This window comes from Schistocerca serialis, chromosome 8 (assembly GCF_023864345.2).
Source record: "Schistocerca serialis cubense isolate TAMUIC-IGC-003099 chromosome 8, iqSchSeri2.2, whole genome shotgun sequence".
Classification (NCBI taxonomy): domain Eukaryota; kingdom Metazoa; phylum Arthropoda; class Insecta; order Orthoptera; family Acrididae; genus Schistocerca; species Schistocerca serialis.
In genome coordinates this window covers 146131490-146203578 of record NC_064645.1, presented here as the reverse complement: position 1 = coordinate 146203578, position 72089 = coordinate 146131490, and the positions used below count along the sequence as shown (strand labels likewise).

The following is a 72089-nucleotide window of genomic DNA, read 5'->3' as shown; positions in this document are numbered from 1 at the left end:
AGCCGAAACATGGATGATCCAGTAAGTGAAAATCATTTCAGAAGTCTTGGTTGATCAAATATACATGGCTAGAATATGAAGCATCTACCGAAAACATTTTTTGCAAAACCTGTAAAGTTGCAGATACTAAAAATCTACTACAATTTTCTTCAAAAAAAAGGAGGTGTATTTACTTCCGTAGGGTTTTCTAACTGGAAAAAGGCTTTGGAAAAATTCCGTCTTCATGAAAATACGTTTACACATGAAGAAGGTGTTCTGAAACTAAATTCTGTCACTAACCAAAATGTGGCCTCCCAATTGAATGAACAGTTAAATAATGATACGAAGAAAGGCCGTTTAACTCTTGAGACTATTTTTTATCACTGTGCAATTTCTATGCCAACAAGGAGTAGCATTTAGAGGGCACTAAGATGTAAACTCAAATTTTTTCAATTGTTGGAAGTCCGAAAGAATGACATACCTGAGTTCAAAGATTGGTTAGGGCGTTCGGGGTATAAGTGCACGTCCCACGATATACAAAACAAGATCATTGATCTGCTACGAAAGTCTGCGTTGAGAAACGTATTGGCTTCAATCAAGAAGACTGAACATTTTTCTATGATGGTTGACGAAACAAGTGTCATTTTGTATTCATACTGTCGATCATTCCTTAATTATCAACGAAGACTTCATTGGCTTATAAGAGACCCCCAACACTGAATCAGAAACTCTGTTTAGTATTTTAAAAGACGTTTTTGCTCGTCTTGATTTGCCGATGGATAACTTAAGAGGACAGTGCTATGATGGTATCTCGAATATGAGAGGTAGGTTCAAAGTTAGTTTTGGGTGTACAACCAAAAGCACATTAAATGCTCTGCACTGCTCACAGTTTACACTTGGCAGTTGTAGACAGTCTCTGCCAACTTACGTCGATGAGGGATATTATGGCTTCAGCCAAGGACTTAATAAACCCTGTAAGGGAATCCAACTAAAGGATGGGACTTTTTAGAAGCATACGCTGTGAGAGCACCAACGATCAAGCTGGTCTACGACCCTTTTGCCCGACTTGATGGACTATACAAGCTTCTAGTATCTTGAGAACACTGAAAAAATTTGAAGAACTTCTAGAGTATCTTTGAAACATTTTCTGCAGAGAACAAAACAGGGGTATTTTACAAAACAGGCTACCTTGAGTCGATGTTGCAATTCAAGATTTATTTCCTTTTACGTCCTTATTGGCATGCAATGAAGCCAGTAGAGGATGTCGACACAAAAATTCAATGCTCTCATCTAAGTGTTGCTGATCTGGGAAAAATATATGAGGGCTTGATTTGTGTATTGAATGGAAGGCGTGATAGTTTTGAACACTTTTGGTAATTTTGTTAAAAAAAAAAAAGATTCACAAGTTGATGATCCTTCGCTTCCTTGGAATCAAAGTATACCAAAGAAATGATAATTTATCGAAACCTTCAGCTACCAATAGGTATTTTGAAATACCTCAATGGGGACAGCTGATAATGGGTGCCCCAACCAGGACTCGAACCCAGGATCTCCTGCTTACATGGCAGATGCTCTATCCATCTGGGCCACTGAGGGCACAGAGGATAGCGTGACTGCAAGGACTTACCCCTTACACACTTTCCATGAAACCCACATTCCCAACTGTCCACAACCTACATTCGTAATGTTCCTAGAGGATATTTCCCCTTTCACTCATTACTTGCGCCACCTAAGGTGACGATTACCGTAAGAGTTCAAGCTGCTCATTCGCAGAGAAGAAGCTTCTCTGTAGTCGCGCTATCCTCTGAGCCCTCGGTGGCTCAGATGGATAGCGTGTCTTCCATGTAGGCAGGAGATCCTGGGTTTTAGTCCTGGTCAGGGCACCATTGATGTATATCAACAACACATGTTGGCAGCAGAGGGTTTCGATTAATTATCATTTCTTTCTAGAGAAGCTGCATGGTCATCATTGGTATCTGTTCTTTCGGAACAGTTACTATCTTCGTGTAGTTAAAGGCTACCCAGCCATTGACCTTCTTCTGTGCGAATGCACACACTTTGCCTGAACTCTTACGGGAATCGTCACCTTAGTTGGCACTAGTAATGAGTAATGAGTGAATGGGCAAATATCCTTTAGGGGCATTACGAATGTAGGTTGTGGACAGATGGGAATGTGGGTCTCATGGGAAGAGTGCAAGGAATAAGTCCCCACAGTCGCGCTATCCTCTGTGTCCTCGGTGGGTCAGATGGATAGAGGATCTGCCGTGTAAGCAGGAGTTCTCAGGTTTGAGTTCCAGTTGGGACAAACATTTTCATCTGTCCCCATTGAGGTATATCATCAACACCTGTTGGCAGCTGAGGGTTTCGATTAATTATCATTTCTTTCTAGAGAAGTCTCATGGTCATCATTGGTATCTGCTCTTTTGGAACAGTTACTATCTTCATACACCAAAGTAGTATCAAAACAACGAAGCCAGCTCACTGCACACTTTCAAAACCTCAAAGGAATACTACAAAGCTATTTACGTTGAAGTTTCTGAAACAGTGCAATCTTGCATTATTGAGCGGTTTGCTTCAACTGGACTCACACAGGTCATTGCAGTTGAACAAGAGTGTTTGCTTTTGGTAAGCACAAGTGAAACAAATTTGGAAAAATCAACTGAGTCTTTTAAAAATGACCTAGACATTGAGAGACTGCGCTTACACTTGAATATGTTAGCCGATATCGCTAATAAAAAATTACTCGTCTTAAAAACATGCATGATGTAAGAAAGTACATTACACTAGAACCTGCAGTTGGAGAAATGATATGTGAAGCAGCGAAGTGCATTAAGCTTCTCCAAGTAGTTCCTATTATGACAACAACAGCAGATCGGTCTTTAGCGCCCTTAAACGTCTGAAGTCATATCTCCAATCAACAACGGGACAGAAGAAATTGAACAACTTGGCTGTTCTTCATGCCCACCAAGATGTTTTGGATGAACTGGATATCTGACCAGTCATCAACAACTTCATGTTCAGTAATACAGTCAGATGGTCGACATTTACACCTTTCTAAAGACACTGTAGCCCTAATAATGACATTTAGAGCAATATTAAAAATCTTTATAAAATAGAGAATTAAATACATACATAATGTTAAATTTTGTATTTCGAAATGTTAGTACTATTTTAGTACTGATACTATATTACTATAGTACTGTATTAGTTATTTTCAAATACTTAAATATTTTTAGGGTGGAAGTCCCAATTAAAACCCACTATTTACATACGTTTTGGCTGAAAGTATTAGGCATACTGTCAGTTTAGGATTTATTTAAATATAATTCCAGTCTTTTCAGAGCTATATATTCACTGCTCTGTAATAGTCTAAAGCATGATTATTACTGTAATTAAATTAGCTTTTTACAAAAATACTGTGTGTGTTTAAGTTCTGTTTCATTTTTCAAAGCCAAGAAATGTGTCAGGCTTGTCAAGTTTCCCAGAGTGTCGAGTTATCGAGAGTCTAGGTTTCTAGTGTTGATCATATGAATCTAAAATGCTAAAAGACCTTTAAAGCTCACTATTTTTCATCTAAAATTTAGAAAATTTCCCAGGAAAAGACCCCCCCAGTATGCCCCCCCCCCCCAATATTTTTTATAAGTCGGCGCCCCTGGCGCAGTAGGTAGTCTAAGTTCAGCTGTGTTAGAGTTAGCGTGACAATGTTAAGCAGTGTTTGAGTAAGGATACAGGCAATGTTAAGTTGTGTTAAAGTGAGGAAGCAATGGCAATATTATGATTTCATTACAACAATTAATTATTATTACAGTGCAGCTTTGCTTTCACATTACAACAGTACAAGTTTCATTACGTCATTTTATTTATTATTAGAGCTCAGAGCTTACAATCAGATACAGAGTGCTTCAGTCAATATTTTTATTTATTTAATTAGATAACTTTCACCTTTTTTATTTATTTAGATAACTTTCAAGGTGGAAGTGGTGTTCGTTGTTGTTAGTATCTAATCACGTGCTAGATCCTTCCTCCTCCTCCCTTGCTCCTCCTCCTCCTCATTCTTCGTCCTGGTGTAGCTGAGAGAACAAATTTAGGGATTATATAATGCTTTAAAAACCCAATCGACAATATCACTTTCTGATAGTGGTACTGTGAGCACATACTTCCAGCCCGATGCCCTATCTCCCACAAATTCTTTGAGGATATTACATGCGACTGAGCTGAAATTTGGCTAAGAAGAAGAAATTAATGTTTTTAAGCTGGTAATATTAAACTCGTTGTTATTGAACTAGTGTGTGTAGTGTCTCTGTTTGTATGCCTGTGAAGCACAATATCAATTCCCAGAGTGACGTCGACTAATCCCTCAGCGTACGTAATTTTGTAAATGTAGACAAGTTACTCTCGTGGTGTAGAAGCAACTGCTGACTATGATGATCGCCTGTAAAATTCTTGAAATGTAAGAGAAAGAAAACTTTTATAGGATCTTCTTGAATTGGGATACTGCCATTCGCATTTGGTCATTCAATGATTGTCTGCGAGTGAAATGAGTTCGTTTTAGCAGAGAAAACTTTCTCTATGCTTTTGACTGTGTTATTGAAGCAGGTTCTATAGCAAACATCGACCACCAAATGTTCGAAGTCCTATACTAGCTTGTACATTACAGTTCATAAACAGAATCTTTTGATCAAAAATAAATACGCGAAACCAGCTTTGGAACGCACCAACTGTATTATGGATGTTACTTAAATCCACATTAACGTTATATATCGCTTGTGAATCTCAAAAAACACTAATTACTCAATACTGCGGCTAACAATGACTGTTTCATTGCACACACTTCATACACGTCCTCTTGTTATCCTGTCTCGCAACATAGATAGGTCACATACCCATTTTCTGACATTTCTTCACTCGCCCTGGAGCATCGCTAAGTCAAGGAATAAATATTTCTCTCGTGCAGACTAAACGCGCCACCTCGCGATGTATATTAACTATGATCAGGAAAGCTACTGAACCGAATAGCTGATTAATTCACGGCTCCTAGCCGCTAGTACGGGCTAAGGGATATTAAAAATTTGAAATTTTCAGCTGCCCCCAGCGTAATGGATTTCCCGCCAAATGACCCACCTGTGCCATTATCCACCAACAGCATGAAAGGGAAAAACGCTAAAGGTGGGAGAGTAGGGTTTGGAAACTGGGCAGTTGTGGGACTGAATCCCACCAAATATACCAGACCCACTATCCACCAGTAGTATGCGAGGAAAAATTGACTGCACATAAAGGCTATTGATTTAATTAACAATTCAATCAATCTGATAGAGTGAGGGAGTACTTCCAAGACGTTCATAGCTGGGGATTTACCAGGTCTCCACTACTTTATTCAGGACAAAGGAGGGCTTAGTGTGGTACACGACAGACGCTCCATTTGCAGGAAGTAGACAATTAGAGAGAGAGAGGGACAGAGAGAGAGCATGTGTTTCGACAGGAATTTTTCAGGTATCAATGTCAAAGAGTTGCCGCCACCAGATGCTTTGTTCGACAGGAAGTAACCAGACATTCGTGGGGGAGGCATGCAGGGGGTTGGAAGGAGGAGTGGTGAGGAGGTTGTTTCTCCTAGTGTCCTCTGCCGGTGGTGTTGTGAGCTGCCTCAGTGAGTATCTGCACAACAGGGCGAACACACAGAGCAGCTGTTTCCGCTAAAGTGGTGCGAAAGTGTGTTTTGTGAGCAGATTGTGCAGGTTATGCAATCAGAAGTATCCACTTGAGGTGGGAACTTCACAGCATAGGACGCCACCATGAACAAAGTGGACCATGTCTGTAGGGTGACCTTGCTAATGAATGGTCACAAAAAGATAGCTTGCATCTGCTGTCATGGGTAGTGGAGCTTTCTAGTAACTGAGTATGCATTGTGTAATTTCAATATTGATCGACAGTGAGACCAAGGACAAGGATCAGGCTTAAGTTAAGGAAAACATGTGGAACTTGATTCGTAGTGTATGATTCCCAAACAAATATTTTTGTTTAATACCAATTCAATCATGAATCAACTGACAGTTACCTAGGTTCTTACCAAATACATACAAATGGTTAAGATTTTTAAATTAAATTCACAATGTATAAAATCATTTGTATTATACATAAAAATAGAAACAGTACTAAAAATGGCAACTATGCAACACAATGGAAGCCTGACTACAAACAGTTAATTAATGAAATATACCTGTGGCGGCACTCTCTCCCCACAACCAAGGGCCAACCCACAGCATGAGTTCAATATAAGTTCAACAGACATTAAATAAAAAAACATTAAAACAGATACATCTCCACTGGTTATTCTGCTCTGCAGCTGCCCAAAGACCGTTCACACGTAAAACCAAAGCAACAGTAGTACTTCACTGATTGGTCACAGCCCTGGTTCACAGAAATCACGTTAAGTACATAAATAAAGTATCAGGCCCCTAAAACCCTTAATTTTTTAAAGAAATGAAGAAACTCAGTGTTCAGTTTGCCCAAAGAATTTCATTAAATGCCCACAAGGGACTTAAAATAACAGAATTACTGAATCAGTTACTTTCTAATCCAGGGACGCCTCTGCCATGCCCAACTCATCAACCACTGCTGATACAAAGCTGTCAACATATCCTAAACAATAAACAGCAAACAAGTTTGATAAAAATTAATACACACAGTAATACTTAAGCAAGCAATTGAAAATTCAACTATTGAAACTTCAGGATGGGAGGTGCCTGCTCATAACATTGCAAGTTAACCCTCCCAGCAATAACAAAAAGCAATGTACAAGGTCATTTAAACGAATAATTACGTAATATATCCAACAAGATTTAACAAATCAAGGTATCGGTAAACCTTTAGTACGGCCCCTTAGGCGTTAATAGACACTGTAATTGGGATACACACCAAATGGTAGATGGCCAGTTAAACTGTACAACTATAACCCAAAGGGCTCCTCGACACAGAGTAAGCAAATACACACGCATGACCCGCACCTGTGTACGTTTAGGCTGGGCACACACAACTTTAGTTGCAGGCAAAATCCAGTAACTCGCCCCAGCAAGGTCCATGAGGTCTACAACAAACAGAAATTACAATCAGTAGATCAAATACTCAATAAAACAAACTATGATTTAAAGTACAAGTTTAACATTGAAAAATCCTAGCATGGCACATACAGAAACCTTCAGATTGAGACACACAGCCCCAAAGAGGTCACCGAAAGGCATTAAGAAACTGGATTTCTGGCCAGTTCATACTGGGCAGAATTAGCAGTCCTTAGATACATTGCCTACTAAATCAACTTCATAGATAATTTCAAACAAATGGAAGGGAGGTCAATAGCTTCAGGACTCCAGGTAGGCACCAGATAATACTGCCCTTCAGCTTGTGGCTCTAGCAAGTTGTTCAGTACACCCTGGCGTATTTAGCACACCACAGCTGTCTAATGCACGTTGTAACCAGGTTACACGCGATGAGAGTTGCTCCTTGAACCACTAAACTCGCCAGTAGCAATGGTCGACACTGCAGGAAAACGCAGGCCCCCATGATCCATTGGTCAACAGTGTTAACTAGCTGTAATGGCCAGGGCGCCAAGTACTCAGGCACAACCATCCAGCTCCTTGTCCGACACACCACTCGGTACCACACAGCCCCAGAGTGAGCAAATGACCCAGCAAACATGATACCACGAGGGCGGGAATCGATGGAATGCGCACTAAGTGGCCTCAGTAGGATCATGCAAGTAGCCTCACAGAAGCCATGATGGCGTCCCTCTCGGTACGGTGCGGTATCATGGGCCTCGGGCGCGCCGCAGCTCCCAGTGGCTGGTTCATAGTGCAGCTTCTAGGGCTGCTTGGACACCAGCGCATGGTACAGTCCACCGATCGCCAGATATATTTAGCGCAATCGGTGACAGTGTAATTACGTCTGATGGTGCTTCATGACGATATTCCTTATGTAATCAGAATGAAAAAGCGCCGCAATTGTTTAAATATTCCACTAACTGTACCCCATAAATTGTTTAAATAAACAATATTCCACACTCTGTAATCAGTTTCCCGTCAGTCAATCAATATTTCCAGAAGGGGGATGTATCCACCAAGGACAACTGCTCCACACAGAAAGGATATCGATTTAATTAATTAGTCAATCAAATTGATAGAATGCGAGTGAGCTATTCTGATAACTCAGGTCTGGCCTGAAGTAGCTCATGTTCAATGGGAGAATACCGAAAGTGTCACAATGGGTTAAGGGGGGTAGCTCAATTGAGCTAGTTTCTGACAGTTTTATTTTAATTAGTTAATCAATGAATTTGATATCCAGAATTGTGACATGGAACAGAACTATGGGTTGGGGGGGGGGGGGAAGGGGTGACAAAGAAAGTGCACCAGAAACCCCCTTCAAAAGCACACAAAATTCAAAAAATGCAGTGGTACAGCAGGGAGGGATGGGGTGGGGGTGCAGGGCGATGGGGCAGAGGGGAGAGGTTGAACTTTTCCTGCTAACTGCCAACAGGGTAGCACTCAAAATAAAGAAAATAAACTACCCTATGTTCTTCCTCTCCAGCAGCTCAGTACAGACCAATTTTTTCCCCATCACTTTTCAGATGGGGAGGGGTAGAGTGGAGAAAGGGAGGGTTGAGGGATTTCTCAAGAGGGAGAGACTGTAATTAATTGATCAATTTAATTAATTAGTCACTTAATTTGATATCAAGAATGTGCTTGTATTGGCAAGGGGGAGGAGGAGGTTTGGGGATTTTCCAGAGGGGTAGGGGAGGAGGAGGGGAGGGATAGGAGTGATGCGTTTTTTAGAAGGATGGATTATTCCCAGGATGTCGAAAGTTAAAATCCCACAGGGTATAAATCAATCAGTATAACAGTAGGTCTGCCACTGAATGGATGCTTGCTCCTGAATGTATGCAACCCACATAAACACAATGTATCCCTGCCTGTTCTGTACAGGACCCCTAGACATAGAGTCACGTTGCTACAGTCATGTGGTCGATTAGTGATTTGTCCTATACTTACAAGGAGACAGAATCCACAGGAGTGAGAAGTACTTGAGGTACTATTTGTGTTTCTGGTACATATATCTCAGTAGGCCTTCTTACAAATTCATTTGCAGCAGCACAAAAAAATTGAATGGAGTCAGGGAGCTTTCCATCAGCTTAAGAAACGGTGTATATACTATGTACAGTAAAAGAAGATCCCTGCTAGCTGCCTGTGTTGTTGCAACTTTTAGAGAGTATTTTGAGAGGGCTGCTGTGGGCACAGCCTGAAAGCCATAGGCACTTGCAACTGAAGAACATTGATGTATAACTATATAAAAGTAAACAAAATAACCTTTCCAATGTGTGACTGATAGTGGCAGATGTGCGAGACAGCTGTACACCGTGAACATTAACTTTCTGGGATTTTCTTTCACCGTACAGATTATAAAGCATCAAAAGTGTGAGAACAGCATTCGCCGTGAGGCTGTATTAAGGCTGGTTCAGTAGCTATCAAATAATTTGAAAGTAAGCTTGCTGCATCTCTCTTAATCTCTGAATCTATTCTGCTATAGGGAATACAAATACGTTTAAGAACTAATGCACTTAACACTCTACAAAGTGATATGTGTTACAACAAAGATAAGAACCTGGGACAAAATGTACTGAACGCTGAAGCTATTTGGAACTTCGAGTCTCGAATTTTTGGTTTCTTGAGGTTATTATTACTAACAAATTCTAAAATATCGGTGATTAAACATAAATACAGACAATATGTCCTACTGTTGAAAGGGGAAACTAAATGAAAAACGATTTGTCAGTCATGATATCTATAGAAAACTCTTGTGGAAAGCATCGAAATCAGATAAAGTGCATATCGTTCTTTGGTCATCCGACCTAACTCTGCTAGTGTATGTTTTCTCTTTGCGTTTTGGTTTGGCAGATCTTTGTTTACTTTCGGTTGTCAAGCTGTATTTTGTTAAATGTGAGAATTAAACCAGTTGGTTGCAGCATGTGTGTATGCATGAATTATTACTGCCTGAGTGATGCAAAGGTCCTATAAATTGGTGACCACTGAAATACGAAAGAAAGCAGAAACTGTACAGAATCAAACAGCGACTGTGCATCAGGATATTAAATGGTTCCAAATGGAAAAATAGCTTCTGGTCTTGGGGCTGAGTACTGGCTAATCCGACTGGTTAGCCTGCTTAGTTTACGACAAATAACCCAAAACGATATCTCCTTGCTGGGATGACAATGGTTCTATTCTTTCATAGGCCAAGAAATACAGAACGTCTTTCAGACGCAGTGTAAGCCAAGACAAGAGTCATAAGAGAATGCATAAGAATTTTGTTCACTCGTTACTAAGGACTATGCACAATCACAGAACTCAACACAGAGTAAACATGAAGATATAAATTGCTATACAGTAAAAGTAAACGGCACAAAGTTAATAGACAAAAAACACAGCGTTCCTGGCAGAATTAATTTGACAGTGCGAAATCGAACAATCGTGGCGTGGCATGACAGACACGTCAAACACTTGCGCACCACAAAATACAGAACTGCTGGCCACGATAGCTACAACAGTCCCCTTGGAGTGAGGGTTGGGGGGGGGGGGGGGGGAGACAGAGCGCCGAGTGCCGTTCAGGAAGCGCGCTGGAAAGTGGACACGTCAACCAGATCTCATGGTGCAGGGGTCCCTCGCAGCTGGCATCATGGCCAGCTCTGGTGCCGGAGTTGCTGCTGTTGGAATAGGTGCTGGATGGGGTTGCGTCCATCGAATTTCGGGGGAGGCCGGGGGGGGGGGGGCGGCGGCTTGTTGGAAAATGTATGCTGGCTTGACCTTGTCTATTGTAATGTTTGCCATCGACCAGAATGTCCAGGGTGTGATCTCCCCTTTTGACGACATGGTGTGGCCTGATTTGTGGTGTCTGTAGAGCCAGTCTGACGCAACCAGTATGCGACATCATGTGTGTGCACATACTGAGGCCTTTGTGGACAAATGTGGCAACACTTCAGTCTCTGGACGGCTGTAGAGGGCCATCTGCTTGACATGAACTCTAAAACGACCAGCAAAGGTAGATGAGTCTGTATCAGGCTGCGGAGTCACATCTACAAATTATCCAGGCAATTGAAGTGACTCTTTGTTCACCAGTTCTGCAGAGGAACCATACACATCGGCTTTGTACGTGTTCCGCAGGTCAAGTAGAACCATCAGCAGAGCTTCTGTCCACCTGGCAGCATGCAACACCAGATCTGATTTTAGTGTTGCTGACCAATGCTCTATCATGCCGTTGCTGGCCTGGTGGTAGCTGGTTGTTTTGTGATGAGTCATGCAATAGAATACTGACAGCTTGGCGAAGAATTCCGATTCGAACTGCTTGCCGCGATCTGTTTTAATGTACAGAGGACAGCAGGACTGTGATACCCAGTTTAGTACAAAGAATATGCTGTTTCTGCAAATGTGTTGTCGACAGTTGCCGCTTCTGACCAACACATGAATCAGTCAGTCATATCAACAAGTACTGTTGACCATTCAAAGGAAGTAGTGGTCCCATGGCACCCAAGTGCACGTGAGTAAAATGCGTCGTGGTGGAGAGGAAGAAGCTGATCGGTGCGCATATGTGCTGGCTGACCTTGCAACGCTAACATTGTAGGCAGCATCATGTCTACTCAAGGCAGTCTTTCTTTGTTCCTGGCCACACGAAACGATGTGTGATGAGGCGTAACGTAGATCGTGCGTCTGAGTGACAGGCTCTGTAAAGATTTCAAGGCGTCCTTCCGAAATCTTGTTGGTGAAAAAGGCCGTAGTGTTTCTGCTGATACAAGGCAGTATAACTTGATGGTCATCCAAGGAACGTTGACTAATTGCAAATCTAAAGATGAAGTTGTTTCCTGCAACAGATCTTGCGGTTCCTGGTCGGTCTATTGTGCTTCTGCAAGCTCTGTGTAATCAATAATGAAGACACTACAGACTCGACAGAGACAACCACATTCTCGACTCTGGATGTATGTTAGATGGCCATGGTGAACTGTGCAATAAACATAAGCTAGTTATGCTACTGCAGCAAAAAGTTGTAAACTCATGGGCTTCTAAATGAGGACGGAAGTACTTGATTGCCATGTATATTGCTAACAGTTCATAGTCATACGCCCTTCACTTCCATTGAGATGTTGACAGTTTCCGCAAGAAAAGGCTAGAGACTGCCATATGCTGTTGTTGTGTTGCTGCAAAACAGCACCTACTGCTGCCTGGCTCCTGTCTACCACCAATGTTAATGACATGGGTTGCTCAGGGTGCCCCAACAGTGCAACACCTGCTATTACTTGTTTTGCTTGTTTGAACACAGCAGTCATGCAATCTGTCCAAGAGTCACTGATGCATTTTCATTGTATTTCGGACCTGTGTGTCAATCCGTTAATAGTTCTTGAATTTCGGTTGCCTGTAGCGGCGGCCGAACTTCCCCGAATGGGGCCTCCCAGCCAACGATGCCATATGCTCATTTCATTTTGTTGCCTGTAGTATATGCTGAGAAAAAAATTTAGCATCCCTAGAAATCGTCACATTCCAGGTGGTCTTCAGGATAGCTTCCACTCTTTCAGGTAGAGATATGGAGCTCGATGGGGTAAATCGGCAGCCAAGAAAATCAATTTGCGGCTGACCAAAAATACATTTCACTGTGTTGAGAACAACACCGTAATTGTCCAGCCATTTGAAAACTTGTATGAGATGCTGGCGATGTTCTTCTGTTGATGCTGAGAATACCAGCGCTCAATTGTACCGCACATTTTTGGCACAACCTGCAGCGTTGAAGACCAAGAAATAGTGGATGGTCACATGATGCCCAATCGAATGATGCTGTTGAATTCTGCCTTTGCATTTGCTAACCGATCGTGGGCTAACTGTCATGTTGGGGATCCCCGGTAGTCTCCCCCGTAGTCTTTAAATAGTGCAAGATGTTGTGCTTCACATCTTGAGGCATACTTGGCGGTCTTGTAATGATGGAAAATCTCGAAGTAGGGTGGCGTACTCACTGTCTTCAGCGTTAATCTATTTGGCTGATTGAGTGGTTGCATGGTGCTTGGATCCTGCAACCATCAGTCCAGTGCTTTGGTCGACCAGGCGTGTGTCGACGATGTCAGGCAGAAGGCTATAGTAGACCAGGAAGTCCACTCCTATTATCTTCTTTTCAATGTCGACAATTGTGAAGTCCCAATAAATGCCTGGCACATGCCTAGATCCAGCTCAAATCAGTGGGTGCTTCACATCTCGATAGAAAACTGGTTGTGGCAGCTAGATGGAACAGCATATGTGGCCTACACTGGTGTAGCATAGATTGTGGGAAGATACACATAACGGAGTCAGTTTCAACCAGATATTTCTGTCCTGTATGTCGATTCCTTACAATAGACGCTGTGACTCAGACCGGCAATTGGACAAAGCGTCTACATCCAACTACCACTGGCATTTTAGTATGCACAGGCTTTGGTACAGCAACATTCCTCATTGGCAAATTTGCTGTGGTACCAATATACCTTCTGCTGCATTTCTGTCCCAGGCGTACTCGAATGGTCAACGATCTGCTATGTGAGCACTTCCAAGGTCTGGATCAACCATGGTCGCTGCTGACGTTACGGCGAGATAACAACTGCCCAATTTTTTGTGTCAGTACGTCCACCTTTGCCGTCAGAGCGTCGTAGTAGGCTCATTACACTGTGGCGTGCTGGCTTGCTCACTGCGCAGTTGTTACACAGGTAGGCACAAGTGATACAGCTTCTTGACGCTATCCCTGCCACTGGGTCTAAAGGAACATCAAACTGCAATGTGACGATCACTTCAATGGAAGGCGGCAACCGCCTACTGCAGATGAACTCAGCAGCTGCCCCGTTCCGTGCTACTGTCGATCTTGCTTCGCAAATGCCGCAAGTATGGGATGGTTTGCGATCCCCAAATCTTCCTGTGTCAGAATTTGGCAGAGGTGCTCTTTTTGCAAAGCAGATACATGACGGATTAGTTCTGTTTTGAGATGGTCGTATGCACCACTCTCTATAGGCGAAATTATCACATCTTGCACTTGAGCCGCGTGCTGTTGGTTCAGTTGGCTCATAACCAGTACTTACTTGGTGACGTCGCAGTAATTCCCAAATAGAAGCAACTTGCATCGACCTGAGCAATCCAACGTACAGGGTTGTGAGGCGAGAAAGCTGGTGATCGTACGGCGAGCCTGGACACAGTAGAGTTGGTCGTTGCCACATTTTCCGTAATCCTGCGATAGTACTTCGTCTAACTTGTGCACCAGGCAGTCGTAAATCACATTGTGGTCACCAACTTGGCTGCAGGACTGAGTACTAGCCCGCCCGACCGCTTAACCTGCTTAATTTGCGAATAATAACGTACAAAAGATATCTCCTTACTGGGACAACAACGGCTTTATTCGTTCGTAGGTCAAATAATACAGAACGTCTTTTAGACGCAGTGTACGCCGAGACAAGACTCGTGAGAGAACGAATAAAGGTGAATGGATTCACCTTTGCCAGAACGCCACCGTGACGTAACCGTCACGTTTTGGAACGTCGACGGTCAGAGGAATTGCGTAGCATTCGCACTACACGGCACGTCAACGTCGAAAGAACGTCGTGACGTTACAGCTAGTTCATAAAATAGTCACCAGAGGCGCTATTTCGTAGTTCATGGTAGATCGTCATAAAATGCCAAAATTAAGTTTAAAGTAGTTTTCAAAGATTGCTGTTGCCCTTGATGATGAGAAACAGAGAGCAAAAAGAGTCTAGGTTAGAAAAGCGAAAAGAAATGAGACTATGAAGGAGACTTCCATACTCTTTACAAGCAGCTGGAAGAGGAGGAGTCATCGTTCGACAAATATTTCAGAATGTCTAAAACAACAGTGTTTTTATCTGTTAAGCAACATAAAAATAAAAATTACGATGAAAAATTCAAAATGTAGGTGTCCAACGTCACTTCTACAGAAGCTGATGGTTTGTCTACGATATGTGTAGATGGGCCTTTTTAGTGTACTTGAACTATGTTTACGTATATTTCTGCTACTTTCCGTTCATCGTTAATTTATTACGAATCTTATTTTAAACTTCTGCACGCCACATCAGTCTTACTCCCGGTTTTTCTTTTCGCCATTTCACTGGAAAAATCGTGAGTGAAGCTCATTAAACAAGACATGTATCGTTATTTTGCAATTTCCTTCGGTGTACAAAATAAAATATTTTAATGTACTATTGTCTTCCACTACATATTAAGATCTTTTCGAAATAGCAGTGAGTGGGGAATATTTTCGTATTAGTTCACACTGTGTACTTAATGCAACAGTCGCTCGCCAAGTAGGCTACACTATGGCCTGTCGAAACTACGAATCCACCTTAAGACTCTTATTGACTCGCTACTAATCACTATGCGCAATCACAGGACTCAACATAGAGTAAACATAAACATATAAATTCTTACAAACTAATGTAAGAGGAAACGGTACTGAGTTAATGGACAAAACACATCGTTCATGATGGCCGGCGTGTAACTAATTTGTGAGCGTGAAATCGAACACTCGTGGCGTGACACACGTGTGAAACACTCGCACATCACATTGCACAGAACTGCTGGCCGCGACCACTAGAATCTTTTACGACTGCAAGAGGATACGCAGAAGCAGGTTAGTGAGCTTCAGACTCGAATTTCAACACGAAATGACATGGAGCTATCACCGCAGTCACTGGCTGAATATAGCATAGTTCCACTCTGTGGATGAAAGGGCAATTCCTACGTTTCTACTGGAGACACCAGAACTCTGGCTCACAATTTTAGATTTAACATTCATGTAAAGCAGTGTAGCTAACGATAATACGAAGTTTGTTGTGGCAATTAATTGCTTGGATGGGCGGACAGATTAGAGATTAGATTAGATTAGATTAATACTAACTAGTTCCATGGATCATGAATACGATATTTCATAATGATGTGAAATGAGTAAAATTTTCCAATACATTACATAATTAAATTAATGTAACAACATAATTAAGTTAATATAATAACTTTTTTATTTTTTGTTTTTTTAAATTTTTTTATAATTTTTTTTCTTAATTTATATCTAAATATTCCTCTATGGAGTAGAAGGAGTTGTCATTCAGAAATTCTTTTAATTTCTTCTTAAATACTTGTTGGTTATCTGTCAGACTTTTGATACTATTTGGAAAGTGATCAAAGACATTAGTGGCAGCATAATTCACTCCTTTCTGTGCCAAAGTTAGATTTAATCTTGAATAGTGAAGATCATCCTGTCTCCTAGTATTGCAGTTATGTACACTGCTATTACTTTTGAATTGGGTTTGGTTGTTAATAACAAATTTCATAAGGGAGTATATAGACTGAGAGGCTACTGTGAATATCCCTAGATCCGTAAATAAATGTCTGCAGGATGATCTTAGGTGGACTCCAGCTATTATTCTGATTACAGGCTTTTGTGCAATAAATACTTTTTTCCTCAGTGATGAATTACCCCAAAATATGATGCCATATTTGATATCTCATCAATGGACACACCTAAAATTTTTGAATATTGTACCTTAATGTGCTTCTGATTAAGGTCTATATTTATTAATGGCGTCATACCATTTACTGTACGGAACTGTATGTACTGTGTCTTATCAAAATTCAGTGAGAGTCTGTTTACAAGGAACCACTTAGTAATTTTCTGAAAGACATTATTGACAATTTCATCAGTTAATTCTTGTTTGTCAGGTGTGATTACTATACTTGTATCATCAGCCTCTTCATGAATATAGAATGGCAAGTCATTAATAGATATTAAGAACAACAGAGGACCCAAAACCGACCCTTATGGAACCCCATTCTTGATAGTTCCCCAGAGGAATGTGCTGATCTTTGCATATTATGAGAACTGCTTATTTCAACTTTCTGCACTCTTCCAGTTAGGTACGAATTAAACCATTTGTGCACTGTCAAACTCATGCCACAATACTTGAGCTTGTCTAGCAGAATTTCATGATTTACACAATCAAAAGCCTCTGAGGGATCACAAAAAATCCCAATGGGTGGTGTTCGGTTATTTAGATCATTCAAAATTTGATTGGTGAAAGCATATATGGCATTTTCTGTTGAAAAAACCTTTCTGGAAACCAAACTGATATTTTGTTAGTACTTCATTTTTACAGATATGCGAAGCTACTCTTGAATACATTACTTTCTCAAAAATTTTGGATAAAGCTGTTAGAAGGGAGATTGGACGGTAATTGTTGACATCAGATCTATCCCCTTTTTTATGCAAAGGTATAACAATAGCATATTTCAGTCCATCAGGCAAAATGCCCTGTTCCAGAGAGCAATTACACAGGTGGCTGAGAATCTTACTTATCTGTTGAGAACAAGTTTTTAGTATTTTGCTGGAAATGCCATCAATTCCATGTGAGTTTTTGCTTTTAAGCAAGTTTATTATTTTCCTAATTTCAGAGGGAGAAGTGGGTGAGATTTCAATTGTATCAAATTGCATAGGTATGGCCTCTTCCATTAACTGACCAGCATCTTCTAATGAACACCTGGATCCTACTATATCCACAACATTTAGAAAATGATTATTAAAAATAATTTCAACTTCTGACTTTTTGTTCGTAAAGTTTTCATTCAATTTGATGGTAATACTATCTTCCTGTGCTCCTGGTTGACCTGTTTCTCTTTTAATAATATTCCAAATTGTTCTGGACATTATATTAAAGCCACCCTTGCAGCAGCAATATCATCACATTACGGACACTGGATATGTAAATCGGTGGATCATCTCATGCAGAAGGTATTATAGTTCGAGGTTATCGGTGATAGAACACCATCGGAATTGTTGTCACCTAAGGAGAGTCATCAACATAGAAGAAATGTCAAACGCAAAGCTACGGCGCATATAGCTGCACAACTACTGCTACCAGTAAAGGCAGCCGTGGCAGTATGTGAGAAAATCGAGATTAATTCCTTTCTTTCAATGACAGATAAAGCGCACACTGTAGAAAAGGAAGTGAATACTTCACTGGTGACGCAAGTAGCTTATGACATCAGCTCATGGGAGACCAAGGATGTACGACAGGATCAGCAAACCAACGTTAACGAACAGCTCAGAAGTTTTAAATGCTAAATGGACATATTACAGAAGCAATTAACAACACTGACGGTAAATAAGCAGAACTGCACTGGGCAAAATAAGGAAGACAAGCATCCACCCTGCTGGTAAAATCAAACAGACGGCCAAACAGTACAAGGGTAACAACGTCACCCAGAGTTCTGGACCATGGGTGTTTAGTTTATCAGGCCACAAGGTGCATGTCTCCATGTGCATTCCCAAACAGCCTCAGTGACTTGCAAAAGGCACAGCAGGCCGCACTGTTCAACAAGAATACCAAATAGTAAACGAAGTAGCTGTTACTAGTCCTGGAAGCATCGTCAGTGACATAATCCATATAGCCAAGGCACACAACTCAAGATTGGCCAAGTTATTAGCGACAAATCGACCACGATCACAAACACAGCGAATCAAGCATGCTCATTTACATCACTGCATCGTTTGTTTGTAAAGGACAAGAAAGCTACCTGCTGCCACCTTATCTACTCAAGTTTAGATGTAAGTATGCAATCATACAGACAGAGCGAAACCGCACCAAGGGGCACACTTCTCCACCTTACAGCAGTCAGCAGATCGCCCATTACATATGGCCATTGTGAAGTGACAGTTGACCTGGGTTTCAGTAAAAAGTTCGAATGGAGGTTCAAGCTTGCTAATGTTATTGAGCCAATACTGGAAGCAGATTTCACCCACAAGGAATGGAAATAAATCTCAGTATGGTAAGGGTTAAAATGGGCAGTCAGGTGGTCACAGGTACTATGGGCAGAAGTGTTACCAACACCATCACTTCACCCCATAATTCAGTACTAGAGGGTAGACGGATAAATGTCAACCACTTAGGTAAGGTTCTTCTTTCCATGGTGCACCATATCAACACCTGGACGACCATTCTCTCAAGGGTCACAGAAACTAGGATCTGACCATTTTTCTGCAGCAAGGGAGAATTTGATGAAATCTTACAAGCAACCATCATACATAGACTTGACAACCCGTGGGCATCACCATTACATTTAGTGAAAAAGAAAGACAGCACCTGGAGATACTGAGGAAATTACCATGCCTTAAACACATGAACCATTCCAGACTGCTACCCAGTCCCCAATATAGGATATTCCATTAATGTGCTAGCTGGAGATACAATCATCAGCGTGACTGACTGCAAAAAGGCAGTAGAAGACACCCCTAAAACACTTTTGGTCTTTTTGAGTATCTACGCATGACTTTTGGTCTACAAAAATGGCATCCAGTCATGGCATATTATGTAGATGAAGTGCTAAAGGGCTAAATTACTGTTTCATCTGTCTAGATGATATTTTGCTATTTTCCAAAACAGCTGCATTACGTGAGAGCCACCTCAGTGCAGCTTTTGACAGGATACATAAATAACTGCTGATTCTGCGACAAAGGCTGTAACATTCCTCAGTCATACAGTCAGCCAGTATTTGTCTGCTCCAATAGAAGACAGAGTTCGTTAAGAACATTCCTCATTCAGCATTTAAGAAGATTCCTGAGAACATTTAACTTCTACTACTGTCACCTACCTGTGGCAGCAGAGATATATGCAGCACTGTCAAGTAACATCATGTGCTGATGCTCCCTGCCATGGACGCCAGAGATGCAGTGGGGCCTTCGAAAAGGTGACTGAGTGAAATGGCGCAATGGCTAGCACACTGGACTTGCATTCGGGTTTTCCATGATTTCCTTAAATTGCTTCAGACAAATGGCAGGATGGTTACTTGCAAAGGCGTGACCAATTTCCTTCCTCATCCTTGACGAAGTCCTAGCTTGTGCTTCATCTCTAACAACCTTGATGCCGACGAGACACTAAACCCGATCTTCCCTCCGTTTTTCGAAAAGGTAAAAGGCAGCTTGCTACAAGCTGTCCTTTGTCCTGCCCTATCCAAGATTCGCTATTATCAGTAGTTGTGAACGCTAACCAACAGACTATCAGGACAACTTTCCAGCAATATGTTGAGAAAAGGTGGAAGGCTTTAGGCTTTTTCCCCATAAACTGACAGAGGTTCGAGCCAACTGGAGTGCATATGGCAAAGAGCTACTGGCCTTTTATAAAACTGTGCAGCAAATTCGCTCTTATGTAGAAGCTAGAACATTTGTAGTGTATACAGAGCACAAACCAATGACATTCACTTTTAACCAGCATAAGGAGGGTTGTCCAGCCGCTGTGACCGAGCGGTTCTAGGCGCTTCAGTCCGGAACCGCGCTGCTGCTACAGTCGCAGGTTCGAATCCTGCCTCAGGCATGGATGCGTGTGATGTCCTTAGGTTAGTCAGGTTTAAGTAGTTCCAAGTCTAGGGGACTGATGACCTCAGATGTTAAGTCCCATAGTGCTTAGAGCCTTTTGAACCATTTTAAGGAGGGTTATTCTCACCGACAGTTGCACCAGTTACAATTTATTGCTCAGTTTACAATAGCTGTAAGTCAGATAAGAGGGGCAGGAAATGTAGCACTTGATTTTTTTTTCTCCAGAATCGGTGCTATCTCTCATCATCATCATCATCATCATGCTATCTTTAATACAAGAAATTACAGTCACCTCAACACAGTGCTAACTACAGACAAGCGGCTGCAGGAGTATTTGTAAAACAAAAGAAAGCTCTAAAAATGGCTCTGAGCACTATGGGACTTAACTTCTTTGGTCATCAGTCCCCTAGAACTTAGAACGACTTAAACCTAACTAACCTAAGGACATCACACACATCCATGCCCAAGGCAAGATTCGAACCTGCGACCGTAGCAACAGAAAGCTCTCTACCTCAAACAACTGCAGTTATTAGGTACCTAGGACTTGATCTGGTGTGATGTGTATAGACCCTCGCCTAGGCCATTCATGCCCATAATGCTATAAAGAGTGGTTTTTGACAGCATTCAAAATCTCGTCCATCCAAATCCCAAAGCCAGCATTAAACTAATGATATAGAAGTATGTGTGGCCCAGTATATAAAAAGACTGTCGTCAATTGAAAAGAAAATGTGTAACATGACAACAATGCAAAATTGGCAAACACATACACATGTTAGTGGGAGAATTTACACAAAAACAGATCATTTCTCCCATGTTCACATAGATCTCATGGGTCCGCTCCCACCATCTGAGGGGCGTCGTTACATATTTACCGCTCTTAACAGATGCACTCAGTGGGCGGAGGGAAAGCCAATCAGTGAAATATCGGCAGGAACAACAGCAAGAACCTTCCTAATGGCTTGGCATTCTTGTTTCAGCAGTCCAACTCATGTCACTATGGATCAGGGGTGGTTATTTGAGTCAACACCTATCCAAGTTATGTGGGTTTAATCACCATTATACAATCATATACCATATCAAAAGGAATGGGATGGCAGAGTAGTGACAAAGAGCATTAAAAGCTGCGCTAAATGTTACAAGAACACCTGGACCACCACACTGCGATTGGTCTTAATGGGCCAATGCCAAGACAGAGGTCGGAGCACCAAAAGCAGAGGTGGTTTATGGGGAGATATTATACCTGCAGGACGAGTTTTTCTCAGAATAACAGCTATCAGTGGAGTCAGAACTATCATATTTGCTGCAACAAGTAAAGCTTCAAATTTCTGTGTTACATCCTTCAACAGCGTACCGCCTTGGAGAGCAGACATACTCGCCCATGATGTTAAGGACAGATGTAGTGCACCCATCATTACAACCACCATACTCCGGACCCTTACAGATACTAAAATGTGATGGCTGTACAGTCAAATAATATGCAGTGATAAGCTGCTAAAGATGTCACTGAGACGGGTCAGACTGACGTATTTCCTGACATTCCCTTGCGGAAACAGTAAACTGGGACGCCACATCAGCGTCTTCAAGTCAACCCAGTAGTGGGATTGGTCACACAATTGCAAGGTCGGCCTTGACTCAGAGAACTAGCCCACAGGAAGCACCAGAGACGCCGGCAGTCTGTCCATGACAAGGCCGCCAAGTGCGCTATAAATAATCGCACATCCCAGAAGCTCTCCTCTACCACCAGGGGGCACTGTGTGGAAAGCATTGAATTCGGATGGGGATTAAAAGTGTATATTATTCTTTGGTTTTCTGATCTAACTCTGCCGAAGTTCTGTTTCCTCGTTGTTTTTCAGTTTGACAGATCTTTGTTTAGTTTCCGTTGTCAAGTTGTATTTCGTTAAATATGTGAATAAAACCAGATGGTTGTAGCACATGTCTATCCCTGAATAATTACTGTTTGAATGATGGAAGAATTCTCTACACTCTTGCGCCACAGCAAACTCGTAAGAGCTACACATCGCGGTCATACACCTTGAAAGTTTCAAATGTTTCCTTAAAAGAAACTGGTTGACGAGAGAGAAAAGGTGAACATATTTCTCTGCTTAAATATTGCACTGTTTGCTTAAATAGCTACACTGTAAGTAACGGGAAAGTGTTTTCTCAAACCAGATGTCGCTAATGAAGTTTGTTGGATTCTCAACAGTAACTCGTGAACGTCGACTTACCACAAAATACGACATGTACGACACTCGTAAAAGTCTGAAAATTCTCAAAAATATAATTCTTTTCGCACTGAAATAGGGGGAATGATTGCTTGGGCGACGATACGTGTCTCAGAAGTGTATAATGCACAAATTAGATCACAACTATTAGTAAGCCTGTAGGATGAAATACGTTTTTCGTGGTACCCGGAATCAGACAGCACTGGTCTCGAGTCATTTGCTTTTGTGTCTGAATAGTAAACAAAAGCGAGGGGGAGGGGAGCTTTGTTTTCAGCTGTATAAATAAACATTATGTAAAGTGGCGAAATATCTTCAAATTTTGTGGTATTAATCTCATTCTACCTTTTTTGAATTCATATTTCGCGTGATATCGATGTATGTTGAACTGCCCCAAAAGTCGATACACGAGAATGCCGCCGAATTACCTCTGATTCTTTTCGTGTTACCTTTGATTTTGTTTACAGCGTTTCTTGCGAGCGTGGGTGTTGTTGTTATTATTGTTGCTATTGGTGTGGCAGTAAATTGTAGAGTGACGCTGCAGCGAAAAACAAGTGCTATGAGTGATGGTATGTAAGGCAAACGATGGAAACCATTCTATTTCCTGTTGTCCGTTCTTTTATTAAGTGCTGTTCTTAAATAATGTGAGGTACCAAGTAAAGAAATAGCGATATTGGTAAAGTTAAACTGTTCGTGATTTACAAAACTGGGAAATGGCACGGTGAAAAATAAGATTTTCGTACAACGTGTTATGAAATAAAACAAATCATGAATAGAAATTTTCTTTTCAATATTTAAGTGGTACTTGTGATAAACTTGTGGGTACTTTACTAAGATGTTACAGCCGCTTATTTGTACCTGGTAGTAGAATGCAATATTGGGGAGCCACTAGTAGTTATATTTTTTCTGCTTAGACACACATGTTAACTTCTGGAAAATTAATTATTTTTAATGTTTCTGAAACCCGCGTTGTTATTATTATTATTATTATTATTATTCACAGCTTGTACGAGTAGGCCGTAAGTTTCATAGGCCACATGAGGAAGATTTCTTTAGGAGAAGATTTCATTACGAAAATAAAATATTTTAAAAAGCGCCGAAGCAATAAACTGCCGTCTATAATTTTTTTGGGGATATGCTGCAGTCCTGTCTCAGTCTCATTCCCATCGCAGGTGCTATCTCCCTTTTGTGTCCTTGTGTGCTGATATGTAACTTAGGAAGTTTTATATCAGCGCACCCTCCGCTGCAGAGTGAAAATCTCATTCTGGAAACATCCCTCAGGCTGTGGCTAAGCCATGTCTCCGCAGTATCCTTACTTTCAGGAGTGCTAGTTCTGCAAGGTTCGCAGGAGAGCTTCTGTAAAGTTTGGAAGGTAGGAGACGAGATACTGGCAGAAGTAAAGCTGTGAGGACCGGGCGTGAGTCGTGCTTCGGTAGCTCAGATGGTAGAGCACTTGCCGCGAAAGGCAAAGGTCCCGAGTTCGAGTCTCGGTCGGACACACAGTTTTAATCTGCCTTTTGGCATTGTTCAAATGATCCTTTAAAATAATTTGTTGGCCAGTTTTGCCTCGTGAACCCACATTGATCTTAGCCCAGGCCAGCTTTAATCGTTTGTTCCATCCTTTTCTAAATAATTTTGTGTTAATATTTTGCCGTAATGAGTTATTAAACCGGTGGTTCAGTAATACACCTGTCCACAACTACTTTCTTTTGTGTTGTGATTATGATTCTCCCATTAAAATAACCTTGTGGTTGGCTGATAGCAATGGCAGGGGTACTGTTACCGGTGTGCAGCCAGCCACACTAGCCAAGCTCTGCATGTACCTACAAAACAGGCAACAGAACGAGCATGTGACATGTGAGGAAAAACTACGATTGGCTGGTGATTGGCCCCTACTGCTCTACTCACTCTAACTTTACTCACAAGATTATCTTAATCAGAGAACACGTTGTTCTTGAAGTCTGAGGGTGTTTCACCTCTGTCATATATCTCCATACCAGCTGGAGCAGTTTAGCCATGGTTGGTTCCTCAAAGCATTTTACAGTTCGGAGGGAATGTTGTCTAACATTTGTGCCTTGTTTAACTTTATTCTTTTTAGTGCCTTGTCAATTTCCTTCCACCTCAATATAGCCCCCATCACATTTTCTTCCACTTACCTGATTTCTTGTCTAATATTGTATTCAAGTGTGTTTCCTTTATTCTGTATTTTCCTTCCACTTTTCAGCCTCCTCCTATTTGCTTAGAATGGTTTCTGTTACTTTTTTTGCAGTGATTTCCCTAAATCACCCCAGGCAAATGCCGGGATGGTTCCTTTGAAAGGGCACGGCCGGATTCCTTCCCCGTCCTTCCCTAATCGGATGAGACCGATGAACTCGCAGTTTGGTCTCTTTCCCCAAACAACCAACTTTTTTTACATTGTTTAGTGCCCATGCTTCACATCCATATGTAACCAGTGGCCTATCATAGCCATATATACAGGGTGTTACAAAAAGGTACGGCCAAACTTTCAGGAAACATTCCTCACACACAAATAAAGAAAAGACGTTATGTGGACATGTGTCCGGAAACGCTTAATTTCCATGTTAGAGCTCATTTTAGTTTCGTCCACCTACGCTCAATGGAGCACGTTATCATGATTTCATACTGGATACTCTACCTGTGCTGCTAGAACATGTGCCTTTACAAGTACGACACAACATGTGATTCATGCACGATGGAGCTCCTGTACATTTCAGTCGAAGCGTTCGTACGCTTTCAACAAGAGATTCGGTGACCGATGGATTGGTAGAGGCGGACCAATTCCATGGCCTCCACGCTCTCCTGACCTCAACCCTCTTGACTTTCATTTATGGGGGCATTTGAAAGCTCTTGTCTACGCAACCCCAGTACCAAATGTAGAGACTCTTTGTGCTCGTATTGTGGATGGCTGTGATACAATACGCCATTCTCCAGGGCTGCATCAGCGCATCAGGGATTCCATGCGATGGAGGGTGGATGCATGTATCCTCGCTAACGGAGGACATTTTGAACATTTCCTGTAACAAAGTGTTTGAAGTCACACTGGTACATTCTGTTGCTGTGTGTTTCCATTCCATGATTAATGTGTTTTGAAGAGAAGTAATAAAATGAGCTCTAACATGGAAAGTAAGCATTTCCGGACACATGTCCACATAACATATTTTCTTTCTTTGTGTGTGAGGAATGTTTCCTGAAAGTTTGGCCGTACCTTTTTGTAACACCCTGTATATATGGCTATGATAGGCCACTGGTTACATATGGATGTGAAGCATGGGCACTAAACAGCTCTGATGAATAACTCAAAAATTTGAACAATGAATACTATGGAAAAATTATGGAGGGATCCAAAAATAATGATGGTACCTGGAGAGCATGGAGCAATTATGTTGGATTGTCTTATACAAGGAGCTGATATTGTAGGTCCAATTAAAAGGTCTTCAAATCGAAATTGATAGGAATAAAATTAAGTGGAAGACCACATAAATGATGGCTGTAAAATGTGGAAGAAACACCAGAGCCCTGGGAATCAGAGGATGGAGAAGGGAAGCAAATGAGAGTGCAGAATGGAAAGAAACTGTTAAGAAGGCAAAGATCAACAAAGGGTTGTGAAGACACAACAAGAAGATGTGAACTAAAAGCTAACGAGAAATCATGCTTTGTCTACAACTATGATGCGTCTGGGTTTGGCAATTATCCAACAAGGGTAAGAGCTTTTGAGGAACAGGGAATGCCACTGAATAGGGTCTCTGGTAGGTCAGGTAGGGAATCAACAACTGTTTTGGGCTGTGTTGGTGCACATGACACTCACCTGCTACCATTGATCATATACACTGAGGTGATAAAATTCACTGGATACCTCTTAATATTATATTGGACCTCCTTTTGCCTGGTGTACTACAGCAACTGGACTTTACTTATCAAGTTGTTGGAAGTTTCCTGCAGAAATAACTAGCCTTGCTGCCTCTATATCTGTCCATAAGTGTTGCTGATGCATGATTTTGTGCACAAAATGACCTCTCAGTTATGTTCCATAAATGTTTGATGGGATTCATGTTGGGTGATCTGCGTGGCCAAAACATTCACTTGAGCTGTATAGAACGTTCTTCAAACCAATCACATACAACTGTGACCTAGTGACATCGCATTGTCATCCATAAAAATTCCATTGTTGTTTGGGAACATGAAGTCCATGAAAGGCTGAAAATGGTCTCCAAGTAGCTGAACATAACCAATTCCTGTCAATGATCAGTTCAATTGGACCAGAGGACCTAGTCCATTCCACGTAAACCATTGTGGAGCTACCACCAGCTTGCAACATACCTTGTTGATGATATGTGTCCATGTCACACTTAAACCCTACCACCAGGTCTTACCATCTGAATTCAGAAGCCATCTGCCCAGAACACATGTACAGGGGCCAACCGATATGGTCATGAGCTCAGAACAGGCGCTGTAGGCTAAGGCACTTGTGCCTGTCATCTACTGCCATCGCCCATTAATGTCAAATTTCACCTCGCTGTCCTCACAGGTACATTCATCGTATGTCCCACACTGATTTCTATGTTATTTCTTGCAGTGTCGCTTGTCTGTTAACACTGACAACTCTATGCAAATGGTGATGCTATCAGTCATTGAGTGAAGGTTGTTGGCACTACATTGTCCATGGTCTGAATGCCTGAATTTTGGTTTCTCATCACACTCTTGACACTGTGGATCTCGGAATGTTGAATTCCCTAATGATTTCTGAAATGTAATGTCCCATGTGTCTAGTCCTAACTGTCATTCCACATTCAAAGTCTGTTAATTACTGTTTTGTGGCCATAATCAACTCAGAAAACTTTTCACATGAACCACCAGAGTACAAATGACAGTTCCATCAATCCACTGCCCGTTTATACCTACTGTACATCTGCTTTTGTCATCCGAGTGTAGAAGGGTGCTGCAGTTCAGAGTCGATGGACTTCAAATAGACCCAGGGACACTTTGTGCTGCTTCAACAAATGGCTGTACTGAGGAGCCTAAGTTTTATCAGTGGTTCACTGTAAGTACAGCTTTTATACCTCACATGCAAAAATGTTGTACAAATCACCAGTTAACCAGTCAAAGTGCTGTTTTCATATTTGATGAGCATGTTAGCCATGTCAGTCTATGATAAGTACAAATGGATGTACAAAATAATATTCTGAAAATACTATCCCTGTAACTTGAATTTCCCGAAACAATGTTTCAGTAACTCATTAGTGAATGGAAGTATGTAGAATAAACTAGTTGTTTTTCCTTTTTAAATCACTTGTAACATTAATCATGTGTACTCTAAACGTAGCTGAAACAAGGCACTTCATTCATTTCAGGCATTGGCTTTTCCAGCCGAGGTTGTGATCTAACTGTAATCCCAAAGACTTAACACTTTCTACTGCTTGCATTTCTTTGTTTGAGAAACATATTGTTATAGCATATGGAGTTCCAAGAGAAGTACTGAATTATATGTGTTAAGTATTGTCAAAATTCTGTGATAATCCATTTGCCTTGAATTGTCTGTTGATGTTCTCAATTATTTCATTAACTGCTTTTTCAGTAAGGGGACTGGTACTATTTTTTATTCCTATATTTGTATCATCTGCAAAATTTGCATCTTCTGAAACTACAAATGGATCATATTTTTTGTTGTGCACCATGTCTGATTGCTTCATATTCTGAGTGCCCTTCACTATGTTGTTACACATAACTTTCTGTCATTCAAATAAGATAAAAAAAAACCGTGAACTTTCTGCATCTACAGTTTCATAATATTTGAACTTTCGTACTAAGTTATCATGGTTTACACTGTAATGGCACCACTGCTTAATATGGGAAAAGGTTAACTTCAGTGCAATATTTCGGAGCCCACAAGTTGCAGCCAGACGCGGGCTTGTTGACAGTAAGTTATGCTACCAGTGGTTGCAAAGTAGAATGGAGGCCACAGGGCCGTAGACCTGCTGAAAAGAGTAAACGTAGCGGTGTGCATGGCGCAAGTTACAAGCAGAAGGGGCCTCACTGGCCCAACCCAGGTGTTATGAGTACATGACTCGGAGGAAGCATGCTGTGGGTCACCTTACAGCTCTCCTGGGTGGCAGGAACAGATACCACTGAGTCAACTGCCGGTGCAGCCTGATATCGTCACAACTCCGCGGCTGTACAAGGCCGACACACAGCAGTGCGCTGCACGGGTCACTGGCGCAACCATTCCTCTGCCAAGCCGCTTTGCAAACAGCCAAGTGGTGCCCTCAGCATTGCGGGACCCGGTGACGCAGATTGAGAGGAATGGGGTCACTGTAGCTGGAAATAATAAACCACTTGGGAAACTCGGATGAGTTTTAATATGGTGCATCCTGACAGCCCATCCTCATCCAGCATCCATCTACAACAAATTCAGATGCCGTAGCCATGTCACAAAATATTCCCAATGGTAGTAATTTGGGATTTATTTGTTCTCGAGTATCATCTACCAATATAAATAATGGTTCTTCAGTTTAAAGTCCTGTTTGAAATCCAAACTATTTGCTGCTGAGTGTTCTTGCTTGTACTGAGTGTGTGTAATATGTATCAAACCCGTGTCCAGCCTTCCTGATTTAGGTTTTCCGTGATTTCCCTAAATCACTTCAGGCAAATGCTGGGATGGTTCCTTTGAAAGCGCACGGCTGACTTCCTTGTCCATCCTTCCGTAATCTGATGAGACCGATGACCTTGCTGTTTGGTCCCCTCCACCGTATCAACCAACACACCGCATTGTAGATCTTTCCAAAATACATCATTTTTAACATGGTTTGTTGCAGTAAAGTGTCAGGAAATGTGATGTTATCATCTAAACATGTTACATATAATTCTTGTCTTTTACTGTTATTTAGTACTTTATTACAAAAAGGAAATTAGTTACATTCTATAAACATTTTTATAATGTGTAACTGTGTAGAGAACCCTGGAACCATAGTTCTGACTGGTAAATGCATTAGTCTACCCTAGCATGGAAACCATGAGCCAAGCCTGATACAGACTGAATCCACATGATAAATTAGTGGTCAGTGGTCTGGTACACTGTGCGTGTTTTGTTTTGTGGTCTTTGGCTAGTTTTTCATTGTGGTTCATATAAATACTGGATTATTTCATCAATTGTATATCGAACACACAATGTGTCAGTAGTTAAAATATGAAGGCAAACACATTAGAGATTACAGCCACATACCATATGTAAATTTATTCAGATTATAGGAGGTGACAAGCGCCAACAGAAATATACCAGATTGTGAGAAAGTTGAATGTTGATTTATGTAAAACCTTTTTCCAAGTGTCTGTAAGATTGAAGCTGTCCTCTCCTCTTATGTAGTTGTTATTCCATATCAAATTTTGTAACTTCAATCGGTGATTTGGTAAATTTTTAATGACATCTTGAATAGGTAGGCATTTTGTGTCATCTATTTGTGTTATTTTTTCCCATTCTTTAATAGATGTTTTCTACCATCTTAGTTTCGGTGGTTCTATATTGGCAATGACAGAGAGCCATGGTATTGGGGTAGATTTTAATGTCCCAGTGGTAATACGCATGGTATCGTGGAGTTGCACGTCTACCATGTTGGTGTGGTGACTTCTCTGCCAGACAGGAACAAAGTATTCTACAGTGGTGTAGACTATTGATGTTGCTGCTGTTCATAGAGTTGAAGGTGAACTCAGTCAGTAATTATCACCTTATAACTGATCCCTCAAAAGCACTAAAAGGGTTCAGCTTTGCTAGGTGAGTCTGGGTTAAGCTGAACTGTATCGAAAGTGGCGACTTTAGATGCAAGGCCATGCTTTAAAACTGGGGATTCATAGATAACCCAAGCTGTGGCTGTGGAGCATGTGAGCAAACTCTGGACCACTTCACAAAAGTGTGCCCTACTAGGAAATTCAGTGGATCAGAAGAGGACTTCACAGAAGCCACTCCTCGAGCTATGAAGTGGATCCGATGTGTAACCAATACCAATGTCGATGTGTAACCAATAGCTTCTAGTCTCACCTAATACCTGTCATGTTTCTGTATATCATATCACATTGACCACTTGCATCTATAAGAAATATTTTATTCATTATTTTAAATATATTTGTATATACAAGGTGATTATAATTAAAGTTAAACTTTGAAACCGCTTTAGAAATAACATCATTGGTCAGAATGATGTCAAATCGCAATGGGATATTACTGGAGAAGGGGGAAGACATATGGCAGAAGAAAAATAAATGGTTACAAAATGTAGCAAAAGATGGCACTGTAAGCATCATAATTTGACCCTTTGCACTCCGTATGGCAGACATAGGGCTGCTCCGCGCGCTCTTATTTAAATCGCCGCTGCCTGGGCGGCAGTGCACCACAGAGATTTCTGCGGATGTCTTTGTGGAAACAATGTGGCCGCTGGCCAACAATTGGGGTATACATTAAAACATAATGTGTGCTTTCATTCATATATTTACGTAAGCTTTTACAGTACAATACTTTCCATTGTGTGGTATTTTTTGAAACACTCTTCATGGTGGAGAGATGGGTTTCGTGAGCATATTTCGCAGTAATACACAGTTTCACGCCTGCCACCTTTCTTTTTTTCTGTCTGAGCACACTGCACAATCCTTATGCTTGTTCCCAGGAAGCTCATTGATAATGTGTAACTTTCCATTCAAGCGTTCCTCGTCGTCAGAAGTTGAACGACGTTCTCGTTTCTGTCCTTGAGTTCTTTCTTCGGCAACTAATCCTCTTATAACACTTTTACGGAATGCTTTGTGAGACGGTATTGTCTAGTTGTTTTTCTAACAGTGGTTCTTGTATAGTAAATAGCTGTTTACAAGTCTTACCTCCAACAGCCTGAAGTATAGTTTTCGCCATCACTTGAGACTTTTCATTAGAAAACCGTAACTGGAAATAAAATGGTCAGATGGATCAACTCCACCCATCTTTGAAGTATAATTAATAATCACATTTGGTTTCTTTATTTCTTCCGTTTCCTTTCTGTTTCTCCTTTCTGTAAGTGACACTGAGTTATTGGCTTTTGTAGAAAGCACGAGAACTGTTCGTTTATCTTGCCATGCTAGAACCATCATTTTGTTGTTGCGGAGTCGTTTTATTTTGTGCTTCCTTAGACACGGAGCTCCTTTCTTGATTGCAGCTGGAAGGTTTTTGCGATTGGCCTGAATCGTTCCTGTTAGATGCATGTTCTGTTTCAACAGCTCATCAGCTAATGCAACACTTGTATAAAAACGGTCAGTGTACAAATGATACACTGATTGCCCTGTAGCATTTCTGATATTAGCTAGCAGCTGAAGAACTATTCTCTCAGAAAAATTCAAGTGTGGACAAATCAATGACTCAGTTGTTACAGCGCCAAAATAGGGTATCAAACTGCAGATATAACCATTTGATGAATCCGAAATGACATAAACACAGAGTCCCCCTTCTTTTTTTTTTTTTTTTTAGGATTGTACATTTTGAATAATACACGACCCTTGAACGATACTGTAGATTCATCAGCAGCTAAATACTGATATGGTCGATAAATTTCGAGAAACGTGCCAGACAAGTAATTCAGTACATTTGTCACTTTACTCAGATGTGACTGAACCTGACTGTTGACATGTGTAGCACTCGTCGAATTAGAAACATGAAGTGCCCAGAAAATTTGCATAAATCGTCGGCGACTAAAACAGTCTGGAAAGAAGTTGGATGATTGTAACCATTCTCTTGAAAAAAAGTCCTGCCATATTCAGTAGCACACCATGGAAGCGTTTTATTTCTTCCATGGTAACATTTCTCCAGCCCCACCATGCAGAATGTTGTGGAAGTGGTGTCACTTTACGTATTTTCGATGTAGCATACCTAATCGTTTCATCTGCTATTCGTTGAAATAGGTTATCTGTAAAAATTAATTGAAAGAATCCGAAGGGCGATGATGGAACAGAACTACTTTCTGCCTTTGTGTTATAAAACCACACTTTGATTCATCAAAGGGAAAATCTGTGAAGTCAGTGTCCGTGTTCGGCACGAATCCTCTGCTGAATCACCAGAAACATGCACATTGTCACTGTTTTATTCGCCATTGTCACTCTAATTGTTTTGAAATGAATCACTATCATAATCAAAATCATTTTCACTCTCGTTTTCACTTAGAGATTGCTCTAAAAGATCTAAAATCTCTTCCTCAGAAAGTACTGTACGTGAAGAACTAGCCATTTCGAGCGCGTGGACTTGAACGGAATAATTACAATCTTTGACTTAACACAGCTGCTACTGTTCGACACCGAGTTAACACTAGTTCTCCTAGATGGCAGCACACTGCAGCAATAATGCCTAGTAGACCCAAAATACGTCTGAGAGCTTCGAAAAGTCGTGTCGAATGAGGCTCGACATCGGAGCGGAAAACAAATTTCGCGATGTCGAGTGGCACTCGACATTGGAGTGGAAAGGGTTAATAGTGGTCGACTACAAATGACGAATGAATCATACAACAATGCCTAAGGTGTATGTTTGACATTAAACAAACTGTACTACTCAGTGTGCAGGGTGTACAGGTGCAATACTGTTAGTTACATACGCCCATCCACCACAGCAAGGTCGTATCACATCGGATGGAAAAAATCAGATTTTAATCATACTGAGGCCAAAAACCGCATAAAAAACATCACTCACATCGGTTTGTAATTATACTGAGGCCAGAAATCGCATAAAAAGCATCACATATCGGTTTTTAACTGTCTTGAGGCCAAAAACTGCATAAAAAGCATCAATCACATCAGTTATTAATTGTCCTGAGACTAACAACTGCATAAAAAGCATCAATCAAATTGGATTATTAATTTCCGTGTGACTGGGGCAAAACATGTTCAATGTGCTGTCTACTGTTTTCTGCAAGTTGAAATTGAGAAACAGCATGTTCCACAATTTATTGCAGTGTTTCTGGGGTCACATTCAGAATGTGTTGCACAATGCATGCGCCTTCAGTGCAGCTAAGTTTGCAGTTGGAATACTGAAGCCAACATCTTTTAGATAGCCCCATAGCCAGAAGTCACATGGATTAAGATGGCATTTCAGCAGCTGCCTAACTGGATTTGCAGTGTGTGGAGGTGCGCCATCTTGCATAAAAATTATCCCATCCACACATCCATGCTGTTGGAGAGACAGAATGATGTGGTTGCGCAAAAGATGCTCATAGTGCTTACCAGTGACAGTACAGGTAACAGGACCGGAAGCACCTGTTTCTTCGAAAAATATGGTCCTATGGTAATGATGCCGTAAACCAGCACCACACAGTGACCTTTTCAGGATGAAGTGGTACTGGTTGATTTACGTGTGGATTTTCCATTGTCCATATTCGACAATTCTGTGTATTGACATATCCTGTCAGATGTAAGTGGGCTCTGTCTGTCCACAGAATCTTTCGTGGCCAATCATATCCACTTCCATGCGAGCAAGAAATTCTAAAGCAAAGGTCTCTCATGCTGGCAGGTCAACAGGAAGCAGCCCGTACACATGGGTAATTTTGAATGGATAGCAAAGAAGGATGTTTCATAGGATTTTATACACCGTGCTCACGCGAACGTCCAGTGTTCGGGCAAGTCTCTGTGCACTACACATTTGCACACCACCACTCGTCTCCTCCTGCATTGCTGCGGCCACTGCTTCCACTGATGTTGAATCAATTCGTTTCCTCCCTCTACCAGGTTGCACAGCAAAAGACCCCATCTTTTCGAATTTCAAACAATTTTCTCCAGACCGTCGGCAGTTATCGGACCATCGCCTTTTTTCAAACCCTTCTGTGTCCAGAACTTCTGCAGAGCGAAGTGAGCACATTCATCATTCTTGTAATACAGCTTTACAAGCAGAGCACAATCCTGCATTGAGACAGTCATGGCGAACATCGCAGACGCCAAAGGAGGAAAAGCCGTGTACCCAGCTTGTTTATACCAACTTCAGTGGGATGTGCACATGACAGGTGTTTTTATTTACGTATTCTGACACATACAGTGCCATCTATTGATCAATTTTACACTTTTTTTTTTCTTCTGCTATAAGTTTTCCCCCTTCTCCAATAATATTCTGTTGCAATTTGACATCATTCTGACCAGTAGTATTATTTCTACAGTGTTTTGAAAGTTAAGCTTTAATTATAATCACCCTGTATATTCCTTTGCTTTGTAATGACAGTTTTTGTATATATGCTGCTGGCATGTCATACGATATATAACAACAACTATAATAAAAATGTGCTTACTTGTTTTTGGCCGTAACACCGGAAATGGTTCCAGTGAGTGGTTTCTATTCTATTCCTTGAAATGACAGCTGTGTAGGATACAGGTAGATAAACAATAGAGCCCCACAGGGTGCAGTGCTATCTTTCCTGCCATTTAAAGCATAGAAATGTGACTTGTATCAAACAGAGTCTCAGAAGTTCTGTTATAGTGATAGCTAGCATTGAAGTTGGATTTCGTTTGCTTGAACAGTTAACTGTCCGATAGCAAAATTCATGAGGCACTGAAGGATATAGTATTAACAAATACAAAGTTTTCAGAATACATGAGAATAACATTAGCAATGCACACTCATTCAAATATCACAAATGAAATATAGCGGATAAAATCCATAGCATTGTTTGTTCAGTAGGGGAGCTACTACAGCCACCTTGAGGTGCGCTAGTATAAAATCACCTTCTCTGCAGCTTTATACTGAGCACTAATGTGATTGAATCACCCTCACATGAAGCTAATCCACACCCAACTTAATGGGGCACTTAGACAGATTGCTGATGTCTTCAGACCTACATCTGTTTACTGGCTTCCACTCCTTAGTGATCATACCTACAAAGAGAAGTTGCTTTGGTGCAGAAATATCACAAAATTGTGGTATCCTGGAGCCTGCCTTTCCATGGAGTCATTTTGTAAATGACTATTGGAAGGAGGAATTGACCTCCAACGGCAGTCATCAGTTTGCACTTCCTTCAAGGTTGTGAAAATCTTTTTACAGGATCTGCATCATTGAGAGACCATACTGAATCTCTCTTCAAACGAAGAGAAATCTTAACCTTCAAGTAAGGTAGTGACACTAGTTTTCAACTTACCCAATACAATACTTTTGCATTTACGTAGCTCATTCATATGAAGCACAAGCTTCTTAGTTGGTCTGTGCAATTGAGTGGACAGAGGTGCTTGATCTAAAGGCATGATGATGCCATCCCTTTGCAGTATATGTATATATGTTGTAAACGTGTAAAATTCTTTCTTTATGTTTGAGTTGCTTATATGCATTACGATAAATAAAATATAAACAAAACAGGCTGTCAAGATGAGTAAAAATAGAAAAAGAATCCACTGCAAAATTTTATGCAATATAAAAGAGAAACTCACACTTGGTAGAAACAGCAGTGTTCTTTGTTATGTTGATCTACTTCATGTTGTTAGTATTGTGACATTTGTTCTAAAATAAAAGCTTCCGGCTACAGAAGACATATAAAAATTATTGCCAAATCATAGAGTAGCGATTGCTAATTGTTAGCGTTTAGTGCCACCGATTAAACACTGAAAGAAAAGAGAAAAAAGGGTGGTTTTGTTATATTGTGCTTCAAACACACATACAAGTGAACAAAAGATAGAGTTGGTTGTATGAGCAATCAAATAACAGCGCGCTGTATTGATGCAAAAAATATACTTACCTTTAGCTCTCAACTGCTGTGACTGTGTGAATATGTGTGGAACTTGCTTTCGAAATACACAAGAGTCAGCTATAGACACTGAGCTGTGTTAAAAGTTCAAGTCTGCAGTTAATGAACTCTAAATGTTTCTACAACTGTGATGAAAATGAGTCTGTGGATGGCACTCAGCACACTGCACATTTAAGACTGAACTAGGCTTGGCGATATGATGACACTGTCCTCTGGAGGCAGAAATAGAACTTCGAGACGTGACTGCACTCAAGACAGAACTGTAGATACAACTCAGAGACAGAACAGAATAGAACTGGCTGCTCTTGTCCTGCATGGCAGTATTTGAAGACCATGAGGCGGTGGCTCGCAACTACCGGAGATGTCGCTTACTGTCTACCTGAGTGGTGCTTAGTGATGCTGTGGGTGTCTGGTATATCTGTTGTGGTTGACTGTTGATTTGCCATTGTCAGTTATTGATATCATTGCAATTTTACTATCACATCTTGTGCAGTACATGTAATTCGAACTGGCACACAGCTATTCACACTTACGTGCATGAACATTAAACACCACCAGGACTCTATTCCTTACCTACAAATTTACAAGAGGCATTTTCTCAGCTTTTGCTGTGCAGAAAGTAAGCTGCCTTCTTATTACACTATCTTGCAAACAATTTTTTTTTTTTTTTTTTTTTTTTTTATACTAGGTTAGACCATTGAAAATCACTGTTAGTACCATGGTAAATAACAGCCTTCATTGTAAACAGGTCTTAATTCTTAAAGAATGTAGATGTCTGATGTTATATGACAGTCATCAACCACGTCTTTTCTTTATTACATCCGTGAGAAACTATTCCATTAACGCACACACATGTAGCTTCTTGTATGTTTGGTACTTCATAAAAGAAATATGTCCCTCCACTTTTAGTAACAGCAGCGCAGCACTTCAAGATGGATGTCTGTCTGTATAGTAGTTCACATTTGGTCATTGTATTGTTTATTTTCTAATAATAATGTGTCCTCAATCATAATTTTATTGCAAAACTATAAAATGTGATTGCTCAGTACTAAAATGTAAACAATTTGTTCTAATTTTCAGAGGATGTTATTCGACGGAGGCTCCTGATTGATGGTGATGGTACAGGGGATGACCGTAGACTCAATGTTTTGCTAAAATCATTCATAAAGTGGTGTAATTCTACAAATGAAACTCCACAAGAAAGGTCAGTTCTAACAGGACAAGGAAAAAGCTCTCCGAAGTTGGTCCAAATACAGAGATGTTTACAATGCTCATGACATGAATGAAAAATGCAATACTTTTATTGTGCTGTTCCCTTATTTTAAATCTGCTTTGCCCTAAAAATGACTTAGACAAAAAGGATTCCTCACTTGTGGGAACACTTGCTTTTTTGTGCTGACACCTAATAGTAGTTTGTGTGTGTGTGTGTGTGTGTGTGTGTGTGTGTGTCAGTTGATGGCTCAGCATCTCAACAATTTGGTGAGTTGTTATCTTTCTCCTTCAATTATTTGTGGCAATCATTAGGACTAAAGATCTGTGTATGATTTCTGAGATTTAGAATTCAATATGGTATGAAACCTCCATGTGCTGTAATCTAAATCTGTAAACATTGTTGCATGAAATAATAGAACAGTCAAATGGTGCTCCAAAATGCCAAGTAGTGGAAAGTTTAGTAGAAGTTTTTTTGACAAATGTTCTATATGTTTTCATGGGTGCTGAATCTGAATTTTTAAAGTCCCACCAAAATTTTGGCAAGGAAATGGGTGGAAAATAGATAGATCCATGAAAAAATAGAAGTATTTTTGGTTTAAGCTGCCTATTTGTGAAAGAAAATAGGGTAAAATTTCCACAAAGTAGTTCCATGTGACCTTTTTGTCAGACCAACTGTACAGCGTGTAGTGTGTGGTGAAGTAAGTGCGATTTCAAAGCTGAAAAGATTGGCCATATCGGGACCTACTCACCCCCCATCCCGTCTGCGCCCTGACTGTACTTTGTTGCACATCTGTATCAGAGTTTCATCCGCCAGGTGTCACAATGTTATTGGAATGCTTGGTATGTGGGAATGTCAGTCTTGTGCGTTGTTCTCCAGTGCAGGCTGTTGTTTTTGAGTTCACCCTCAAATATTCACTTAGAATATTTCTGCAGTTGGTAAATTCAGTTTAAATGTATAAAATTGTCACACATAATGAGTTCAAGTGAGAAGTGTTTCTTGTGTGAATGTGTACTGGACAATGGGAGAAAGGTGTTGGCCTTAGGCCCAAAGTGGTCTTGAAGAATGTTCTTGAAGCAGTTGAGGAGGAGGAGGAGGAGGATGAGGATGGGATAGCTGCACTTTTTAAGGGCAAAACTGTGGATAAGGTTCATGAACCATGTCGAAAAAAATATAGTAATGAAAAATTAAAGAGAATGAGCTAGCAAAAACCAGAAGCAGGAGCCATAATCCAATAATGGGGCATTACCCTCCTTGCCAGTAACAGCACAGATCATAGCATAAAGTCATCATCCAATTTTTTGTATCCTGCCTAGAAGGCAGTGCTTGGGTTGGAACAGGAAAAGGTAAAACACGTCGGCACTGCTGTATGAATTTAAATCCCCTTTACTCAAGCGATAAGAATACATAACCTGGAATGAAGTGCGAAGCTGAAGTGAAGTGTCCTAGCTGACTACACCTGATGAAATGGGCAGAATCTGTAGTGCAGCTCGTAGAGCTGCACTGCACCAGCTAGAGGGCGCTGCCGTCAGTGTATTGTGGTAGTGCCAACCTTTGAAACTATGTGGCATCGTTACTATCGATACCACATCCTTCCCCCCTGAAATGGCGGACCGTCGCTGAGTATGGTTTCCGACGGAGGCTGGAGGGACCCAGGGGCAGTGCAGCGGAGGGGGCGGACAGCGGAACTGCCGGGGCGCTGTCCACCCGCGACCCCGAATTGCTCATGAGGGGGTGAGGAAAACGCCCCATGGAAAACCTGCCCAGGCCGCACACCGCTACTGGGTATGTTCGGAGAAGGAGGTGGAGCAATGACCTCCATGGGCGGCGGCGGTGGGAGGCATCTGTCCGGAGCAGGTGACCGGACCGGCAGCAGCGACGACCGGAGGCGCGCCCACTGCGGAGGCGCCGTCGGTGGCATCATGGGCCATGGTGGTGGAAGCTTTGAAGCCTCCAATTCTGCCGGAAAACAACCAGTGCAGAAAACTGAGGACGGCACAAACGAATCTGGTTCCGGTGTCACTTGACAGTGCCGGAGGGACCAGAAATGACAAATAAGGCACGGCCAAGCTGGTGAAGAATGCGCCCCTGCTCCCAGCGCTGCCTGCCAGAGAAAACGCGATAGAACACCAAATCATGCGGCGCCAAGGCAGAACGATGCGAAGCAGTGGGAGCTTGCAGCGACGGGTGCAATAGCTGCAGGAGCGGCCGATGGGTGGGCGTGGCCATGTAACAATTCCACTGGGGAATGGGTGCCGCGCGGCTCAGAGTTATCGGAAGCAAGGAAAGTCCAGAGTTCGCGTGAGTGCATGGCGTGCAACTTACTCATTTGTGACTTTTTAAACGTACGCACAAAGCATTGAGCCTCGCCGTTCGACTGGGGGTGGAACGGGGCTGAGGTCAGATGGCGAATGCCGTTAGCAGCACAAAACGCTTCAAACTCTGAGGACACGAAATGGGGGCCATTGTTGGACACAATAACTTCAGGAAGGCCCTCAATGCAAAAAATAGATGTCAAAGCCCGAACAGTACTCGCAGATGTAGTAGAAGACACAGGCACAAGAAGAGGAAAGTTGCTGTATGCATCAATGGCAATCAACAAATGGGTGTCCCAGAAAGGACGCACAAAATCAATATGAACGCGCTGCCAAGGCGCAGTGGGAGTCGGCCATGTGAAGAAGCGCTGGCAGGGAGCAGATTGATGCTCTGCACAAGATCGACGATTAGCAAGCAAATTTTCAATATGTCTATCAATACCGACCAAAGTGCAGTGACAACGCACTAATTGCTTCGTCCACACGATACCCCAATGACCAGCATGCAGCAATAAGAGGACTTTCAGCTCCAACGAACGAGGTACAACCACACGAGATCATTGTCAGTTCATAACAAGATAACACTGTGGTGTACAGACAAGTTGTGACGTTGCGCAAAGTAATGTCGAACAAGTGGATCTCGAATCTGCGTAGCAGATGGAGGCCATTGAGTACGAATATATTGCAAAAGAATCTGCAAAGAAGCATCGGCGGCTGTCGCAGCAGCAATGCGATGAAAATCCACTAGAAAACCATCAGCTAAGTAATTATCTTGCGAATCAATAAACATACATGACAGTTCGGAAGAATGAAACACTTCGTCAGGACCGATAGGAACGGAAGGTTCCAAATGATTGGAAAAGAGCACAGGTAGTCCCAGTCTTCAGGAAGGGTTGTCGAGCAGATGCGCAAGACTATAGACCTATATCTCTGATGTCGATCTGTTCTAGAATTTTAGAACATGGTTTTTGCTCGAGTATCATGTCGTTTTTGGAAACCCAGAATCTACTCTGTAGGAATCAACATGGATTCCGGAAACAGCGATTGTGTGAGACCCAACTTGCTTTATTTGTTCATGAGACCCAGAAAATATTAGATACAGGCTCCCAGGTAGATGCTATTTTCCTTGACTTCCGGAAGGCGTTCGATACAGTTCCGCACTGTCGCCTGATGAACAAAGTAAAAGCCTACAGAATATCAGACCAGCTGTGTGGCTGGATTGAAGAGTTTTTAGCAAACAGAACACAGCATGTTGTTATCAATGGAGAGACGTCTACAGACGTTAGGGTGACCTCTGGCGTGCCACAGGGGAGTGTTATGGGACCATTGCTTTTCACAATATATATAAATGACCTAGTAGATAGTGTCGGAAGTTCCACAGCTTTTTGCGGATGATGCTGTAGTATACAGAGAAGTTGCAGCATTAGAAAATTGTAGCGAAATGCAGGAAGATCTGCAGCAGATAGGCACTTGATGCAGGGAGTGGCAACTAACCCTTGACATAGACAAATGTAATGTATTGCGAATACATAGAAAGAACGATCCTTTATTGTATGATTATATGATAGCAGAACAAACACTGGTAGCAGTTACTTCTGTAAAATATCTGGGAGTATGCGTGCGGAACGATTTGAAGTGGAATGATCATATAAAATTAATTGTTGGTAAGGCGGGTACCAGGTTGAGATTCATTGGGAGAGTCCTTAGAAAATGTAGTCCATCAACAAAGGAGGTGGCTTACAAAACACTCGTTCGACCTATACTTGAGTATTGCGTATCAGTGTGGGATCCCTACCAGATCGGGTTGACAGAGGAGATAGAGAAGATCCAAAGAAGAGCGGCGCGTTTCGTCACAGGGTTATTTGGTAATCGTGATAGCGTTACGGAGATGTTTAGCAAACTCAAGTGGCAGACTCTGCAAGAGAGGCGCTCTGCATCACGGTGTAGCTCGCTCGCCAGGTTTCGAGAGGGTGCGTTTCTGGATGAGGTATTGAATATATTGCTTCCCCCTACTTATACCTCCCGAGGAGATCACGAATGTAAAATTAGAGAGATTCGAGGGCACACGGAGGCTTTCAGACAGTCGTTCTTCCCGCGAACCATACATGACTGGAACAGAAAAGGGAGGTAATTACAGTGGCACGTAAAGTGCCCTCCTCGACACACCATTGGGTGGCTTGCGGAGTATAAATGTAGATTTAGATGTAGATCACAAAATAGTGCTGCGACTGTTCGTCAAGCGGAATCTGAAAGTAGGCATCCCACAAGTCAATCGTGGAAAAGAATTTTCCCTCACCAAGCTTATCAGAAATGTCTTCAGGACGTGGTACGGGAAATGTAGCTACCACTGTTGACTTAAAGTTAGCACAAATACGGAGGCGACTGTTTGGTTTCTTCACACACATTATAGGCGAAGCAGAAGCAGGTTCAATGACACCACTGTCTTGCAAATGCGTAAGTTCAGAAGCTATGGCGTCGCACAGTGCGTATGGTACCGGGCGTGCGCGCTGGAAAACAAACAAGGCATTGCCTTTAACCACAACATGTGCTGCAAAGTCTGTGGCACAACCAAGGCCATCAGAAAAGAATTCAGCAAAATCATCGCATAATGCGGTAACACTGTCTGCATGGTCACTAGCTCTGATGCAAAGTACATTGTCCTGAATGGCGAGGCCAAAAATTTCAAATGCGTCCATGCCAAAAATGTTTGTAGCATCACTAGAGCGGAGCACATGGAAAGACACTGTACGGCTCATTGCACCATGTGTGGCTAGCAAACTACACACACTGAGCATTGAGATTTCCTGCCCAGGAAATGCAGTCAGCGTGGAATGCGAACAACGAAACGGAGGCGAACCAAGCAAGTCATATGTTGATTTGTTCAGTAAAGAAACTGACGCACCAGTGTCCAGCTGCAAGCGAACAGAACGTCCTCAAATGTGCAAAGTCACAAAAAGTTTTCTTGTATTGCACTGAATGCAAGAGGAACTGCCTGGCAAAACTTGATTCACATGACGAGCTGTTGACGCATGTGAAGCAGAAGGCTTTGAATAAATGGCATTAACGTCCATAGGCTGATGGGAAACCAGATTATGGCGTTGCTGTTGCGGTGACGCCCACGTGAGTCACATGAATGGGAGACATGTTGTGAATCAGAGTTTCTCTGCCTGCACACAGCTTGCACGTGTCCTTTCTTATTACAAAAATAACACTGTGCTTGACGGGATGGGCAACTGTCCCGTAGGTGGGCACGAAAACAGTTCGGACAGGATTTCAGTTTCTTAGAGGGTGCCTGGTTTGAACCATGTTCACGAGCGCGCGAGCGGCGTGGCTAGCCGTGCTAGCGGGCGGGAGGGCACGTGTTGTGCCGCACTAACAGTACACACACCCGGGGTCACGTCAAACACGGAAGTAGCCATGTCTAAAGTATCTTGTCAGTCTAGCAAGTCCACTACTTCCTTCAAAGACAGGTTTTTAAATCGGAGGATTTGTTCGTGGTTGCGGTGATCCGTCACATTATGTGCAATAGCGTCTCTAATCATTATATCTGCATAGGAGCATCCACACGAGCAATTAAAATCACAATCAGAAGTTAGTCCCTCAAGGTCCGCTAACCAAGACTCATTAGACTGAGTAGGGCCACGCCGGAGACGAAAGAATTTGTAACATGCAGCTACCACATTTACACTGTCACGGAAGTGGAAATTCAAAGCATCAATCACTTTGTCGTACGTTTTAGTTTCTGGGCGGGTGGTGGGAAACAATTTCACGAGCACACGGTACAACACAACACCCGCGGTGGCAATGAAAAAAGCAAACCGCTCTGTACCTGGTACGTTGTAAGCTGTGAAGTGTGCCTCGAGCTGGGCGATGTATTCCGGCCAGCATTCAACATCCGGATTGAAGGCACGAAATGGCGGCGATGGCGTCGGTACAGCCAGTGGCGTCGGAGGCACCGAAGTAGCTACAGTTTGTAGTGTGACCAGTCCATTTATGGCAGGAAGCAACTGCGTCATTTGCTGAGCCTGAAAACGTACAAGATTGGACAGCGGAGTCTGTTACTGTGGCGAAGCCATGGTTACATGGGGGAAACACAAAAAAGCTAAAGCAGTACTGAGCAAAAAGGAAATGATAGGAAAGGCAAAAAAATTTTAGTCCCTGATCGTCACCAACTTTTGTATCCCACCTGGAAGGCGGCACTTGGGTTGGATCAGGAAAAGGTAAAACACGTCGGTACTGCTGTATGAATTTAAATCCCCTCTACTCAGCAATAAGCATACATAACTTGCAATGAAGTGCGAAGCGTTCTGGCTGACTGCACCTGATGAAATGGGCACAATCTGTAGCGGAGCTCGTAGAGCTGCACAGCACCAGCTAGAGGGCGCTGCCGTTGGTGCTTCGTGGTAGTGCCAACCTTTGAAACTATGTGGCATCGTTACTATCGATACCACACAATGGCCATCATTGTGGTGCTGGATAATGACAGAACAGTGACGAAGATACTTGAACTCGGTGACGAACGAGTGGTGACAATAAAAATTGTGACAGCCTTAGGAAAATTTTACATAACTAATCAATATTTTCAATACAGTGTGGAGATAAAACCACATATAGAAAATTTAAAAACAGCAGCAATACTGGGTTGACAAGACAGACATGTCTTTGTAATGGATGCAAATGCGAAATCAGTATTGTGTCGTAGCAGAGTAACTGATGAAAGATGACTCTGCCTGCAGAACACTACACAAAACCTTGGCGGCTTTCATGTGATGAACAGGCCTCTCAACCCGTCTACTTTCCAGAATTGTGCAGGTATGGCAACAAATATGGATATAAGCCTTGCGAATATGAAAGTCAGTGTGTGCATTGCAGAATGGAGGTATGTAATGGACTTGCAACAAGTGACCATAATCTCTTTTCTTCACAATTACACATGTAAATAATGACTTAAACGCTAACATCCAGTACAAGCAAGTTAATTGGGATATTTTTAAAGACAGAATTCAAGTTACAACCACTGCTGTGAAGTGGAATTGATGTTGATTCCAAAGTCGACGAATTGGTGCGAGCCTTGAAGAGGGCACAAGAGAAGGCGATCTCAACGTTTATTAGGAAGTCAAAAGGGTTTAAAATTCCCTGGAGTCCTGCCCTACAGTCTTTTAAGATGCAGAGCAAGGCAGGCAAGAAGATCCCAACAGAGATCCTTAGGGATGCCAGGACGACAAAGAAGGCTAATTTTCTATCAATGTTTGGGGATTTCCATACAAACTTGCAACCAACAATATTCAATCACCCATAGTATTATCAACCCTGAGATGATCCAATATTACAGTGACGTCAGACTGGTAGACGTCAGTGCAGTATCTACTCAGAACTCTGTTGCCAGACGATCTAACGGTCTTCGGACGACAGGAGAGACAGTGTGGTATTGGGTGCAAGACTCACAGGTCTCTCGCCGTTGACTCAGGTCTTGTGCAGCCTATCTTCTTCTTGGGTCAGACGGCGTTGTCAGTCTTCACGAACTCTTCTTCTCCGAAGGCTATAACTGGTTAAGGGAATTTCAGAATAGACTTCTTTTCTACTCTTGAAATGATTCTGTACTCTCAGGATACTTTTGTTCAACTCTGTTATATTTCCATCTCCACAATAAAACAACTTCACAAGATTCACACAAGCGTTCAACTCTTGCGAGTTAACCCCTTCTTGGATCATTAGGAACTAACAGATACAGTTATAATGTGTTTGGTGTTATAACCACTATAAAACCAGTTCTTGCTTCTCTCAAGTCCAACGCCAGAAAGTCAAATGTAAGTGTCGTTAGTTCAAGACATAATTCAATTGTTCACAACAATATGGTCATTACATCATTATAGAATAGAGCATGCTTGTTCTTTGTACGGGACATACAGCTTCTCAGGCACGCACTGCAAACACTTGTCCGTGCCGATCAACCGTCACTATTGCCGTATTATCCCGATACATGTCCATCCTGCACACACAGAAACCGGCGGCGAGGTAGACACATCTCCACTTTCTCACCCTTGTACTTAAAATATCGGGTGTTCGAAATGGTGGAAAGCTGAGTATCTCTAGAATTGACACCAAAATTCTCGAGACACTCCGTATCGCTCCCCTTAACTCGAACACGCGATATTTTATACACATTCATTATGTACACTAATATTACACAAGATGATAATTCTTTATCTTTTAACAGTACTGAGCATATATTACCACAATTACAAACTGTGAACCTTTCAGTCCATGTTGCGAGTTAGCTCTTTTCAATTTCTAAAAAAAACAACAACCACCTATGTTTTTTTATTCCTCTTCCAGCCATAAATTCCAGGTTCACATAACTCATTAATACTCTGCTGCTTCGTTCTTACTTTGTGTACTACTTTTTCTAAGTATGTACTTATTCATTACCTATTGTAATCTGGAGGAACTCTGGGTAGAATAAAAGTGTTCCCTTCTTGGATATTTGTAAATCTGAAACTTAATGAGGCTATTTATGCATAGAATTCAAACTTACCAGACTCATCCCTTTAAACGTGTGACTTCTGTCACGATACTGCTCTTTTTCCCTTTAGGAACAGTACCTGTATCTTACATGGCTTGATCCTAGGAGTATCCTTTCCCAAATCTACGGTTCAGGTCGATCCCCTTCTTGGTGCCCCTGTTCGCACAGTGTAGGTCAGCCTCTCTTGGTCTTTGGCCTGCCTATCTGCCCTTTTCATCCAATAAATACTGGGTGCGCCCTCCTTCTCCTTCCTGAGAAGACCTCCTGGTTCGTTGCCCGAGCATGTATCTTTATGAACACTGTTCTTAAATACCTTCTGGTAAAATTACACTCTACTTTACAACTTAACTCCACTTTCCAATACTCTATCTAATACCCTAGAGTCCTTTTTCACTCCTCTCTTCTACCATATAAACAGATGTCATGCACATACATAGTAGATGCTATGTCTACCTGTATTTACCAACTCCCCTTAGATACTATGCCTTTTCTCCAAGGACTAGCACGGCACATGTAAATATATGTTTGAGAGTGACAAAAAATAACGATGCAGAACCGTCACATATCAACAATGTAATATGTGCATTGACTCAGATGTACATATATCTTTATTCCCCTACATCCCTTGGCATCATTTCAGGTTCCTAATTCATAATTCTCCTGTTTGTGTTTTAAGTGTATTTTTGTGTGTATGTAGATGTGTGTTCGTGTTTCCTGATTCTTTGTCCGATTTATGTGAAGTAAGTTGAAGGTTATAATGAACCACAGAAATTGAGAAGGACTTCAACGATAGAAGTAGATGCATGTGGAAAGGGGGAAAGATAGATAGGTACTCAATAGAGGAGTAAGAAAGGAAAAAGTAGAGACGATTGCTAAGATTGAAGAAGATAGCCCCAAAGACAGGAAAACTCTTCCCACCCCCCTTCCCCAGGATCCCTACTTCGCCGGTGCTTGAGTGAGAAGCCGGTGGAGGTACGATGTTAAACGAAGAATCAGTCGCACTTGTCTGTGAGGGTTAGCTGAAAGGTGGGGTGTGTGATTAGTGTTAGTTATGCTTGTGTTTACACTACCCCCCCCCTTTCCAAAAGTTATACAAACCCTCCCATTTATATTACATCTCACAAAAGGTATAAAATATTCTATAAAAGTAGGAAATTATACACTACAATAACAGCTGTTTAGTCATTCAGTTTATACTATTTTTCATACACACATAAAGTACTTATTCTATATGTTTCATTTCATGTCTAGAGATCACTGTTCATTTGTGATTCTCTTAAATTGATCCTAATCTTTTAGTCATATCTGGTTTCCTACATACTGAAATCATAGAATAGTTCAAGAATTCAAGAATAGATTACGGAATAGTTTAAAAATTGAAGGGAATCCTGTGCAGAAAAACTAAGTTCAAAGAAACACCAAAAACAACTCGGGAGCTGGCGGTCATCACTTCACCCGTTAACACAGAACGTTAACGTCCCTGGGGGACAAAAAAAAACCACCACTTCACTACATAATGCCACAGCAGGTAAAGTTGTTCTGTTTTCTACCTTGTCATGGACAAGTTTGAATTCCTCGCCCAAGTCGTCTAAAACCTTGTTAGTATCATTAGGTTTGGAAAAAGCAACAGTCACGTTTCCAGAGATTATACTCAAGGAAATTTCTCGATCTGTAGTTAGCTCAAAAGGTTCCACCAGACTACTCACATTTATAATGTCAAAGTTGACTATATTTTCTTTGAAATTTTGCTCTACATTATTTACTCGTGAACCAACATCTCGTGTAGTAACAGCTCGTATACTAACACCTGGCATTTTCGATTACATAATCGATATTAATTCCATAGCTCAATCTGTGCTCTCTTTCATGATATTCATTTCCTTATGGAATTACATCTAACATTACATACATTTTCACAAAATTTTAATTTTCTACTAAATTCAAATCTTACATTATTATTATTATTATTATTATTATTATTATACTTGACGTCGCATTCAGTCTCCAAAGTAACTATGCCTTCGCATCGATTACTAGATTCTTTGCTATGAGCATCTATCTTGATGGGCAACAGACCTATATTCGTTATTTGAATATTTAAAGTTGCATTCTGTCTCTGATTAAAGTCAGTGAACAGTTGATTTACGGAGTATTCAAAGAATTAGTGAGTTCACTCTTCAAATGTAACTTCAGATTTTCTACCTTATTATTAAAAGAGTCAAATTCAGTCTTTAATAAAACTATATTTGCTGCTTGACAGTTCAAGGTTTCACTTTGGGCATTTAAACTAGAATGTACTAAACATATTCCTTTTCTTAGAGCTTCATTCTGAGCATTTGAATCTGTTCTTTGATCATCTAACTTAGCATTTTGGTCATCTAATCTAGCATTTAGTTCATGTCTTAAAGTGGTTGAATTTGCACTCTGTGCATCTAATTTTTCAAAGTTGCAATTTGTGCATCTAATTTTTCAAAGTTGCAATTTGTGCATCTAATTTTTAACTCAAAGTGGTACCTATTAACTTTACTAACTCCGTCCGGTCTGTCACTCCCCTTTCGACTTACCCAGTCATGGCTGGCTCTGAAGTTGTTCCACGTTGTTGTTTCTGATACGTAGTTTTATTGATCTTAGACCTAGTGATCATCTAAAGAAAATTCACCACTGAATACAATAACTATAATAACAGTTTATCATGCAATCGTCCCCTCAACTTTACCGAAAAATTATTGTTTTTCGCTCACTCAGCGTAGAGTTCCAGCTGCGGTGGTGAGCAGATGTGTAATCGGCGATGGTGGAGACAGCACCAGTGCCGGTGGTGTCGGACGTTGGTTTCAGCATCGTTGTCGGTGAGCGGACGCGGAGTCAGCACCGGTGAGCAGCAGCTGGTGCAGTCGGCATCAGTGGCTGGTTACTATGTCGGCGTCGGTGCGGTGTACGTGTGTGAAGACTGCTTACTTCCCACACCTGATTGTCTTAGTCAAAAAGTTGAGGTATTCTCTCCAGTTTTCTCCACTATTACTTTCTCACATCTTTTACAGCGTTGCCCTCACAACTTTCTTCCATTTGTTCATTGGACTTGATACGATTTCTGGAAACAGTTCTCGTATGTTGTTAGGCTTGGTTGCTATGGCAATGCGTAATATCTCCTCTACATTTCTGTCATAAAATTCCTGTTTTCTTCGAGTCCTGTCACTATCGCCACGATCTAACGGTTTTCGGACGTCAGGAGAGACAGTGTGGTACTCGATGCAAGACTCTCACCTCTCTCGCAGTTGACTCATGTATTGTGTGCAGCGTATCTTCTTCTGGGGTCAGATGGCTGCATTGATCTTCACGAACTCTTCTTCTCCGAAGACTGTAACTGGTTAAGGGAATTTCAAAATAGACTTCCTTTCTGCTCTTGAAATGATTCTGTACTCTCAGGATATTTTTGTTCAGCTCTGTTTTATTTTCATCTCCACAATAAAACAACTTCACAAGATTCACACAAGCGTTCAACTCTTGCGAGTCAACCCCTTCTGGGATCATTAGAAACTAACAGATACAGTTATAATGTGTTTGGTTTAATAACCACTATAAAGCCAGTTCTTGTTTCGCTCAAGTTCAACACCAGAAAGTCAAATGTAAGTGTCTTTTTGTTCAAGTCAAATGTAAGTGTCTTTTTGTTCAAAACGTAATTCATTTGTTCACAACAATACAGTCGTTACACCATCAAGAAATAGAGCGTGTTTGCTCTTTGTACTGGACATACAACTTCTCAGGCATGTGCTGCAAACACTTGTTCACGCCAATTGACTGTCACTATTGCTGTATTCTCCCGATACGTGTCCATCCTGCACACACAGAAACCGGCGGCGAGGTAGACACGTATCCACTCGGGTGTTTGAGACTGTGGAAAGCTGAGTGTCTGTAGAATTTACACTGAAATTCTTGAGGCACTACAATGATACTACGATAGATGACACAGCAAACCATCAGACACTTCGCTCTGAATTACTAGAGCAGCATATGAATAATAGTGTTGTGATTATATTTGCCCTGAAGGAAGTAAGGCCAGCAATAATGAAAGAATAGGAAAGCACCAGAGTATTATGGCAGAAGTGTTGCATCAGCTAGTGGACCAAATTATACCATATATAATAGTGTTATGAAACAACTGTCTTTTGCAGAGATGGGTGCACAGACTCTGAAAGAAGAAGAAAGCACCAGGGACTGATAGAATTATGGCAGGTGTGTTGCATCAGCCAGTGGACCAAATTGTACCATATATAACAGAGTTATTAAAACAATTGTTTTATGCAGGGATGGGTGCACAGAATATGGAAAATGTTGAATATCATTATACTAAAAAGAGGGGAAGACAAAGACCAGACTTGAAATCTTGCAAGTTGATTTGTTTGGTAAATGCTTTTGTCAAAGTACAGGAAAAGATTCTGTGCCATTGCTTGAAGGACCAAAGACAGATAGTAGGCATGAGCCTCAGCAGTACAGTTTGAGGAAAGGGAAATCCACAGATGATGCAATAAATCATGCAGTAGACACTGTGAACACCTCACATAACAAACATGTTATAGACATAATAAGTGATAAAGCTAGAGTGTTTGTAATTTGTGGTGGCCTGCCCTGTCCAATATATTGTAAAAGGTGGATTGTCCCAAGTGTCTCTGTAACAACCAATGAGATTATTGCACAGACAGACAGTTGCAATTACAAAATCCTGAAAAGAAAATTGTTAAAAAGATCACGAAAGGCTGCCCACAGAGCTCTGTGATGCAGCGTTCTGGGATGTTGGTGTAGAGCCGTTAATAAATCAGCTCCAGAGTGTAACGAACACTAGAGACTGCATTACCTATACAGACAATCTGCTAATTATAATATCTGCCAACTCAAGGCTAAATTAGAGGGAAAAATGGGGTAGTTCTTGAAAGACTAAGGAACAAGAAACCCCACAATCGGAATAAATGACCAACCTGTGAAAAGAAAGGAAGTATATAGGTAACTTGCTATAAACATCGACAAGAAACAAGACTTTCATGCACTTGTTGAAATCATCTGACACAGAAGTATTAAAATCCTAAACAAAATAGCAACAATTGGTCAAAGATGTTCTCAGCTGCCACTAAGTGCAATAAGAACATACCACAACAAAGTGCCAATTGCTATTGTGGGCGACCGCGTTTAGGCTGAGAGAGCCAGGAACTTGCAATGGCGAGAATTGTATTCCTGCATGTCACAGATGCATATTTTACAATACCGACTGAGATGCTGCTGTTGATAATGAGGTTTAATACCTCTAGACCTAGACATAAGAAAGAAAGGTGCACAATTTTTGCTCAGAAAGGATGAATATGATAAGGTACAGGAGATACTGCACACAAGAGCCACATCAAATAAGGAAATAAAGGCTTGCATTGATAGAGAATGGCAAGAAATCTGGGACAGGGCAGAAATAGGGGGAAGAACTTGCAGTTCCTTCCTAACACAAAAGAAAGATAAGGAATTTCATACTTTCTGCCAACCTAGGGAGCTATATACTACCTGTTGGGATATGGTCCATATCCCAGCTACTTACTGAAAATAAAGTGACAACACAAACACTTGTGAATTCAAGAAACCTCAGAAAGCCTCGAGTACAGGGCCCTAATCAAATGTAAGCCTGTGTTATGTTATATGTCATTGTGGTGCAACTTTTTGAGTCTTATACAAGGTGTACAACTTTGCTTCAGCCATTTGTTGATAGGTGGCGACAAGGGTAAGTAGTGGTTGAAAGAAACAGATCGCAAACGTTAGGCAGTTAGCTTGGACCTCGGTCATCATAACTTTATTCAAACATTGGTCGATTTTTGTCTGCATCATAAAGTTGTTCTTGATTGAAAATGTCAGTTTACGAGCCTAATTCTCATCATTTGCGGGAGGTGTTACTGTTTTGTTTCAATATGAAGAAAACAACGGCTGAGTCTCATTGAATGCTCTTAAGTACTTGTGGTAAGGACGCTATTAGTGAAAGAACGTGTGGTGACTGGTTTCAACGCTTCAAGAATGGTGATTTTAACGTCATAGACCGGCATAGTGGTGGAAGAGAGAATGTTTTTGAAGATGCAGAATTGGGGACATTGCTGAGCGAAGATTCGCGTCAAACTCAAGAATAATTGGCATGATTATTGGGAGTGACACAGCAAGCCATTTCGAAACATCTCAAGGCTATGGGTATGATTCAGAAAGAAATAACTTGGGTCCTGCGTGAGCTGAAACCAAGAGACGTTGAACGATGTTTGAGTGTTTGTGAACAGTTGCTTCAGAGGCAAAAATGGAAGGGATTTCTGCATCGCATTATGACCAGGGATAAAAAATGGGTTCATTACGATAACCTTAAATGCAAAAAATCATGGGGATATCCCGGCCATGCTTCCATGTCAACTGCCAAACCGAATACTCACGGCTCCAGGATTGTGCTTTTTGGTGATACCAGCTCAGCGTCATGTACTCGGCGTCGTGTACTATGAGGCGTTAAAACCAAGTGACAGAATCACAGGTGCTCATTATTGAACGCAATTAATGTGTTTGAGCAGAGCATTAAAAGACAAATGGCCACAATACAGCGAGAGGCACGATAAAGTAATTTTGCAGAACGACCTTGGTTGACCCCCATGTTGCAAAAGAGGTCTAAACGCACTTGGAAACATTAAAATGGGAAGTCCTATCCCACTTGCCATAGTCTCCATACATTGCTCCCTCTGACTACCACCTATTTAGATCAATGGCGCATGGCCTGGCTGACCAACACTTCCGATCTCATGAAAAAGTCACAAATTTGATCGATTCGTGGATCGCTTCAAAAGATAAACAATTTTTTTTACGCGGGATTCATACACTGCCCGAAAGATGGGAGAAAATTGTCGCCAGAAATGGAAAATACTTTGAATGGTAACTGTGTAACCAATATGTTTCATTAAGGCCTCAAATGTTAGGGAAAAGAACGGTGGAAGCAAAGTTGTACACCTTGTACATAAAAGACAATTCCATTTTCCACTGTGGCTGTTTTATGATCACAGTTATTTATTTCTGTTTTTCCTGTAAGAAAAAAATGTCTTTGTTTAATTATTCCATAATTTTGAGTCTGAGAACAAAGTCTTCCTTGACGACACTGTTGTATAAAACATTCTCGGTCTTCTTGTCACCTCAGTTCATGATAAAACGTCAAGCTTTCAGCGATTTCCACCATCGTCTTTGTCAGGAGCAACTGACTGACATGGCAAGAAGTCTGAGAATGTTGTTGAGTCTGTTGATCAGTCATGGTTATTTTATTGTGCATAAAGAAAATAGTAATAATAATAATAATAATAATTCAAAAGCACAAATCATAATGGTACCAGTATCTGTTGAATTCATCTACTTAACCTCCCTTGTGCAGAGGTTTCATTAATTTTGAGTGTATGGGAACACAGGCTTGTAAGAATGTATTATATAAGGAACTAAGTGAATAAAACATAATTGGCATTTGATTATAGACATATGATTCATTACACTGCATGTTCAGTAACTGCCCCCAATTTTGTTTGCCATTTGTCCGGGGGGGGGGGGGGGGGAGGGGGGGGGCGCTGGGATTCCCTTAAAAATCTGTTCTTTTGTAACTCTTGCATTGGGTACTACGAAACGAATTGTCTTCCTGTTTACCTGCAAAATGTAGATATTGAAGTTTTTGCATATTTGTGTAATTTTAAGGACAATTTGATTTTACCACTTCAGTGAGTTTGTATCTGGACCTTTATAACTATTCCATAACATTGATATCATGTACCTTGATTTAATTCTGAGGAATCTTGTGTCCTTTTGATGGGGTTCATGTTCTTAGCCATTTCTAATATTGCTATTGAAACCTTACAATTTTATCTATAATGAAATGATACAAAGAATTTTGATTGTGGCATGATGATTGATGCAATGGAAATAGCAATGAAACATGACTGCTGAGATTCACAGTTTAAATACGGGGGCATAAAGAAAAATGTAGGCACTCTTTTATATTCAGTATTAATAGAACAAAATGACATATCATTACCATTCTTTCACTGGGAGGGGGGAGGTTATTTTATGCATTCAAAGTGACCTCCATTAGCAGCCAAACAACATTGATGCTAATGAACTGTTGCCCGAAGTACAGCTGTCAGTGTTGCTAGTGTGCTAGCCAAACGGACACTTCAATGGTTTCTCATAGCTCGTTCAATGTAGCTGGCTTCTGTAGATAAACTTCATTAGGCAAAAGTCAAGAGGTATAAGTTCTGGAGACCGTTGTGGGTACTCAACAGCTCCTGTCATAGTCCAGGTTGATTTTCATCCAAGTTGGCTCTGACATCTCTGTAGTATTGAGGCAGAGCGCCATCTTGTTGTAGATAAAATCTTTCATTTCCAAACACCTTGCGGGTAGCAGGTAACATCAGTGTTTGCAGCATATGAAGATACACCTCACTAGTTATGATTCCATCAAAGAAAAATGTGCCTGTCAAACTGCAGAAAGACAGATCACGTCATACATTAACATGTGGTAGATAACATGTTTGTCAGTGTGAACATAAGGATTTTCAGGAGCCCAGTACATGCAGCTCTGGCGGTTTACAGTGTGCAGTTTGTTTTGCACCTCATTAGACAAGATAACGATCCCTGCAAACCGTTAATCCTCGCAAAGCATGCCATCAAACCATTTGCAGTACTCCATCCTTTGATCCGGGTTGTCCTTGTTCATAGCATGCAGCGATCTTGATGTGTACACTTTCCAGTTTGCAGCCTTCGGAATTTGTCGTATGTTTCCTCAGAATTCACTGTACGTTTGAGCAGCTTACCCCACTTTCACGTGCATCCTGTCTCACAGATTTGGGACAGGCGGAGTAAAATGTTGCAACGCAGCACTGCTGGAAGCTGGTTTTGTTGATGTTTATGGTTAGCCAGACCATCCCTTATGCAAATCCTGAACAGTAATGTTGGCTTCAAATTTACCTCAAATATGATCAGTTGTTGTACGCATTAGTGGCTGAGTTCCGTAAAGATTATGCCATTGCCGTTGGACCTCCATCATCTTTTTGTACTTCCAGTACCACCTAAATACTGGCTCACGTTGCTCAAGTGACAATCTTTCTCCATTCATTGGTGTGCTGTCATCTGCTGGAAAATGCACACCGAGGTCTGTTGAGAAAATGATGGCCTACGCTACTGCACAAAATTGTAACTATGTGTCATTTTGTTCCAAAGATATCAAAGAGTGTCTATATTTTTCTGGACCCCTCTGTATGTAATAAAGTGCTCAGAATAAATCCTCATTGGAAGTTGGTTATAACGAACAACACTGGACCAGTCAGTAAAGGCATTTGTGATGAAAAGTAAGAACAAGGAGATTTTTAAACAAGGGAAGGAAATTATCAACGAAATAAAGACATAACTAGCTGGATAAGTGGTGTCAGGAACCGTAAAAAATTTTCAAACTGACTTCTAGAATCTATAGCTACAAATAGAGACAAAGGAGATAAATGAACTTAGTAAACATGCAGACAAAAGGATATGACTGTACAGACAAGATATGAATAAAGGGGTGAAGGCTAAACTGCAGTGATGAAAAAAAGTGTGGGAAAGGAAGATGAAATGATATCAAAGTGTTCAAGATGTGTGTCCAGGAATTGTAAATTTCTTTGATAAAATTGTTGACTTATGAGATTTTTTCTGCACTTCTGAAATGACTTTTAAGTTGCCCTCAAAAACAATGTCTCTATAACTACTTGTGCATAGTTTCTACGTCCATTTTATATGTGCCCTGTATCTATGGTATTATTGGCCAAACATTGCACACTATGCAAAAATACCACAGTTCATGTTGCAATCCAAATGTAATGACAATATCCCTTTTTGGGAGAGACGTACTGTAATAGCACAGGCATGCATCTTCATTAGCTCACAAAATATGTTATGCATAAGTTTATGTATGCTTTGTGATAGGTATTTTCATTGTCTTTCACAGGATGTATTGGGTCCACATATTAACACGTTTGTTTCAAATGGTTACTATCCCCCGTACTCTTGAACATCACTCCCAGGCACCTTATGCAGGACCACATTACACTAGTTATTTAATTATTTGTTATGTTGGTCATTTAATGTGTCTTTATGTGCATAAGGGTTTTTTTCCTAAATGTTTTCATTTTTTTCTCTAAATGGTGTTTAATTATTAAACATCAGTAGGAACTGGGAAAGTTTGTCTAGGATTCAAGTCCACAAGACATAGTCTGCTTCCCACCGTATATCCACTGTAGTTACAAGTTCAAGTTCCTGTTAGCTTGGCCATATGTGTTAATTAATTAATTAACTTCACAGTCGCTGTACAAGGAAGTACACAAATGAGTAGTTTTAAAGTACAGTTTTTGTTTATCGTTGCTTTGACGAAAGGTCATCGGTGCTTTAAAGTGACTATCCACTTCACTCTTTACCATATTGCATTAATTAAGATGGTTTTAGTGGGTTTGTTTCTGCAATTAACACCATCCCTTAAGAATACACACTTCTTCACATTTGTTACACAGGGCAATGATTACAGAAGACTTCAAAATTCTCAAGCTTCTGTCCAGTAGTTCACACCTTATCTCAGGTGGCTCTGTGTTGTCTGAACTGAATGGAAGATGATATTCATTGGGTAAAGATTTGCTGCAGGTGTGTGTGGATGTGTCCAGTTTCCAGAAGACATTTTCAAAATATGGTGTTACAACTTATCGCGTCCTCAACTCACTTAAATGTAGATTCCACCACCAGAACAACCATCTGAACACAGCCAGTTACATACAGCATGTTACATCCTTCCCTAAAACTTTGAACATTTCTAGCTGCCTAACCAAAATTGACAGAAATATGATTTATACTGATACACATGTTTGGTTTAAATACATCAGTTACATAGTAGAAAACAATAATATTCTATGTAAAGTATTTAGTTTGTTACTGTAATTCTCTGTTAAATAAGTAAATTAACTAGGTTCATAACTCTGCAGGAAGAGAACTACATCTTACAATTACCTATCTGTTGTGCAATGTGACTGAAGAGAACTAAAATTTGTTTTAGAATTCACTGTTATTGTTCTCCTATACGCTTTAAAGTGTGAGTGATGTATCCTTTACTGAAATTCTACAGTTGAAACCTAAACATAAATGTGGAAAGGCAACAACTCTCGTTAAAGTTTGACACGTGTCGCATGGACACCCATGGCAGTAAGTGCACTCTGTGTGTAAGGAGGGGTGGCACATAAATTGGAAAAAAGGTAGCTTGAGAACTGTAATTTCCACAAGTTTTGAAAAATAACCACACACACACAAATCCCAAACATTAAATTGCCTGTCGTGTTTTCTTGTCCATATTGTCTGTCCCTTCCTTTGAGCATTCCCACACTCCTTTTCTCTCTTTTCCTTATGTTTTATTATAAATTATGTTGCACCAATACTCTCAAGACATATTTCATATGTTGACTAAGTCCAGCAACAATCTCATTTTGAATCAGTAGATGCATTTTGTATTTCTCACGCGCATTTCAGTATCTTAATAATAGGCTTGTTTTTAACACTGATTTCAGTAAAATGCTCATATTTGACTGGAATTATTTACCTCATATTGCAGGGAAGTAAAGCATGCCCAATTCTGGGACTTAATTGATAGGATTACAGAGACATTGGTGCAGACTTCACAAATGGCAACTTGTACACAATAGTCATAGGTAGAATGTCTGATTTGCCATGTGGAACAAAATGTTAAGTATATTGTACTTGGTAATAAATCTCAACTTCTACAATAGAGAAAGAAAGGTTGTATGCATTCTAGAACAAGTTTAAATCTCTGAAACTTTTATTTATATTCTTGTCCTAATTAGTATAAAGACAATAGTATGCTTAGCACACACTCCTCACAGCAAAATTTATCAACAATTACTTATGAGACACTATTTTGACTTCAGTTATGTTCCATCTCTTGTTTTAACATAAATAACAGTATTAGTGAAGACAGACACCATATAAAGAATGTGTTGGATAGTAGTGGCTTGAAAAGAAGAAGCTGCAAATTACAACTTGTCTGTGTAAAAGTGCTACTCACATAGTGAGGTACAACACTTTTCAGATTTTTTGAGTCTTTGTACACCATGAGAGACAATGTGCCATTTTCTCTGCAGAGAAAAAAAGTTTCTTGCCTGAATGTGGTCTTGTAAAATGGTGAGAATTGCAGATGAAGGCAGGCCAGAAGATGCCTGTGCCTGGTGGTATCACATTAACTGTTTCTACTTACCTATTTGCATACTACAACATTATTTTCTGAAATGAGATTTTCACTTTGCAGCGGAGTGTGCGCTGATATGAAACTTCCTGGCAGATTAAAACTGTATGCCGGACCGAGACTCGAACTCGGGACCTTTGCCTTTCGCGGGCAAGTGCTCTACCATCTGAGCTACCCAAGCACGACTGACGCCCTGTCCTCACAGCTTTACTTTTGCCAGTATCTCAATCCCTACCTTCCAAACTTTACAGAAGCTCTCCTGTGAAGGAGCCACAGCCACAGCCTGGGAGATGTTTCCAGAAAATCTCATTCTGGAAACATACCCCAGGCTGTGGCTAAGCCATGTCTCCACAATATTCCTTCTTTCAGGAGTGCTAGTTCTACAAGGTTCGCAGGAGAGCTTCTGTAAAGTTTGGAAGGTAGGAGACGAGATACTGGCAGAAGTAAAGCTGTGAGGATGGGGCTGAGTAGCTCAGATGGTAGAGCACCTGCCCGTGAAAGGCAAAGATCCCGAGTTCAAGTCTCAGTCTGGCACATAGTTTTAATCTGCCAGGAAGTTTCAACATTATTTTCTGCTTGCTGATGACTTACTTAATCTTTAACAGGAAACCACTGACTTTCTAACACAATTTGAACCATCTTATGTGCTCAGTCTTGTCCAAACACTGTGGACATTCCCTCCGAGCACTGATGCACTTAGTCCACCAATAAAAGGTGTACCTCGAAAATGTTTTCCAGCCTTCTGTCTTGTAATATAATGACCTTTGTCATTGGCTGACCAATGAGAGCAAACAATAGAAAAGTACATGTCTTGACAGTTCTAAACATGTACAGATGTATTAGTTTTCTGTCAAAGAAATTTGTGGCTTCTATACAGAGGAAGGTTGCAAATCTTTTGATTGCTAGTGAGTCGTACTTTTTTTTTTTTTTCGTCTTTAGTTCTATCTAATGGTCACACTTTGAAAACTGTCAGAATGCACCTCAATAATAGCAGTAAAAACTGTCTTAAATGACACACACTTTATCATGCATACACTGTTCATAAGTAATAAATTTGTTAGCAACTGAAAGTAATAACACCTCTCATGCCTTTATTTAGTCTAATCATTCATGAAACTCTCACTAGGTGGTGAAACTTGTATTAACCGTAAATTTGGGGTTTGTACACCACCCTTAGGCTCTGCTAGTTGAGTGTTGTAGAAGCCCATAAGAGCTGTGCTCTGCAGAAGCCGCATTCACAAATCTCTGCTGGATGAAGCTCTCTGCATTTCACTGTGCAGCCGTAAGACTATATACCACCCATTGACATAACATCACTTGATATCAACAGTTCTAAAAAGTTGACCACCATTATTTAAATGCCAGTGAGAAATGTTCAAAATGCTTACTGGTAATTAAATTTTTTAATTTATTATTGAAAAATATAGTGAAATACATCTTCTGGGTAACTCGACCTCTGAGCCTTTAATTACAAGGCAGCCATGTTCCTTTTTTACAGGAAGCCTCATATTAAAAAGCTTTATTAGGACCGCCTTTATTCATATTTATTTGTTTTGCTATTTTCACATATTTGGGGAAGGTAAAGGACCATAGGTGTAAGGAAACAGGCTAGATGGTTATTAGCATAATGCTGTCTTAACTGTGCTTGTTTTATGAAAGCTATAGAAAATTTACTTAATTTTGCACAGTAATTGATGTTAGTGTTCTCATTGTTTCAGTGCCTTGGCTCATGATAGAATGCTGGCACAGCTTTCACAGTGTGAATTTGCAATGACAAAATCACGCCTCTCAGCTGAAATGAGTGCAGCTGAACTACGAAATTATGAAAGTTTAGCTGAAGAAATAGAAAGGCGTATACAGAATGCAAAAGAAGAAATAGAAAGCACAAAGCAAGAACTTCAAGAAGCAAAAACTGTGAGGAAAAACCGTATAGAATATGACGTTTTGGCTAAAGTCATAAATGAACAACCAGACCGTAGGGAGACTGATGAGAAACTATCAACATTAAGGAAAGAACTGGGATCTCTCAAGGTATGTAAATCAAAGTAGACTACTTAAACTCTAGATTTAACTGCTCAAAGTAGTAGGAATCATAGAAAATATGATTAATTGTATGGAAACATAGACGCTTTGTGGTAAAAATGAATTTAGTTTCTTTATATTTTGGTATTAACTTACTAATTATTTAAAAGGAAAAATAATTTTCATCTTGCCTGATTTTCAATAATGTTTTTCAATCCTAACCCTGCTGAAATAACAGTATCCAATTAAAGCACAGCTTGCATTTCTCAAGTTTGCTCAACTGATAATACCATTTATGCACCATATTTTATAGGAATATCTCATTTGGTATTTTTTTACCTATCCAAGGAATTTTAGTATGTAAATCACATTTAGTTACAAAAACAGATATATATGGAATTAAAGGTGTAGCTAAAAAACAGCCCATCTCACAAAAGATCAGAACATGAGTAAAGCATTTAGTACATTAACAGGAGCTAGTAACTAAGCAGCGTCTATAAAATCTATTTGATTTAGATATTAAATATAATGTTAATTATATACTACAAAAGCCATATTTTGACATTTTTAACCCTTTGCACTCCGTAAGGCAGACACAGGGCTGCTCCGCAAGCTCTTATTTAAATCGCCGCCGCCTGGGCGGCAGTGCACCGCAGAGATTTGCGCGGATCTCTTTGTGGAAACAATGTGGCCGCTGGCCAACAATTGGGGTATACATTAAAACAAAATGTGTGCTTTCATTCATATATTTACGTAATCTTTTACAGTACAAAACTTTCCATTGTGTGGTATTGATTCGTCAAAAGGAAAATCTGTGAAGTTAGTGTCAGTGTCGCTCCACATTCGCCACGAATCCTCTGCTGAATCTCTAGAAACATTCACATTGTCACTGTTTTCTTCGTCATTATCACTCGAATTGTTTTGAAATGGATCACTATCATAATCAAAATCATTTTCACTCTCATTTTCACTTAGAGATTGCTCTAAAAGATCTAAAACATCTAAAATCTCTTCCTCGGAAAGGACTGTACGTGAAGAACTAGCCATTTCGAGTGCGTGGACTTGAACAGAATAATTACAATCTTTGACTTAACACAGCTGCTACTGTTTGACACCGAGTTAACACTAGTTCTCCTAGATGGCAGCACACTGCATCAATAATGCCTAGTAGACTCAAAATACGTCTGAGAGCACTGAAAAGTCGTGTCGAATGACGCTCGACATCGGAGCGGAAAACAAATTTCACGATGTCGAGTGCCACTCGACATTGGAGTGGAAAGGGTTAAACTCTTGGGACGGTGCTGAAGTTCATAGCTTTCTTCCATAATTGTAATAAACACAACAGATACGCATAACAGAGACTTTAGTCATCAGTAATATATTTTCCTGCACTAGTTACAACAGCTTGTCAATGCTGGGGTAGCTTTTCGATAGAGAGCGGAAAGGTGAACAGTCTGAGGGTGCAAGATCGAGTGAATAAGGTGGGTGTGGAATGAATTCCTAACCCATTTCCTGTATAGTGTTTTTTGTTAGTATAGTGGAGTGCGGGCAGGTGTAGCATCACTTCACACAATCTTGCTAATCATTGTTCTCAGATTGTGTGTGCAAAACATCTCAGTTGTTGACAGTAAATGTCAGCATTGATAGTTTAACCTCGGGGAAGCAATTCATAGTGTACCACACCATCACTGTTCCACCAGATGTGTAATACTGTCTTTTGTGGATGCGCGCAGTTCCTTGTACAGGGAATTCCTGCTTTGTTTGAGCTCAAACATTCCTTTCTTTTCCTTATGTCAGCATAGAAATGCCGTTTCTCGTCACCAATAACACTGCAAGATAGGAATGTTTGGTGTTGTTCATGAGCCAGTTAATGATGAATAAGCAGAGATGCAGATATGGCCACCCACTGATTTTTGTGATTTTGACTTAGAGCAAGTGGTCCGCATAAACCCAATTTTTCAACCTTCCCCATTGTATGCAAATATCACATGATGGTGGAATGATCACAGTGCATCACAATTGCCCATTCTCAAGTACAGTGATATGGATCATTGTGGATTAATGTGTTTAAATGATCTTCATCAAACCCTGTAGGTCTTCCTGAATGTGGAGAGTCACTAAGGCCAAAATGATCCTGCTTAAAACAAGAAAACCATTTTCTTGCAGTGCTCTGTCCAATGGCATTATCCCCGTACATGGCGCAGATGTTTAATACTGCCTGTGCAGCTGTCACCCCTCTATTGAATTCAAACAGAAGAATGTCAAAAATTTTCAAATTTCTCCTCTTGGCATTCCATCGTCTATCATCCACAGCTCCACTAACCCTCTCAAAATGACAACTCAGAAAGCAACAGAGAACTACAAATAAACAGTGACAGTTGATAAATAAACCCACAGCAACCAGGATACCATCATGCAAAACAAAAACACTACGAACTTATGTACCAACTTAGTACGTTCTGCCACTTTCGCACTTAACATCACTGGAAATTCCAGAAAGGAAAAAAAGTAAATTAATGTACTTTACATGATGTCTTTCTCTGAAATTGTATTATGAAGTTACTGTAAAAAAGAAACTCTATTAAAATCCCTCATGATGTGATGCCACCTCATCATATCAGACAATCAACATTTTGGCTGTTTTGGAGTGGCCTTCCTCAAGGTGCAGATTAATTGTACTGGGGTAGATAGCTAAAAATATATTGTGTCAATCTAAGTTTTTAAACATAAACACCATTCCCAAATTAGACCTTAGGCCTGTTCTGACTGACTTCTGCCTACAAGGCAGTACAGGGAGCGATCTGTGATTGTGGGAAGTGATCAGCATGTCACCAATCTCTCCAGCAGTGTTAAATCCTTATGATGCTGCTGCTTCTTTATTCAAGCAGCTCCTCACTCAGCCTCATGGGGCTGAGTGGTTTCTTTTAGAGACCTCTGTGCCTGAGAAAAATCCAGGAGGTACAGGAAATTGAATCTGGGTCCTTCTTCACCCCTGCGTTAGTGACACTAACCATTCGGCTGTGTAGGCAGTCTTTCTATTGGCCCTAAAATATCACTAGTCTGTTCACATTTGTGAAAGGCAACAACAGAGCTTGCATTTATATCTTTTGTCTTGACCATACATATCACCGTTAGGCAAATTGCAGCCATCTACATCCACCATTATTACGACAAAATGACGATTTAGAAAGGAATGGTTGTGTGTTTAAACTGTGCAAAGGAAATTTGTCAACACAATTGCAGTCTGGCTTCTGTATCTCTTCAGAGCTGTTACTCACCAAAAAAAGTTCAAAAAAGCACACTTATTGTAAAATATTACCACTCCCTTTTCAATTAAAATGTAATAGTCATACACCAAATAAAAGTAAACATTTCTACGTGTCCGGATGTAACCAAAATACAGGTCAAAGTCAGGGGTCAATTATTATGCAATGATAGTAGTTGGAGCTGTACAGCATCTGTGCGATAAAGGTATGAAGCTCCTCGAGCACTAAAAAGGCCATCACTGTGCAGGTCTGTGGCATTCATACATCAGTACACTCGGCCATGGATTGATGCTCTTGATTACAACACGTAGGATTCTCTAGCTTAGAAAAAGGAGGAAGAGGTGTGTACAGTGTGGAACTTTTCCAAGGGTTAGACAGAATAATCACCTATGAGCACAGGCTAGGATAGGCAGGGCCGCATATTAACAATGAAATGTCAGAAACATGTAGTAGACGGTGATGTTGAAAAGAAAAAGAAAAAAAAAAAAAAAACTGATCATGGAGAATTCAAGAAAAAAAGAGGAAAAAACAAGTATTTCAAAGAAGGCCAAATTTGCATTTATTGTTGCTACATACTTGCTGAGCTGACAAATTAGAGGCTGCTTGTGCATACTATAATCTGTTTCTCAGTCATGTCTTTGTTAGAACATTGTGTCCATATTTTTATCATCTGTACTTTTATTTTTATCAGCCAGCTATTGATGTTGCCTTCCATTTTAGGAAACAGAGGAACAGCTGGAAAGGAAACTTGATATGAGAAGGAAACAATTCCATGTGCTAGTTGCTTCCATTCATCAGCTTCAGGCAATGCTGGATGAAGATGCTGAGGATATAATGGATGTAGCATTAGAAGATCCATTTGATGATGAACTAGAAATTAGAGCAGAGCCAATGGTGGAATAAGTGTGCACAGTTCTATCCTGTATTTTGTGTTCAAATTGTAAATTTAAGTTTTGTATTTTGTGAACATTTATACTAAATATATATCAGTGAAGCAGAGTGTATCAAAGATATTATTGTATGAAAGTCTGAACTCTTATTTGGTTGGCTGATATGTATTATGACATAGCTAACTATGTTCAGGAGAACAAAGTGTTAAAGATTTATGTTTAGGATAAAATGGTATGCAGATATGTTACTGACATTAGCACTGACAGCAGTTTGTGATTTCAGAGGTGTAGAAATCCCAGTACACTTGAAGCATGTGATAATAGAGAGAGAGAGAGAGAGAGAGAGAGAGAGAGAGAGAATATGGCTGGGCACCTACTAATCCAATGTCAGATTTCAACTTTGTACCAACTGTGTGCCACAAAGGAAAAAGATAGAAATAAATTTTATGAGAGTTATCGTAGAATGTAGTTTTATTGTTACACATATCCCAATATACATGCTTGGAATCCTAATTTAGATTAACACACAAATCTACAAAAGATCGGTGGTAACTAGCATGATCTACCTCACATCTACACTGAAAGTGGTCAGACCTTTTCCCAAGACAAGCTGCACAGTCTGAGGTGCCTTGTCACGGTCCATGCGGCTGCCCTCGTCGGAGGTTTGAGTCCTCCCTCGGACATGGGTGTGTTTGTTGTTCATAGTGTAAGTTAGATTAAGTAGTGTGTAGGCTTAGGGACCAATGACCTCTGCAGTTTGGTCCCTTAAGACCTTACCTCAAATTTCCAATTTTTTTCCCCAAGACAGATTTGAGCCAGTGAATTACCAAGGTATTGACGGAAAGCCATGAGATGCGAAAGTGTCAAAAGTCACCAGCTATGATGAGCTGAAAATATTTTTAAAAGACTGGCTCTGGCTGCAACAAATCTGAATTAATAAAACACAAAAACAGAGTATATGAATAAATAACACATTGCACAGAAGGGTTATCAACTACTGCTTGGAACTCCTGTACAGAATAAAAAACTTTCAACTTGTATTTGAATGCTTGGGGGTGTACCACTCTTTTTTTGTCCATTTCTGCTGGAAGCCTATTGAAAACAAAACCTTCTGAAGAGTTTACACCTTTCTGTACAATGTCTAAGAAAATGTTATCCAAGGGTAAATAATTGTTACATATAGAGTTCAATGGCCGAATGTAGCAGTTCCTTACGAGTGAGTCAGTATTGCCAACAACAAATCCCATAAGGTAATATATGTACAGGGATGGCAGGGTTAGAATTCCAAGACACCTGCACAGTGGCCTAGATGAAGTTTATGAACTGACACTGCAGATCAGCCTGACCGCCTGTTTCTGGGCTAATAATGCTCTGTGAGTGAACAGAGTTGTCTCAAAATATAACCATCCGAGGTAATAGAGTGAAACTAAGTAAAGTTAACAAGCCTTCAAGTATCAGTATCAGAGAGAGCTAAGATCATTCTTACAGTGAAGACAGCAGCACAAGATATAGAATGTGACACTCCCAAGAGAGCTCTTGCATCAGAAACAGTAAGCACTGCATTTTGTTACAGTGAACTGTTAATCTGTTTTCTGAAAGCCACATGCCGAAGTTAGTTCTACCCTGTTAGCTACTTCATTTATATTCCATTCCACATTTTTCACACCACCACTTGATTCATCTACAAAGATGACAACTTTAGAGTTATTTGTCATATTTAGTGCCAGATCATTGATATATATCACGAAAAGCAGTGAACCAAGAACCCCACCCCTCTTCCACTCTACATGACCCCATCAGATTCAAACTTCTTCCCTGTTTCTTAACACCGAAGGGCAACCTTATGCTTCTTATGTTCCATGTATGAAGTGAACCACTGTTCAGTTTTTCCCCTAATCACGTAATGTTCCAATTTACACAAAAATATCATGTAATTCACACAAGGAAATGCTTTTATGAAATCAAACAAAATACCTACTATCCTCAACCCATCAATTAACTCTACTAGTGCACCTCACACAAAAGGATAGTGTTTTCTGTGGGCACTTCCTTTTTATGTACTGAGATTCTCGTATTCATTGCTTTCTTAAATAACTTTGAAAACAGTGGTAGCAAAGAAATTTATTGCCTTTGTTACCTATGTTACCACATTTTATAAAGTAGCTTCACTAATCAGTATTTCAGTCATTCAGGAAACTGACCACACCTGAAAGATACATGGCACAGGTGACGAGAGAGAACTAATCAATGGTGCACTTGTCTTCATAATCTCTGAAATTTCATCACATGGGAGCCTTTACTCTCTAATCATGTAATAATTTATTCAATTTAATCTCTACCTGTTCCTTGGAGCTGCATTACGTAGTTGTCTCAGAACAGCAGCTTTCGGGAGTTCTATATATTTCCCTGAACCAATAAAAAATTAATTTAACTTGCCAACTAAAGACGAGAAGCAATAATTAAATATTTTGCACAACTGTGATGGATCATAAAAATAATAATATCAAAAAAAAAGTTGCTACTCACCATATAGCCAAGAACAGGTAGCCACAACAAAAAGACTGTCACAGATCTGAGCAGCAGCACCAGTGCATGATGGGAGTGGTGACTGGGTGGGATAAGGAGGAGGCTGGGGTGGGGGTGGTGGACAATGACGTGCTGCTGGGGAGCACGCAGGGACGAGGTGGAGAAGGGTAGGGCGGCTACGTGCAGTCAGGAGGTTAGACAGAGGGCATGGAGGAGGGGGGGGGGGCTTAGCAGAAAAGGAGAGAAGTAAAAATATTGGGTGCAATGGTGGAATGAGAGCTGTGTAGTGCTGGAATGGGAACAGGGAAGGGGCTGGATGGGAAAGGACAATGACTAACGAAGGTTGAGGACAGGAGGGTTACGGGAACGAAGGATACATTGCAGGAAAAGTTCCCACTTGTGCAATTCAGAAAAGCTGGTGTTGGAGGGAAGGATCCATATGACACAGGCTGTGAAGCACTCACTGAAATGAAGGCTGTCATGTTTGGCAGTGTGCTCGGCAACAGGATTGTCCACTTGTTTCTCGGCCACAGTTTGTCGGTGGCCATTCATGCGGACAGACAGCTTGTTGGTTGTCATGCCAGCATAGGATGCAGCACAGTGCTTGCAGCCTGGTTTCACAGGTAGCCCTGCCTTTGATGGGATAGGTGATGTTTGTGACCAGACTAGAGTAGGTGGTGGTGGGAGGACGTGTGGGTCAGGTCTTGCATTTACGTCTATTACAGGGATATGAGCCGTGAGGTACGGGGTTGGAAGCAGGGGTTGCGTAGGAATGGATGGGTATTTTGTGTACGTTCAGTGGACAGTGGAATACCACTGTAGGAGGGTAGGACATTTCTCATTTCAGGGCATGATGAGAGGTATTCGAAACCCTGGCAGAGAATGTAATTCAGATGCTGCAGTTCTGGGTGATACTGAGTTATGAGGGGAATGCTCCTCTATGCCAGACGGTGAGACTCTGGGAGGTGGTGGGCGACTGGAAAGATAAGGTTAAGAGATCTGATTTTGTACAAGACTGGGAGGATAATTACGGTCTGTGAAGGCTTCAGTGAGACCCTCAGTATATTTTGAGACGAACTGCTAGTCATTGCACATGCGACAACCAAGGTTGGCTAGGCTGTATGGAAGGGGTATGGAAATGGTGGCAGCTGTCGAAGTGGAGGTATTGCTGGTGGTTAGTAGGTTTGATATGGACAGAGGTACTGATGTAGCCATCTAGGAAGGTCAACATGTAACAAGGTGTATTGTTGGGTTGAGTAGGACCAGGTGAAGCAAATGGGGCGAAGCTGTTGAGGTTCTGGAGGAATGTGGAAAGGGTGTCCTCACCCTCCATTCAGATGGCAAAGATGTCATCAATGAATCAGATCCAGGTGAGGTGTTTAGGATTCTGGGTGTTTAGGAACGATTCCTCTAGATGGCCCATGACTAGGTTCGCATAGGATAGTGCCACATGGATGCCCATAGCTGTACCCCAGATTTGTTTGTAGGTAATGCCTTCAAAGGAGAAGTAATTGTGGGAGAGGAGGTTATTGGTTGGAATCCATCAGGCGTTGGGAAAGTTAGTGTTCAATAGTGATAAGGACATGGGCATTAGGGATGTTAGTGCACAGGGAGGTGGCATCAATAGTGACAAGCAGGGCACTGAGTGGTAAAGGGACAGGAACTGTGGGGAGTGTGGAGGATATGGTTGGTATCTTTTGTATAGGAGGGTAGTTTCCAGTAATAGGGCGAAGGTCTACGAGAGTGGAAAAGGAGAGAAGTAAAAATACTGGGTGCAATGGTGGAATGAGGGCTGCGTAATGCTGGAATGGGAGCAGGGAAGGGGCTCGATGGGAGAGGACAATGACTAATGAAGGTTGAGGCCAGGATTACAGGAATGAAGGATACATTGCAGGGAAAGTTCCCACTTGTGCTATTCGGAAAAGCTAGAGTTGGGGGGAAGGATCCATATGGCACAGGCTGTGAAGCAGTCATTGAAAAGAAGGATGTCATGTTTGGCAGCGTGCTCAGCAACAGGGTGGTCCACTTGTTTCTCGGCTACAGTTTGTCGGTGGCCATTCATGTGAACAGACAGCTTGTTGGTTGTCATGCCTGCATAGAATGCAGCACAGTGGTTGCAGCTTAGCTTGCAGATCACATAACTGGATTCACAGGTAGCCCTGCCTTTGACGGGATAGGTGATGTTTGTGACCTGACTGGAGTTGGTGGTGGTGGTGGGAGGATGTATGGGACAGGTCTTGTGCCTAGTCTGTCTAATGATATTCTGCAGCACTTTGCATTATTGTCTGTAATAAAATTCTGTTACTGGAGTCTTGACTGTCCATATTATGACACAGCTCCCATTTCCTCCTATGTGGTATTCTAATGCCATTAGTTACCCAAAGCAGTTGCTTATTAATACTGTATATGTGCCTGCACTTTTTTTAATGGGAAAGAGCTATTAAAGAAAGTGATGAAATGAAATGATAGTATAGCATTGTTGGCCGGGAGGTGATAAAGTTGGAAGAAATGTGTTATATTTGCCATTCAAGTTGTCTGGATTGTAGACTTTTTGCCAAGTTAGCCTTTTGAGACTGGCATTAAATGTCTGTGTTGTTAGTGAACTCAAAACTCTAAATCTTTTGTTTACTACTGTGGGCCATGACTCTCACTGATTCTCTTCAGTATCACTATCTGTGTGTCATGGTCTGACAGGCCAAACTAATTTTTCTCCCACTGTGCCCATCAACCAGAGAATAATCTACAAAGAACTGTCTGAGATTGTACTGCTATTTGCCTGTACTCTAATTGAAAATTATATTGTACCAAGCTGTAACAATGGAATAAATCCACTAACATGATTTCTGTTGAAGAATTAGTCTGAAAGTTAATATTTAAGTCCCCGCACAAAATCACCCTCATGTTTTTCTTAATAACTGGGCATAGTAAAGCCTGGAGAGGAAAACTTGTATTTTGCACTGGGTGGGCGGATCTGTACAAGCCTGTAATGAAGTTTTTTCCACTTGGAAATTCAAACTGCCCACACAACCTTCAGGCACTTCATTTTTATAATATTTTGATCAATCAACTCTTTTTAATGCGACCTTAGATCTGGCATAAATGGCCAGTCCTCCTCACTGCAATGAATTCCTTGCAAAGAAATCATTTATGGTATACCAACCAAAGTCTTACTGTTTCTTCATTATGTAAATAATGCTCTGAGATACCAATAAATTGGAAGAGTCTTATATACAGGAACATGTCAGAAAACTAAAGATTGTAAATAATATTGTCACATAGAGGACGGTGTAAGTAGATGAAGGTTTATTCAGCACTTGCACATACAAGAGCACGGAGCAAACTGCCTCCAGCCAGAACACATACTGTATATATACAGGTACAGAACATTCCAGTACAATGATTCTTTCCATTTGTGGATACTTCTAGAATGTACTCGAACCGAATATATATAAATTGAAATTTCACAGTTCAGTTGGGTTTTGAACTCACGATGTTCGATGCAACAGTTTAATATCATATCCACTACAACACAGTGCTACTCAGCTTCTTCTGTGACATTGCTCCCTCCTTGAGAGAACAGCATCTTGGTGTTACGTCCTCCTAGTCCAGGAACGAGTCATCAGTCCTGCATACTCTGACTCCCGATTATTGATGTTCGCCCTGGCGGTGATCTTCTTAGAACTTCCCTTGCTGCTACATTCTTTGTTGCCTTTCTGCTTGTTGCCTGTCGCTGGAGCTTCGAATTTACCCTGGGTTGCAGAATCCTTATAGGGCTTCATTCGAAGGACATGGACCATCTCTCTGATCTTTCGCCGTCTTGTGTTGGGGTCGAAATCTTCAACTTCATAAGTAACATCAGACAACTGTCTTACAACCTTATAAGGTCCAAATTAGCACCTGAGGAGCTTCTCAGAGAGACCAACCTTCCAAACAGGAGTGAAGATCCAGACGAGGTCACCGGGCTGGTAAACAATAGGGCGGTGGCTCGTGTCAACCTTCGGCGATTGTTTTCTTGAGCCTGCAGAATGCAGAGCCGAGCTAACTTCCGACCTTCCTCAGCTCTGGTTAACACCTGGCCAATGTAGTCATCATCAGGATGTAACGGAAACATAGTGTCCATCGTCATAGTCGCACGCCCATGCACCAGGAAAAATGGCGTAAATCCTGTGGCGTCTTGTTTGGCGGTGTTGTAGGCAAACGTCATTAAAGGTAGCACCTCATCCCAGTTGCTCTGCTCAACACTGACAAGCATTGATAGCATGTCAGCCAAGGTCTTATTAAGGCGTTCAGTAAGCCTGTTAGTTTGCGGATGGTAGGCAGTCATCATGTGATGAGTAATGTTGCACCGACAGTTTATGTTTGTCACAAGATTCGATTGAAAAACTTTCCCTCGATCCATAATTAACGACCTTGGGGCACCGTGTTTTAATACAATGTCTTCTACGATGAATTTGGCTACCTCGAATGCTTTGGCTGTTTTCATGGCTTTTGTAATGGCATAGTGTGTCAGATAATTAATGAAAACAATAATCCATCTATTGCCACTAGCAGACATTGGAAATCGTCCGAGGAGGTCAATCCCAACATGCTGGAAAAGCGTTTCGGCTGGTGGAATTGATATGAGTCGGCCACGTGGTTTCTGAGGAACTGCCTTTCTCCTCTGGCACTCTCGACAGTGCAACACATAGTGACGGACACTCTAAATGAACCTGGC

General features: G+C 41.0%; 1 protein-coding gene across 1 annotated transcript; it reads left to right on the top strand.

Moving 5' to 3' along the window:
* The first annotated feature begins 23022 nt into the window (after positions 1-23022).
* LOC126416655 (THO complex subunit 7 homolog) lies at positions 23023-65313 on the top strand. The gene is made up of 4 exons (XM_050084453.1): positions 23023-23173; positions 37412-37535; positions 60390-60702; positions 64680-65313. The coding sequence occupies exons 1-4, from the start codon at positions 23164-23166 to the stop codon at positions 64860-64862; spliced, it is 630 nt and encodes a 209-aa protein (XP_049940410.1). The 5' UTR covers positions 23023-23163; the 3' UTR covers positions 64863-65313.
* Positions 65314-72089: the final 6776 nt, after the last annotated feature.

Excerpts from the sequence above, each read along its gene's own strand:
- LOC126416655 (XM_050084453.1), top strand. Across the intron at positions 37,536-60,389 it reads AATGAAACTCCACAAGAAAG|TGCCTTGGCTCATGATAGAA; the intron begins GTCAGTTCTAAC and ends TCATTGTTTCAG. Across the intron at positions 60,703-64,679 it reads AAGAACTGGGATCTCTCAAG|GAAACAGAGGAACAGCTGGA; the intron begins GTATGTAAATCA and ends CTTCCATTTTAG.